The sequence below is a fragment of the Artemia franciscana genome, chromosome 21 (genome assembly GCF_032884065.1).
Source record: "Artemia franciscana chromosome 21, ASM3288406v1, whole genome shotgun sequence".
NCBI classification, from domain to species: domain Eukaryota; kingdom Metazoa; phylum Arthropoda; class Branchiopoda; order Anostraca; family Artemiidae; genus Artemia; species Artemia franciscana.
The window spans coordinates 21,392,065-21,445,446 of record NC_088883.1 but is presented as its reverse complement, the minus strand read 5'-3'; the positions used below and the strand labels follow the sequence as shown (position 1 = coordinate 21,445,446).

General features: G+C 34.6%; 1 protein-coding gene across 1 annotated transcript; it reads right to left on the bottom strand.

The window, feature by feature from the left end:
• Positions 1–306: 306 nt before the first annotated feature.
• Positions 307–46,907, bottom strand: LOC136040706 (acid-sensing ion channel 2-like; the record flags this gene model as incomplete). The annotated part of the gene is given in 8 exon segments (XM_065725008.1): positions 307–525; positions 16,306–16,502; positions 28,967–29,096; positions 30,332–30,534; positions 37,266–37,356; positions 40,872–41,162; positions 44,880–45,182; positions 46,748–46,907. Coding segments are annotated over 8 exon segments (1,594 nt in total), but the record flags the coding sequence as incomplete, so codon positions are not given.
• Between the last annotated feature and the right edge of the window lie 6,475 nt (positions 46,908–53,382).

The following is a 53,382-nucleotide window of genomic DNA, read 5'->3' as shown; positions in this document are numbered from 1 at the left end:
ATATATATATATAATATTGCCCCCTCTATATTCTTATGAATTGAAGAACTGGCGACACAATTATACACTAAAGTATTTTTTTACAGGAAAAGATACCAACCAGAGGTTTTAGCTGTCCAGTGATGATAAGTAGTATTTAAAAAAAAGTTGAGAAATTGTCTAAAAAATATTGGGATTAGTCTAAAGAGGCAGAGGGGGAGAACAATACTGTAATATCCAGCTGTGCGAAAGTGGAACCAGGTTTGTAGCCCCACGGACAGAGCTATTCACATGTTCTAAAGTTCCCTACATAAAAGTCATCTATAATCATAAATAGGAGCTATTTTTATTTCTAGATTTCTTTTGCTTAATTTTGTCAGTCACACTCTTACCACTTACGAAAAATGCAACAGATATAGCTTCAACTATTTCAAAAAAAGTTAAAACGGACGCACCAAGAAGAAGGCCAAGAGAACCGCCAATGTCACAAAGCAAAGGAATTGATGTGTAATAGATTGATTCTTTAATGTCGTCAAAAGTCAAATCCTGAAATGAAAAAAAAAATATGGTACATTAGAAATTTAAGTCTCCATTCAAATGTCGTGACTGCATCAGACAAAGGAAGGATCATTCTATTGTTCAAATATTTTCTGGCAATGAATTACAAATAAGGAGGGATTCAGCCCAATTTTAACCAAAATTCTGGAAAAAAAAGTGTAACAAAAATTAATAGAACAAAATGTTTGGTTTTTGCTGGCTCCAAATATGTAAAATTCATTAAGCTTAGTTTTGCCCATCAAAAGCTATGAAACGGAGAAAATTTAACCGATTTTTGAGTAAGATGTGAAATACCCAACAGAAGCGAGTTATACTAATGAAAATCTCACTACTGAATTGAGCATATAAGTAAACCCTTATGGAGAAGTTTTCAGCTCCTGTATCGGAATAACAGCGGTAGCTTGCAACAGTAAGAGACGATCACATCCCATTGTAAGAAACAAAATAGCCCATAACTCCTAAAACTAGAGTCAGATCAAAAAAAGAAGTACACTATTACAACTTCCTTGTCTAATACCCCTATGTAGGAAACTAACTTTCCCTGGGCTTGAGTAACAAGGAAAATATATTGGTTTGAAAATAAAAAGAAGTAGGTGTAACCACGATATTCTGCATCGACAGCTTCTTTTTTCTTTTTTTTTCTTTTTTTTTCACCTCAGCTAGGTTGGCACTGGAAAATCATAGACAGCTGTTGAATGACTAATTTGAAAGGAAATTGATGAGTTTAAAAACATTTCATAATTAACAAAAATAACTTCAAAAACAATTTATGTTTTTACGAAAAACTTTCTTTTACTATAGCTCTGTAATAGCAAATTTTTTATTAACATCTTGCCTCCTGGAACCAAACTTTTTTTGGCTTGTCTCCTAAAGTGCCTTATCTCCAACGTTTTGCTTTATTTTCGTAGATTTTTTTTAGTTCTCAGTTCATGATCACTAAAGTTATTTTGTAAAGTGCAACATTATTTATGGTGTCTGAGCAATAATTTTCATTTTTTAATAAAAAACTAGAAAAATACCTAAAGATTTAAAAGTTAGTTTCAATTATAAAATACTACTACTACTACTACTACTACTAATAACTCACTGCAGCACCAAGCCGCCTGAGGCCAACACAGCTACGCACGCTCCTCCTCCAACCTAATCTATTTAAAGCCTCCCTCTTTACACCCTCCCAGGAAGTTCCCATTTCCTTTAAATCCTTATTTATGACATCCTCCCAACCCAGACAAGGACGACCTGCTTTCCGTGTAGCCCCAGACGGTTGGCCAAAAAGGACAATCTTCGGTAATCTGTCATCCTTCATCCGTAGAACGTGGCCTAGCCATCTCAACCTTTCTTTCATTATAGCCCCAGAAAGCGGGATTGAACCACACTTTTCGTACAACCTACTGTTTGAAATACGGTCAGTCAGCCAGGTACCCAGAACAATCCGTAGGCAATTTCTCTGGAAAACATCTAGTAAATTTTCATCTGCTTTTCGGAGTGCCCATGCTTCAGAGCCATATTTGACCACTGTCATCACTGTAGCTTCCAATATTCTAATCTTGGTTTGTAGGCTTATCTTTCTATTCTTCCAAACTTTTTTTAACTGTGAAAAAACACCCTGAGCTTTAGCTATTCTACTTTTAACATCTTCACTGCTCCCACCATCTTTACTAATAATACTACCAAGGAAACTGAAGCTCCCAACCTGATCAATCTTTTCGTTACCTAATGTCACCTGTTCATCTTCACTTATTCCTAGCCTTAGTGACTTAGTCTTCTTAACATTAATTTTCAAGCCTATTTTAGCACCCTGAACTCGTAAAACCTCTCAAGATTCATTCATTTTGCTCACACTTTCATCTAATATGCTTAAATCATCAGCATAATCTAAGTCCAGGAGCGTTCTTCCTCCCCATTTGATTCCATGGTCTCCAATTGCCTTTCCTGTGCTCCTTAAGACGAAGTCCATCAAAATGATCCATATAAAGGGGGATAGAACACAACCCTGCTTAACTCCTGATTTAATACAAAACCAGTTGCTAACCTCATTTCCTACCTTAACCGCAGCAGTATTATTCTCGTACATAGCGCAAATCACTTTAATGTATTTTTCTGGTATACCATATAACGATAAGACCTTTGTTAACGCTGTTCTATCAACAGAATCGAAAGCTTGCTCATAATCGATAAAACTAAGGACCAAAGGTGTTTGACAACGAAGGGACTTCTCAATTATTAACCTAAGAGTGAAAACATGGTCGACACATCCTCTACCTTTTCTATAACCGCATTGTTCTTCCCTTAAAACTTTGTCTACAGTATGTCTCAGTCTAAAAAGTATCATATTACTCAGTAATTTGCTACCTACAGAGACCAGACTAATGCATCGATAATTACGACACTCACTCTTGTCACATTTCTTAGACAGTGGTTTAATTAAGGTTTTCCTAAAATCATTGGGTACTTCCTCTTTTTCAAAAATCATGTTCATAACCTTCAGTAGCTTATTCCTAACCTCAGAGCCACCATATTTAAGGAACTCATTAATCATACTATCAGCACCTGGGGCCTTATTATTTTTTAATCCTTCTAGTACTGTCGCTAATTCTTCCTCACTAAACAAATCTTCCTTCACATCCAAGGTATCACAAACATTTTCATTTTCATCTATATCTTTTCCTGCAACTGTATCTCGGTTTAGCACATTCTCAAAATGTTCCACCCATCTTTCTTTAACTTTTTCCTTATCACTAATTGTGGCCCCATTTCTATCTTTAACTGGGACTAGTCCGGATTGGCTACTCCCTTTCAATTTATTAACATACCAGTATAATATTTTACTATTATGCCGTCTAGCCGCATCTTCCAGATCCTCAGCAATTTTATCCATCGCCTCCATTTCACATCTCCTTAGTTCATATTTTAATGCTTTCTCCACTTTCTTTACATTCCTTTTGTTTTCATATGACCTATCACTCAGATAATTCTTATACAAACCCCTTCTACTCTCTATTAAACCTAAAGCTTTTTCACTAATATTCCTAGTTGCTGTCTTAGCACTCTTCCCTAGGACACCATCAGCAACTTCACAAATTGTTTTTCTGAAATTATTCCATCCATCTTCCACATTGTCAAATTTTAAACCCTCAAGTTTAGTGCTCAATTGTTCCTGGAATTTTTGTCTCAAATTTTCATCCTGAAGTCTACCAACATCATAACTTTCCGGGAGGGAGTTACCCTTCCGAAATTTCAGCTTTAAATTAACCTTAGACACTACTAGATGGTGATCTTTACTTTTAACATCAATAACGGCACTCCTATACACCCTAGTATCTTGTATTGATCCTGCTAGTCTTCTGTTTACAATAACATAATCAATAAGGTTTGCTGTCTTACCATCACGTGAATACCATGTCAACTTATGGGCCATTTTGTGACCAAACACCGTATTGGTTATAACTAGGTTGTTATACCTACAAAATTGCAAAAGCCTATAGCCATTACTGTTTTCTTTTCCTACACCAAATTTACCTAGGCTAGGATACCATCTATCCCTATTTCTACCAACCTGGGCATTAAAATCTCCTAGCAAAAACACCATATTTCTACCTGGTACCCTCTCTATTTGCTCCTGTAACTGTAAGTAAAATTCATCTGAGTCACTAGTATCTCCATCAGTTGGTTCAATGGGGCATATACTATTATAACTGATACCCTAAACTTTTTAGTCATAAAATGAGCAATTAGTATTCTATTATTAATACCTTCCCAGCCTAAACAAGACTTAGTAGCTTCCTTATTCATCATGAGCCCTACTCCCTGTCTATGTGCCCCATCCTTCCTGCCTGAGTAAACAAATTCTATGTCATTATAACATAAGACGTAATAATTAAATGCACTATTTATATATTTATATTATTTATATCTTTCGCAAGGCAATTTTATTTTATTTTAGTTCTCAGTTCAGGATCGCTGAAGTTATTATTTAAAAGGCAATAATATTTATGGTGTTCGAACAAAAACTTTAATCAAACAGTTTGTGGTAACGAACTGTAGTAAGGAGCGACCCGGCTCAATAGAAACAAAAACTCAAAAAAATTGAATTTTGATACCAATAGCTACGTCAAAAGAATTGCATTTTAATGCTGATTTTAAATATATAAGTTTCATCACGTTTAGTCTTACCCATCAAAAGTTACGAGCGTGAGAAAATTTGCCTTATTTTAAAAATAGGGAGAAACACCCCCTAAAAGTCATAGAATCTTAATTTTAATAGTATTTTTTGCCAGAAGGCAGATCACGGATGCGCGTTTATTTGTTTTTTTTTTCCAGGGGTGATCGTATCGACCCAGTGGTCCTAGAATGTTGCGAGAGGGCTCATTCTAACGGAAATGAAAAGTTCTAGTTCCCTTTTAAAGTGACCACAAAAATTGAAGGGCACCTGGGCCCCTCCAACGCTAATTATTTTCCCAAAGTCAACGGATCAAAATTCTCAGATAGCCATTTTTTTTCAGCGTAGTCGAAAAACCTTATAACAATGTCTTTGGGGACGACTTATTCCCCCACAGTCCCCGTGGGAGGGGCTACAAGTTACAAACTTTGACCAGTGCATACATATAGTAATGGTATTGGGAAGCGTACAGACGCTTTCAAGGGCATTTTTAGGTGGGGGGGTTGAGAAGAGGGGGATATGTTGGGGGAGCTTTCCATCGAGGAATTTGTCATGGGGGAAGAAAATTTCCATGAAGGGAGTGCGGGATTTTCTAGCATTATTAAAAAAAAACAATGAAAATTTAAATATGAAAAAAAATTTCAACTGGAAGTAAGAAGCTGCATTAAAACTTAAAGCGAACAGAAATTATTATGCTTATGAGGGGCTCACCTCTTTGTTCTTTACGCTAAAGTATTTTTAGGTCAAACCCACTGCGCCACCACAGGACTCTTTTTTTAAGTTATTTTTTAGTTTTTCTGTTTTTAGCTTTTTTCTTTTTTAGTTTTTTGTTTTTTTAGGTTTTTTTTCTTTTTTAGTTTTTCTTTATTTTTTTTAGTTGTTCTTTTTTTAGTTTTTTTATTTCTTTTTTTTTAGTAGCTTGGCAATGGAACATCATAGAGCTTTTTAATGGCTCATTTTAGAGAAAATTAAAATTAGAGAAAATTAAAATTAAATTAGAGAAAATGGGACCGCGAAGAATGTTGTATATCCACAAGTTTTACGCAGTTAAAAATTAGCACCTTGCATACATGTTCCTTTAGAGGGGGGGGGGGTAGGCTTGCGACTCAGAAATAAATTACCAAAAGAAAGATTGTCGATGTATTTACAAGAGCAAGGCGAAACTGGGCTTGCGCCTGAAAGAGACAGTAAAAATTTGCTGGATCTCCCAGGGTTTCCACTACACGTGCTACAACTAAAAAAAAGATGTAACAATAATCATATTGCGAAATATTAAACCACCAAAGCTTTAAAACGGCACACCACTTGCGGTAAAAAAACAAACAATGGAAAACGTAATGGAGGTAACAATCTTAACAGGGCCTTCCGAGGGTGAGGCTGTTCTTATTCCTCGCATTCCCATGATTCTAACAGATCTGCATTTTCAATTCAAAAGATTACAATTCCCAATTTGGTTAGTATTTGCAATCACCATCAACAAAGCTCGAGGGCAAAATCTATTTATCTGCAGAGACAATTATTTATTATCTATACATAAATAATCATGTGTTCTTTGGATGATGACAATCGTAACATAATTTGTAGCTGTAACAACCAAAAACATTAACCCTTTTAAAAAACCACTGCTAGTCATCAACATTATGAGCACCATCTCGATGAAGGTGAAAACAACTAAATTTTGAACTGTGCGTCTTGTTAGTACATAGCTTCTGTAGATAGCCATAATAAGTCCGTAAATACCAATAAGAATAATAAACACTAAGGCTTTTAACAAGCCACTGCTATTCATCAAAACTATGTTTAGCACCAAGGCAGTCAAGAAAACGACAGTACGATTAAATCCATCTATTATCCTATATATGTTTCGTACAGCTTCTTTACATGTATCCATTGTATCCATAATCGATGAATAAAATTGATTGGTTAAAACGGTTTAGAGAAATGCTTAAGAATTAAATAAAATAAAATATGCTTTAACATTTTCGTGTAAATTTGTTGGTTCAGTTCTAAAAGAGGAAGAGTTGCAAAAATGCTATGGATATTTTTCCATTTTATGTAATAGGATTAAAGGTTTTAACTAAGAACCAATAATTTAAAAACGATTTAAAATTTTTTAAGGCAATTCTCCCCGTTTTTATTTATAAGGCACTATGCCGATCCTTGATGATGTAAAAATGAAATCCAGGTTTTATCTTAAATACACAAGATGATGTTAATAAGACTCGTTATTCAACTGTTAAACAAAAATGCAGTTTTTTGTTAAAATTGATTTTATTTTAAAAATAATTTCTGTGTTAATTACAAAAATTTTCTAAACGCATTACATAAAGTATCGATTAATTGTAAACGGGAAATATTATTAGTTTTATTGGTATCTTGAATGCAGAGATAGCTGAAACCTAGTAAAGATCAAAAAATGGCACATATTGGACTTACTTAGCTGCCTCGTTCTTTGGAGTTTGTCTCTTACTACTCCAAATAAGAAAAACCCATAGGCTTTTTCCTGTTTCAAAGCGTTTTATTACGGTTATTTATTGTACAGTTTGTCTAGGCTAAATTGTTTTGTCCTAAATTATATTTTTATGCTTGTTTTTCAAGTGAAGAAATGTATAACTTGACTTGTCCAAGAATAGAATCCTATCCTCTTTTGCCAAATAAAGGGTCTTTGCAGATTTCATCTTCTCCACAGAAAGAAATCACCAGAAATGAAAATAAAAACTATACAAAAAATACTGTAAAATTTATGGTTACATTTTGATTTAGCATTAAAATTCGAATTCCCAAAATTTACCTAGATATTAAGACGCAAATCTTAAAATGAATGCTTTGGTTTTATAATAGATAAAAGACAAGAAAATAGATATATTGTGGAAAAGTTACAGGCAAGTAAAAGATTGTATTTTTTTTTATTTTTGCAGTTGTTATTTATAAAAAATTCTTATGAAAAGACATATTTTCTGAATGTCAACGTTAATCATAATACTAATTTAAATCTTAGTTTAATTTTTTCTAAATATTGTTTTATCTGAAATTAGGATTTTTGTTTTCAGTTGTTTTCTAACTAAAGACTTGTCAAATAGATGACACGTTCAAGAGTAGAGATTTTGACTTCTTTTGCCAAAATACAGTTATATGAATTTTTCGGTTTTCTCCATCCGAAGCACTGTGGGCTCAGTAAAAGCAAAATAAAATACTATACGAAAATGAATGTAAAATTTATCATCAAATTTCATTTTAGCATAAAAAGTTGAATTACTGGAATTCATCTAAGTATTAAGACGCAAGTATTAAAATAAATGTTTTGGTTTTGCAATTAATACAGAAAAATATAGATATATTGTGAAAAACCTACAGGCAAGTAAGATATTATAACTGTATTAATTTTTGCAGTTGCTATTTATAAAAAAAATCCTCTTTTCCTTAAAAAATTTATTCGAATTCCTGAAATGAATATCAATTTAAACCTTAATTTAATTTTTTCTAAATCCTGTTTGATCTAAAATTAGTAGTTTTTTACTACTAGGTTTTTTTTTTACTTGTTTTGTAACTTAAGATTTGTGCAATATTGACACGTTCAAGCTTAAAGATTTTGACCTTTTTAGCCAAAAAACAAAAGTTCTCTGAATTTTTTGGTTTTCTCCATCTGAAGCAGAAAGAGCTGAGTAAAAAAACAGGAAAATAAAATGCTATGCAAAAATTGCTATAAAATCTATAAAATCTATGATCACACTTTGATGTAGCGTCACATATATATACGAAGCTCACAAATACATAAAAAAAACGACAAGTCCAATCTGTTACTTCCATGGTTTTATCCACTGCTATTCATTTTCCAGGTCTTGGATATTGCACAAAAATTGAGTCACAAAACTGTTAAAATGAAAAGAATTACTAAAAACAACCCATGAGCAGTAAATATTCGCAGCAGACTATGTGGCAATGTACCAGTTATTGGAACCTACACACATGGTTTTTAGTTAATGAAAATAGCTTGACTAGAGCTGACTAAAATTCAAGAAAGATACAACATTCTAACGTGCATGCACTCGAGAGAGGGTATCGATTCACGAGAACTTAGAAAGGGGCAATATTTTTTCGTCTGTTTTGTAAGATACAAAAAAAACGTTCTTCAAAATCTTAGAAATTTTATTTGCTTTATTAATCAAACATCTTTGAAAGAAAAACTTGAATAGAACACAAGGGACAATAAGAATCCATATATAGCACCTATAATACTCATATGGTTCAAACACAAAGCCTAAATTTTTTACATAGACGGTGGCAATCGTAAAATAATTTGTAGCTGTAAGAGCCAAAAACGGTAGCGCTTTTAAAAAACTACTGCTAGTCATCAACCATACGTGCACCAACACGATGAAGGTGAAAGTTTTTAACTATGTCATAATAATCGTAGAAAGCCATAATAAGTCCGTAAATAGCAATAAGAATAGTAAACACTAAGGCTTTTAACAAGCCACTGCTAGTCATCAAAACTATGTTTAGCACCAAGGCAGTAAAAAAACGACAATAGGATTATCCTGATTAAAGGACTATCCTGATCCTTGATGAAGTAAAAATGAAATCCAGGTTTCATCTTAAATACGCGAGATGATGTTAATAAGATTTGTTACTCAAGTGTTAAACAAAAATTAAGTTTTTTGTTAAAATTGATTTAATTTAAAAAATGATTTTTGTGTTAATTACAAAAAGCTTCTAAGCGCATTACATAAAGTGTCGGATAATTGTAAACGGGAATTATATAGGTTTTATTGGTAGCTTGAATGCAGAGATAGCCGAAACCTAGTAAAGAACAAAAAATGGCACATATTTGACTTACTTAGCTGCCTTATTCTTTGGGGTTTATCTCTTACTACTCCAAATAAGAAAAACCCATAGGCTTTTTCCTGTTTATAATTTCCGTTGAAAAAATGTTTCTCTTCAAATATTTTATATTATTATATTCAAGAGTGAGCTATAGCCTATAGAAATTATAGTAAAAAATTAACTCCTACCCTTAGGAACCGAAATATTAAAAAAAAAGCAATTTTTAACAAAAACAGAATCATCATGTGTGTGATGATTTATAATAAGAAACGGACTCTTGCCTACACTAACTTGCATAGTCAACTTGAGTATAGTAAATAATTTCCGAGACCACACTGGCTAATCATGACAAAAAACACAAAATCACAAAGAAAAGAAGAACGAGGACAATAAACATCCAGTGAAAAAATTGAAAATTATTCAAATATTTAGGTCAAGAATTTCACTTAACCGTCCTCGGTGCAGAATAAACTGATAAAAATACAATAAGAAACCCTTAAAACAAAATACAAAACTAAAATATGATGACCTTTTCTCGGTAACGGTGAAAGGGTAACTGAATAAAAAAATAAGTCTAAACGACATTTCACAATTTTATCTTGATTACTTACTCTTAAAGGCTAATCTCTTTCTAGGTAGAATATTATCAGATATTTTATTTGATTGTGCAACAAAATTTGTGGATTTATATGAAAACGATCAGAATTAATCATTTTGTCATAAATGGGCCTTAGAGAAATTTCGCCCGTGTCTCTATTGAGAGCTACCTTTTGGTGTATGTGCATTTTTATCTCAACTGCTCCCCAGAAAACTTGCATGAGACCTTTAGGGGGGGCAATAATAGAGGTGCTGTCAAATAAGTTGAAATGGTAGGGATTATCGTACAAATGTTTAGCCAAGGCGGAATAAAAAAATCTCAGGCATTTTGCGTAGGCTCCTGGCCTTGTCTATTGAAGATCTATGTTCAAAAGCTTCTCTCCTAGTTGATTTTTATATAAATTTAGAAGTCTGTAACAACACCCTAAATGTTTTACATAGATGGTGCCAATCGTAAAATAATTTGTAGCTGTAAGAGCCAAAAACACTAGCGCTTTTAAAAAACCACTGCTAGTCATCAACCATACGTGCACCAGCACGATGAAGGTGAAAACAACTAAATTTTGAACTATATCTCTTGTTAGTACATATGTTTCGTAGATAGCCATAAGAAGTCCGTAAATAGCAATAAGAATAATAAACACTAAGGCTTTTAACAAGCCACTGCTAGTCATCAAAACTATGTTTAGCGCCGAGGCAGTAAAAAAAACGACAATAGGATTAAAGCCATCTATTATCATATATATCTTTCGCACAGCTTCTTTACATGTATCCATAATCGATGAATAAGATTTATTTGTTAAAACGGTTTAGCGAAATGCTTAAGATCTAAATAAAATAAAATATGTTTTAACATTTTCGTGTAAATTCGTTGGTTCAGTTCTAAGTGGAAGTGTTGCAAAAATACTATGGATATTTTTGCATTTTATGTAATAGGATTAAAGGTTTTAACTAAGAACCAATAATTTAAAAATCATTTAAATTTTTTTTAGGCAATTCTCCCTGTTTTTTTATTTATGAGGCACTAAGCCGATCCTTGATGAAGTAAAAATGAAATCCAGGTTTTATCTTAAATACGCAAGATGATGTTAATAAGATTCGTTACTCAACTGTTGAACAAAAATGCAGTTTTTTGTTAAAATTTATTTTATTAAAAAAATAATTTCTGTGTTAATTACAAAAATTTTCATAGCGCATTACATAAAGTATCAGTTAATTTTAAACAGGAATTATATAAGTTTTATTGGTATCTTGAATGCAGAGATAGCTGAAACCTAGTAAAGATAAAGAAATGGCATATATTGGACTTACTTAGCTGCCTCATTCTTTGGGGTTTGTCTCTTACTACTCCAAATAAGAAAAGCCCATAGGCTTTTTCCTGTTTATAATTTCCGTTGAAAAAATGTTTCTCTTCAAGTATTTTATATAATTATATTCAAGAGTGAGCTATTATAGTAAAGTAAATTTATCTTGATTTGCATACTTAATATATTAGAATTAATTATAAATATGTGCGTCTGATTGAAAACAATCACTCTGGTGAAAATTTTTCAGATTAATCGCTAGCAATTGGAAACGGAATGTTCCCAGTTGACTCAATTTCAGGACATATACAACTGACTCCTGAATTCTGTAATTTAGTGACGTCAAAAAATGATTTGGTTGAAAAGGTATTTCCGAACATTCTAACCAATTATAAAAATCATAGATGGCTAAGTGAACGAGCGATTCTGGCAGCCAAGAACAAAGGCGTCCACGAAATCAACAATATTATTCTGAACAAGATTCGAGACCAGGCCGTTATTTACAAGTCAGTCGACACAGTTCTGGAATCAAATGAAGCGGTTAACTATCCATCAGAATTTTTAAATTCCCTAGATTTCCCAGAGCTTCCGCCATACGTGCTACAACTAAAAATAGGCGTACCAATAATACTGTTGCAAAATATTAACCCACCAAAGCTTTGCAATGGCACGCGACTTGCCGTAAAAAAAAAAACAATGGAAAACCTAATAGAGGCAACAATCTTGACAGGGCCTTCTGAGGGTGAGGCTGTACTTATTCCTCACATTCCCATGATTCCAGCGGATTTGCCTTTTCAATTTAAAACATACGAATTTTTTCCCCAGGGACAAATTATATGTTGCATTTTCAAGGGTCAGTAAACCGGACAATCTATTTACATACACATAGAATGGGACAGCGAAGAATGTTGTATATCCACAAGTTTTACGGAGTTAAAAATTAGCACCTTGCATACGTGCTGCTTTAAAGGGGGGGGGACTTAGGCTTGTGGCTCAGAGATAAATTGCCAAAAGAAAGCGTGTTGATGTATTACAATAGCAGCGCGAAGCTTGGCTTGCGCCTGAAAGAGAAAGAAAAAAAAAGCGTGTCGAATAATTACCAGTTGTATATCTGCAGGTTTTACGCACTTAAAATTAAGCACCTTGCACAGGTGTTGCTGGAGCACGTTCCGGAGAAAAATACTAAAAAATAAAGTAGAAAAAAAACAATTAAAAAAGGTAAACAACTAAAAAAAACTAAAAAGAAAAAAAGATAAAACTAAAAAAGAAAAAAAAATAATTAAAAAACAAAGGATTACAAGAATTCAAAACATTAAAAAAGAAAACCAAAATTTTGAAGCTTAGTAGATATCATTGTTAGAAGTTTTACTTGCTTTAATAATCAAACATCTTTGAAAAAACTGGAATAGAACACAAGGGACAGTGAGAATCCATATAAAGAAGCCTGCCGCGTGCCGTGCTGGGGCCCGGCGGCGAAGCCGCTGGGTCCCAGCTAGTATTAAAGCAAAATGTAATTTTTAACCAAAAACACAATCATCATATGTATGATGATTTATACCAAAAAACAGACTCTTGCCTATACTAATTTGCGTAGTCAACTTGAGTATAGTAAATAATTTCTGAGACCACACTGGCTAATCATGACAAAACACAAAATCGCAAAGAAAAGAAGACTGAGGACAACAAACAGCCAGCGCAAAAATTATTCAAATATTTAGGTCAAGACCTTCACTTGACCGTCCTCGGCTCAGAATAAACTGAAAAAAAATACAAAAAAACCTTAAAACAGAACACAAAACTAAAATATGATGACCTTTTCTCGGTAACGGTGAAAGGGTAACTGAATAAAAAAAAAAGTCTAAATTACATTTCACAATTTTATCTTACTTACTCTTAAAGGCTAATCTCTTTCTAGGTAGAATATTATCAGATATTTTATTTGATTGTGCAACAAAATTTGTGGATTTATATGAAAACGATCAGAATTAATCATTTTGTCATAAATGGGCCTTAGAGAAATTTCTCCCGTGTCCCTATTGAGAGCTACCTTTTGGTGTATGTGCATTTTTATCTCAACTGCTCCCCAGAAAAATTGCATGAGACCTTTAACGGGGGCAATAATGAAGGAGCTGTCAAATAAGTTGAAATGGTAGGGATTATCGAACAAATGTTTAGCCAAGGCGGAATAAAAAAAAAATCGCAGGTCTTTTTCGTAGGCTCCTGGCCTTGTCTATTGAAGATCTATGTTCTACAATTTTCTCTCCTAGTTGCTGTTGGATTCTTCTAATATAAAAACAGCCACAAGAACAGGGAATTCTATAAACACTACTATTCAGAATGGGGCTAGTTTTATCTTTGCCCTTATTGAAAAAGCTCTGTATTTTATTTGAATGTTTAAAAGTGACATTAAGTTTATGGTCTTTAAGTATTTTTTCTTTAGTTTGTCACTCAGTTTTCGAATGTAGGGTAGAACAGTGAAAAGTTTCCTCTCATCCATCCATGGTATGATATCTATTAGGATGTGTAGAGCTGATGACTTCTTTTCTGCCTTTTTTTTTGTCTTTTCTCTATAATGGTTTCAAGTAATTTTATAGGGTATCCATTGCACAATAAAATATCTTTAATATAGTTCGATTCGAAGACTATTCGAGGCTCTCAGCACATTCTTATAACTCAGTCAACCAAAGACTACTCTTTGTCAACCAAAGTCAACCAAAGTCAAAAATAACTGCTCCTTTTTTATGCAGGGAGAGTGGTTGGAGGAAAAATGTAAATACCTATCGTTATGCGTAGGCTTCCTATAAATAGAAAATTTGAGGATAGGAGACTTATTGAAAATTGATTCATCTAGAAAAGTAAGTCTGTGGTTGTCTTCTAGTTCTAAAGTGAACTGAAGGTTAGAGTCCAGAGCGTTTAGATGAATCAAGAAGGAGTTAAGTAACTCCTATCCATGATCCCACACAGAAATAACATCATCCACAAACCGACTCCAGAACTAGTGTTTCAGAGGAAAATTTTCCAAAGCAGAAGTTCATATAAATTCTATATAAAAAGTAGCCAACACTGGTGAGAGGCTCGTACCCATGGGTAAACCCATTATTTGGTTAAAAAACTGGTTATTATATCGGAAATATGAGAAGGAACCATTGCAAAGACGGACAAGACGCATAACAGTTTCTATATCCAGTGTTTTGTAGTCCATTTGGCCAATATTTTCTGCTAATTTTCTTTGAAGAGCCAGTTCACATTTTTTTTATATCACAAGATGTATGCATAGAGATGGCATAAAAACTGGCCAAAATTGTGTCTGTGGCATAAAATATTTTGATTCCCCTACAATCTAAGGGTTCAAAAATTCTTACTTCGCAAACCGATGTCAAAATAGTGAAATTTTAGCTGAAAACTATCCTAAAAGCAATCAGACAAATAATATGATAAAAAAAACTAGTTTTTTAATGCTTCGCGACTTGGGCAGAGTTCATGACCAATTTCACAAGCAAATATTGAGGCAATCAAAATTTGTTGTGGAACTTTTCAGCCAATCAGAAAATTCTACGGAAAAACTAATTGGTTTAAATGTGGAATAGCTAAATTTCAGCATTAGTAAATTCTCATTGTGAATGGACCCTAGGGAAGAAAACCGAAATATTTGCTAATCTTTTTGTATCTATTAATATTAAGATACAATGAGTGGGGTCGCTCTTAACACAATTGAGAGAGCTATAAAGAGAGCGGGGTATGAAAAACCCAATGAGCGGGGTATGACAAAATCTGATCTACACAATTCGTGGTAAGCTTCCTGTGGTGTAGAATTATTTGACTATTATTAAATAATATGAAGGCGGGGCTTTAATACTGTCAGCAATTTCATAATAGGGGAATTGGTCTGATAAGAAAGTTTAATAAATTGGTTAAAGAAGAGCAATGAAAAAATTCTTCGTCGGGAATCATAAAAAGTTGTCGCCAAGCGAATAAAAGAAAGGATTGATTTTCAAGCTGATTAATCAAACGCATGCTTCACCTTTCACACTAATAATTGATATTAGCCTATGTTCTCATTAATAGCTTAACTTTGTAATTCTGGGCTTGAAAACGAAATGAATTTAGATAAACAAAATCGTAATTTTTGCCAAATTTTCGAACTAATTGATGTGCACATCCTCTGAATATTATCAAACCTGCTTGACATTTCTTATGCATACATTTTACATCACTGGCACTCAGAGAGCATCCACTAGTATTTCACGGGAAATTTTTCGCCTTAACAAATTAAACACCAAAAGACATATTGAGGAAAAAAAATGAGGTTTATAGTTAGGTGTCAGTGGACAATAAGCTAAACAAATTTTGACAAAAGCAAGAAAATTCTATGAAATACCGTTGAAAACATGAAAATGGCAATAGACTAATTTAAATAAAAAAAAAACTGCTTGGAAAAATGGCCAAATGCCAACACGATTCAGAGCATATCCGAAAGGCGGGTCGGATCATCATTGATAAGCGTTAAAACCGAATAAAAGACAATCACACAGCATTTATATAAGAAAATATTTTGGTTACTTAATTATTATTATTATTATTTAAGAATTAATGACGCTTCTTGACTACTAAGGTCCCTGCGTCGGCCCTGCAGTGCATTCCTGCAGCGTGATTCGATCTCTGGGTCCCGTATTACCAAGTTAAGGTCAAATCCACTGCGCCACCACAGGACTGGTTACTTAATCTATAAATACAGTGTCAAGAAAGAATAAAACAAAATAAAGTAAATCAGTGGTTAAACACTATCCAATAGGATTCATCAAAGGGATACTACTAATATTTGTAAATTTCACAGCGATAATATGTTAGAGAATTGAGACCCATATAAATCTTCCTTTAACTCACCTGAAAAAATACTCTCAGCCTTCCAAGCTTATTCTCAATAACGCTTGTCTCCGTATAAGGTAAAAAATAGTCTTGGTTACACTGTCTGGCGCAGGAACAGTTGGAGCTGGACCACTCACCAAAGAAGAGTAGATTGTCAGCGGCTAATGCAGCTTTACTATACGACTCTGGAGATGAGCAATAATCTCCTGGTACTCCTAGAGCGGTAACAATTTTCAAAAAGAGCAGTTGGCTCAGAGAGTCCAGAGGTAATTTCAAAAAGCCAATAGAGAGATTGCAACAATGGTAATATTTATTTAAATAATAATAATAATAATAATTTATTTATCACCCACTTCACAAAACAGAGGTTAAGTGGAGTAAAATACAAAAGAAAAACAGCAAAAGTAATACAAAAGAAACAAATTTAATCACATACAGAAAAAAGACAGATAAGGCGATGAAAACATCCTAGCCTATAAAGCGCTTCAATAGCTAGCTTCACAGATAATTTTTCGAAAGCACCAGTAATATCTTTCGCACAATACTTTTTAACCAGTTTTGTATTCCGGTAAGAACGAGGTAGGTATAAAAGAAATTTGCAGTTCCGGTAATAATTTATGCGAATATGTTTTAGATCACCAGTCAACAGAAGTGGCCTAATACCAGAACAGAAGAGCACAGAATGATCACAAAAATTTGAGTAAAGCCAAGTTAGCGCTTTTCTCCTATAGTGTCCACGATTTGCTACAATCTTAGAGTAACCAAGCCTCAGCTTATCACTAATATCTTTGACAGCGCGAGGCCGGAGAACATTCATAGAATCGCAAACTGTTATACCAAGCCAACAAAATGATTTAACACGGGGAATACTAAAACCATCGCAGTATAGTGACTCTGAACAATTATTACCGTTGAAAACAAGAAACTCGCACTTGTCAATATTTAGGTACAGGCCGATATCACGGAAAGCAGAAGTAACTGACTTCACTGAACGGGCAAGACCAGACTCAGTTTGACTAATTAGACTAATTGTGGTCATCCACATAAGCCAGATATGAGATATCAGATGTTCCTAGAAGGCACGTAGTCGATATTTTTGATAATACATTTTCAATACAAGCATTAAAAATATACGGCGAAAGAACTCCCCCTTGTCTTACACCGCAACGAACAGGGATATGACCAAAATAAGAATTATCTAATGACTTAAGGCGAAGGTAAGAATGCGAGTACCAAAAACGAAGCACGTGAATTACCGACGGATTTACTCCTCTCTTGCATAATGCTGTCCATGCTTGAGAATGACAAATACTTTCAAATACTTTAGACAAGTCTAGGGTTGCAAAATGAAGTATGCGACGAGTGCGATGGGCATCTTTTAATAAAGAAGTCAAAGCACGGTGAGCATGCTGACAGCCTAGCCCAGATTTAAAACCAAATTGATTATCATCATTTAGAGCAAGCTTAGTGATATAAGGTAGTAGGAGGTGTTCAAAAGCTTGCTAAGAGTACAAGCTACCGTTATGGGCCTATAAGAACTACAAGAAACTGGATCTTTTCCTCTTTTTAGAAGTGACGTAACGCTACCACATAAGAACGAGTCGGGCACACACGAACTACTCAAACACATTTGAAAAAACAGTTGGAGATGAGAAACCAGTTCAAAAGAATTCGGAACAAGATTCAAAACACTAATCCCATCAACATCCAAAGATTTTGATTTTAAACCCTTAATACCTTTAACAATAACCCACTTTTCAACTGGAATCACATGTCTCTGACATAAACGTGACGGCAAATTTTTTTCAAGCAAACATGAGAAACGCTTATGCACTGCATAATTAACATTCGAAAATATTTTTGAATAATGTTCAATCCAACCTGGACGAGATATAATATCACTAGAACTTGCATGCGGAAACTTGACAGAATTTATTACTTTTCGCCACTCACTATTACTTTTCGGAAAAGTTTCACCAGAGTAACGAACGGCACAAAGATGGCGTTTAAATTCGAGTTTCGTATTTTGTTTTAGATCAAACACAGAACCCCGCGAAGGTCGACCACAGGCAGAACAGATTCTTAACCAGAATTTGGCCTTGTTCTTGACTTTTTTCAGCCAAGGATCACACTTCCAAATTGGTTTTTGGGTATTCCGCCTGACACGGATCAGCGGGATGGCTTCAGCTTGCTTTATACATAAGATAATGTCACGATAATAGCGATTCAAATCAGTACGAGCATTATCAATAGTGGGATATGCATTTGTGCAAAGAAGATGGAAAGGGACACGTATGGTGGACAGTAGAGCTCCAAGTGTAGTAAGGTAAAGAGGCATGTTCGCACTAGACCAATCACGTTTTTCTAAATACACGTTTTTTTTAAATACAGAGGCAAATGATCATAATCTCTCTCATCTTCATCAACATGTACTGCTGAAGTTTGTAATGAATGATGGCAGATACAGTGGTCCAAATTTGAGACAGAACCACTACAGTGGATATATGTAAAACTGAGGTCTTTTGTTAGGACCTTAAATACTGAGGGTAGACACTGAAAAAGCGCTTAATTTCGTGTCGAGGAAACGGTGATGTCACAGTTTAAGTCCCCTATAAGCACCCACTTGTATCCCAGACGCCCAATACCAGATATGAGAGTCTTTAATTTATTGCAGACATTCGCATAGCTGGAGAACGAAGAAACAAATCTTCTATCATGGGGCAAATAGGCGTTGAATATGATCACGTCTGCAATCCAGATTGCAAGATAGTTTTCAGAAGATTGGTAGCAGCTAGGAAACAAATAGCTAGGCAGAGATCGCTTAATTATACAGGCAAGACCGCCAGAAGGCCTGCCTCGGGTACGTCGGGCATTCGTCATGAAAACAGCATGTTGAGAACTTCGCCTTAGAAAGTTTACACTGCAACTTGGGAGCAGGTGTTCTTGTAAGAGAACAACATCATGATTAGCTAGTTTCTCATCAAGGCTTAACACTTTATCCTTTGTCCCATTGATGTTGAAAGAGCAAACTGAGACTTTAAACTCATTCATGATTGCAAGCGAGAAGGTCGTGGAACTTTGGAATTAGCAAGAGCCTTTAGTTTGGAGCAACGAAAACTGTAAGCAACATGATCTCCACTACAATTTGCACACTTTGGGGTGTTACTGCAAGGTGAGTCACTGGAGTTCATATGGGGACCAGAGCACCGTGAGCATTTGTAGTTTTTATCGGGACATTTTGCAGCAAGGTGGGCAGGTGATTGACATTTCCTGCAGCACCTAGGAACTCACTGATATTCATACACTCGGAATAGTTCATAGCCTATCTTCAGTCCAGATTTAAGGGCCAAGGAAAGAGAAATTTTGTCTTCGAACGTAATTTTCAGACAATTTGAGCTCCCAATTCTCATAGACTCTCGAACACCCCTGCAAGCTTTAAGAGCCGCAAGATCAAGATCTTGTGCAACGCCTTTCATGATACCAAAAAACTTTTTCTCCACCATTTTTGCTTCACAATCACGAAAAACCGAGCGCGCAGATTTGCAAAAGTCAGCAGCGGCCATGCTATCGATCTTCACAATCAATTTATCACCAGAGGCTCGCACAGTATCAATGCACTCGTGACCAGAAATACAGTCAATTCTTTCCTTCCGTTTAGATGCATTATCGATATCACGCGGTACATTCGTGATAATAGCAGTGGCTTTGCTTATGTCACTACCAGTAGCAATGCTCGGAAGGCTGGGGAAATTCAGATCATAAGCTGACATTTTCTCGTTAACTTGCGAAAGAGTATTTTGAATTCCATTAAGCTTAGAAGCTATCCTGGAGTAAGCAACTGCTGGAATTGTTGTTGGAAACAACTTCGGCTGGGGAACGGATAACAAAGACAGGCATGTCCTCAGAAGCACTCTGATTTTGAAGAAGTTCTAACATGTCTTTCAAATGATTCAAAGCTGCGTTTGAACCCGTGCACCTTGGATAGGGCTCGGTCAATTTCGGCAGCGAATCCCACAGGATTTTCTTCGATTTGGAAATATCACTTGACTCGAAGAATTCTACTGCAAATTTTAAGATTACTGTAGCTTCGACACCTTTTTCATTATTAAAATGCAGAAAGTTCAGAACCGGGGCATAAACAAAGCAGTCCGAATCAGAGTCCATTTTCATGAAAATAGTCTATTAATCCGATTCTGAGTCAAAAACATAACCATGGGCAAAACACGTCTTAACCGCACTAAAGCTGAATGGTAGTTGGCTAAATTTCTTAAGCTCAAAATGCCAATAATCGAGGGAAGCGTAGGCTCCTGCTATCTATTCCCCGCAATTTAAGGAAGACACACTCACGGCAGGTACAACGACGCTTGCTACAGAAAACCTTCCCTCTTCTCCTCGCTTATAAGTAAAAATTTCCAAAAATAATTAATCAGTCTATACGATTTGATAATTATGACCATAGGATTATCTCTCGCTTACTTAAATGCAGCGTAATAATATTACTCAAGGTCACGAACTTTAATCCTTTGCCAGGTATTGCAAAATCTAACAAGTTCGCAGGGATTAAAATTCACTGAAAAAGCTTACTGGTTTGAAATTTATGATATCCAATTCTAGACAGATGTTTTCACCTTGAACTAAAAATCAATACTGAAAAATGTGTTGCATAAAAAGAGGCATTTAAAGAAAAGAAAATAGAGATGCTAAGACGAAAAAATGGGCAGGAATAACGTGACATGGTAAGTCAGCTTTAACCCTTTCATGGCCGATGTCTCTTATAAGGCTCACCATGATTTTCGGCCAATGCTTGTTTCTAGTTAACAGGACTGAATTTGATTAAGTGGAGGTTTCTGCCGTATAGTGAGAGAAAAATATTGTGAAGTTCGGTAATATTAAAAGATTAAGTCGGTTTTGTATTTTATCACATTTTTTCACTCTTGTATCTTGACACACGCTTTTTGTCAATTGGTCTGTAAGATTCATCTGCCACAGGAGACGTAAAGTGCGAAAGTAATTTTCTGAAAATGTCCGTATATTATAGATGCGTTTCAGTTAGAGTCTGCTATGTGATTGTATTTGCTTTTATTTTTGTTACTGTAAAACATAAATTTACTCCATATATTGAAGCGTCCTGCTGTATTAACCGAGGAGGCTAAGGACAGGACTGAACAAAGTCTGCGAGAGGCACTGAAAAAAAAGGCGCGAAGGACGACTATGGAGAATAGACCTTAGCGGTGTAGTATTCTATGTCCCGGAGCCAGACGGCGAACTGTCTAACCTTGATTTGGAAGACTCCGAGAACGAAAGAAACCCTCTTCCTCTCAGAGAACCAGATCAATTAGAAAAGGGCAACCGTTGTCAAGAAAGCGAAGACGAATATCATCTACCACTTTGTGGAAGAAGCATAGACGCACATGAATTCCGCAAAAGTACTATAATCTGAAGCTGAGGCTGATGTCACATCAAACTCTTCAGAAGACCAGAGACGAGTATGGAATAAAGCTCTAGTACCAGAGAAGGACGTCAGCTGAATAGGACACATTTCAAGTCTTGACTCTTTGTTGGTGACTCCAATTGCCTACTACTAGAAGTTTTTCGACTCGGTCATCACAAGCATTCTTGTAAAAGATACAAACTGATATACATTACAACAGAAAGCATTGGAGCTGAAATGAACATTTAAAGAAGCGGAACAGTTCCTTAGAATTCTTCTGCTTATTGGCATCGTGAGGCTAAAGCATATGATGATATACTGAGAACCAGCTAAACGTTATAATAATAATAATAATAATAATGTACTGCAACAAAAAGGCTTTGGCCTCTATAAGAATGTACCGTCAAAACTTTTTTTGAAAGAGTTGTTAGAGTCAGCCATAACCACTTCTTGGGGGAGGTTATTCCATTCTTTTACTATTTGGGTTGCTAAGGCCCCTTTTCCAACTTCTGTCTTGAAAGTGTTTTGTGTTAGCTTTTTGTGTTAGGTGTGTCCTTGCAAATTGTTTGTGTTGAAGAAGAGTGTTTCCTCTGTCGAATGTTATTGTAGTACTTATGAGATAGTATGGAAGTACCAATTACTTCACCTTGGAGGATTCTATAGTAGATGGAAGTAAGTATCAGCTTTTCCTATTGTTTATAGTAGGAGAGGACTTTTAGTTTGGTAAAGATTTTGTTAATTTTCGCTAAATCTTCTGAAGGGAACTAATTTCTTTTTTGAAAGTGAGGTCCTATTGTCGTGTGACCAAATTCAATGATAGGCTGAGCAAGAGACTTGAATAGAGTTTAAAAAAAAAGCTGAGAAGCGTTTGAGGGAAAGTTTCTACGAATCTGTCCAACTACTTTCGAAGCTTTGCTCACGATGGATTCGTAGTGGCTGGTGAATATTAGCTCAGTGTCTATTATTACTCCGAGGTCCTACTCAAAAAATGTTTTTAGTATTGGACTGGTGTTAAAACTATAGGTTGACTTGAAATTCTGTAGTCCAAGGCAGAGGTGGGAGCATTTGCTTGTTTTGACCTCCATTTCCAACGTTCTTATCCAATCGGCTATCTTGTTTAGGTCGAACTGCAGCTCTTGAATATCAATTAGGCATATGATAGGTATAAAAAGCTTTGTATCGTCAGCATAAAGTGCGATGTCTGAGTTGATATTGTCAGGCAGGTTGTCTGGAAAAAGATTGAAGAGCATGGGCTCAATGACGCTACCTTGTGGAATACCGCTACATACTTTTGTTACAACTGTGCTATTGTAATCATCTACTTTCACCCTCCGAGTTTTGCCTACTAGAATATTCCTCTAGTCACTGACACCATGACATTTGACCGCTTCAAGGTAATAGGACATTTCTTTCAATTTAATAACGGCTCGAAGCCAATCAGGCAGGACAACGCAGAATACAACTCCTCTTCAAGGTGCAACCATTGCGCAATAGACTACAGGAGAATATGTGAAAAATCCCGAACCAAGAACGTAAATGCATGAGGAGCAAATGCTCCTATTCAAAGACCATCTCTGCTTCAAACAGTATATGGACGACAAGCACTGCAAGTGGGGGATGCACAAAAGCCGGAACTAGCAGTACAGTATATGATTTCGAAGTCTATAGTGGAAAAGGAATGTGGCGTTACGTCTAATTGAAAATCTTCCTAAGAACCAAAACTTTAAGATTTTCTCTTACACCTTTTATAGCAGCTTTCATCTCATAGAAAATCTTCAGGAAATGGGTGTTGAGTTAGTTAGGATAGTGTGAATAGACCGAATGCGGAAAGCGAAACTCCCACATCTAGAAGTAAACCAAAAAATGAGAAACCCGTGAAGAGGATCGCTTGATCGGCGAAGCGTGTAACATTCTATTATTGTCTTGACGAAGTGGTACGACAGTAAACCTGTTCATCTCATTTCTTCAAACACCGGGCCTGACCGCACTGATCAATACGAACGAAGAGACTCAAAGAGAGAGCCCCTCAAATCGACTTGACTAGACCTCATGTCGTCGAAGAATATAAAAAGCTTATGGGTTAGGTTGACTTGAGTGACACTTTGATCCAGCTATACTGCACTGACACGGCGGGGCAGAAATAGTACCCGTATCTTATCTACTAGTTTCAGGAGGTGAGTGTGGCAATTGCTTAGCTACTTTACAGGCCGAATCATCATATTGATGCTGAGAAGCCTCTGCTACTAGTTCGCTTTCGCGTTGACATCGCAGACTGGCTGCTGAGAGGTTGATTGTGCATGCAGTGAGAGATGAAAGACCACTAAGTGAGTTTCCTGCTACTTTCCGATCCCAGAAGAAGATGAAGAGTGACAGTGTTCCTAATTTCAGTGTTCGCTAAGATAGCTTTGTCCACTGGCCCAAGATAGTCGAAGAACAACAGAGATACAAGTCCTGTACAAAACATGCTTAAACTTTTATCGCGTGTCTGAAGTGCAACGTGCATCTTTGCCTTATTAAGAACAAGAACTGTTTCAAAACATAATGCTGAAATTCTTGAGTGGACACTTGTTATTTTTTAGGTGATGAGCGTTAAAAGAGTCATATTCCATGTAAAATAAATATTTGAAATAAATAATTTTTCTTCTTTGTAACCTTGTAACAGACCTTTATTAAGCTAGAAAAATATATATATTTAAAAATATATATATAAAATATATAAAAATATAATATATAATATATAGAAATATAAATATATAACATATATAAAAATATATATATATAAAAAAATATATATAATCTTTTCACTTTTTCATATTCAGCCTTCAAAGGCTTAAAATGAGCAGGATGGACTATGAATTGAGTAAAGAGATCTACTCTCTACTCAATTTCGAATTGAAATCGAAATGAATAAACAAACCAAATTTATAAAAGAAAAGTAATTGCAACAAATACAGTGACTATAAGGTCCTCTATAGGCTAGGGTGCACTTACACTTTTATTTTGGAATTTATTTACCGGCTTTTTTTTCTTTTTTTTTTTATTCGTCCTATCATAAACAAAATTTAAAAAGCTAGTCAGGTTTACAAGAAAAACAAAGGAAAAGAGTATATACATTTGTGACTTTCAAATTATTTTGATTAATTTAACATTTTCTTTTTGTCGCTGTTTTTGTTTTGAATCCATTTTAACCAAAGGTATAGAGCATTGATACCTAAGCAAATCATTTAAAACGTTAATGGGTAAATAATGAGCAACCTATTTAGTTTGTAGGAAACAATATTTTAAACTGGTGAATAAATAAATGATTCGTAGAGGAATATAAGAGATGGTAAAATCTTGTATTTTATCTATAGACGCACTAAAATGGGAAACAACTTAAAACAGTTTAAGTCACCATTATATTCTAAACAGCGATAAGATCAAAAACCCATCTTTTCTTTTAGAAGATGAAAGATACAAAAGCAGTAAATGCTGAATCATTCAGAAAAAACGAGCGTGAGACTCTTCTGGACAGAATAAAATAAACATAGGATACAACAAAAAACAACAGAGTTTTACAAAAACAAAAAACATTAACAAATATTGATCTCCTCAAAAACTACATGGCCTGCAAAGGAGGGGATATATCCACATAACGTACTATTTAAAGATAATATTTAGATAGTAAAAAAACAAAAAAAGAAAAAAATGGGGGAGGGAGTGAGAAAAATTCAGCAGCTTATAAAATTAAGTATGATTAATCGACAGAAAATAGACCAGCAATTGATGGCCAAAAATTCATCAGAAACTAAATTTCTATTACAAGTCCTTTGAAGGTGTCAATCAGATGCCATTCTCGAGCCGAATCAGGAGGGGCACTGTATATAATGTGACTGGCAACAAAAGGGTTAAAATAAAGTTTTACTGCTGAAGTATGCCAAATTTCAATATTCTAAAAGCTACGGAGTTGATAATTTGACCAATCAGATTTAAGGAATGATGTAAGTCAAAGATAACTGAGAAGATGGCAGGGGCTGTAGAAAATTGAAGGATAGATAGGAAAGAATATAAAGCTTTTAAAATTCAGTAACGGGTTGGATGCAGAGCATTTATCACCTATTTTACGTTTTTGACCTTATTGCAAGTGTTAGAGAGCGGTTTAAGAGAAGAATGAGCAGTGGGTCAAAACTGGGCCATAAAAACATACAACTGAATTAAACTGTCAAAAAGGATTCTCAAAATTGGTGAAGAAAAATATACGTTTCAGCTTTCATAGAATATCAAGGCTTCTTTATAACTTCATTTAAATAAAACAAATATGGTGCTCAAAAGATAAATTTTCATAAAGAAGGATGCCCCAGAAATGGACATGGCCCTTCGTATGAACTTCAGTCTCTATTTTCCTAGAAGTAACAAGGCTACCATAATCAGTAAAAGCCAAAAGGTAATTCATAGAAAGGGAGCTACGATTGTGGGAGCAGGATAATGTAGAATGACATAGAAGACAACACAATAAAAATCTATTCATATCTGAATGTGAAAACCAGGTCATTTGCACAAATAATAAGCGATTCTTGAATTAGAACATTACTTGAAAATTATATAATCTTTAAAAACTGGTATTCTGTTAAAATGTATTAATTCACTATTTAATTTCGTAATTAAAATTAAATTATGTAAACTTTATTTAACAAAAGTAAATTTACAATTAAAGATTGCAATTAACAATTATAAATAAAAGAGCGATGTTCTGCAAACATTAGTTTGTAAATTTATCATTTAATTTTACAATTGGCAATTTTACATGCATTTGTCAATTAACTATGTCAATTTTACCGATGTAATTTGTCAATCTACCATGTCAATTTTACCAATGTAATTTGTCAATTAACCACGTCAGTTTCACAAATGTAATTTGTCAATTTACCATTTAGATTTTACCAATATAACTTATTGATTTACCAAAAAAATCTATTTATCATGTCAAATTTACCAGTGTAATTTGTCAATTTACCATGTCAGTTTCACAAATGTAATTTGTCAATTAACCATTTAAATTTTACCAATATAATTCGTCAATTTACCATTTAAATATCACCAATATAGTTCACCAATTTACCATAAAATATCCAGTAGTAAAATAGCCAGCTTCACCGATTATTTGCCTAGGTTTCGTCTCCTTGTTCAGGAATAACACTTGGCTTCAAACTTCGCTTAGTTCAGGCTGATCCCATTTCTTTAAGAACATAAATTACTTGTGTTGTAGTGTGGTGTTGATCACTTGTGTTGAAGCTAAAGTGCTACTGCAGTGGTGCATACATTACACTGTTGAAGTCTTTGTTCGTGTTCAACTGCTGACTAACTGGCAACTTTAGGCAACTGGCAACTCTGGCAACTGGCAACTTTAGGAGTCAAAAATGACTCCTAACATCTTTTGATATTATTATAATAATTTATCTACCCAGGTATGGATCCGGAGGATGATAATAGGGGCACATACCCCCCATAGAATGTCGAAAGCTACATCGATGGTAGGAGCAGAGGTGTGGCCAACTAAAAATAAGGAAGGCCCGGGTTTGTTGGTTACCCCTCCCCAAACATGAACTATGTATCCCCCCTGAATCTATCCATGTAAAAAGAAAGTAAAACACTGTTGCTTTGTCATAAAGAAAAGTCAGGGTGGTCTTTGATTTCCATCGCTTTTCTTACTGCGAATACATTTGTGACACACAGCAAATTATATAATCTGATGAGAATCGATAATGCACTAGAATTTAGGGCTATGGGAGGGGAGATATTTTTTTTCAAAATCTAGGTAGGGCAAATTTGTCATTGTGTTCGATAAAAATACCAAAAATAGCATTTTCAATGAATAATCCCCCCCCCCCAAAAATGTGTTTTCAAAATCGAGGAGGGGGCATATTCGTTATTTCTTCAACATTTTTTATCAATAGAAACGCCCAATAAGGCATTTATGATGAAAATACCAGCCCCTCCCCCTCCCAAAAAACAGAAAAAGAAAACAACAACGACACAGTTTTCAAAACCTAGGGGAGTAGAAAATCTAGAGTGTTGGGACCTCCATTTACCTCACTGAAATCACCATGAATGGCAAGCAAGTTGTACATTAGAAATCAAATATTAGAAGAAAAAATCAAGTCCTGATGGTCAAACAAATTGAAAACAAAACACAGTCCAAGAGGGAGATATATCAACCACATAAGTTTTCACTGCCTCTTAAACTATAAAATATAATTAAAGAAATAAAAGCAAAACACAGTAAAACCAAGTGTTAAAATTTTTCTGGGCTAAAGCACGAATAAGGAAAAAGGAATAAGGAAACATTAAAACCTTCAACCATCAACATCATACTAATAATAATAAAACAACAATTGGCAATAAGCACAAAAATAATAAGGAAAGAATGACAGGTAAACTAATTGAAAAAAGTTTAGTAAGCAACAATTTTCTGGTAAAAGATATAAGAAAACAAAAGACTGTAACAGAACAACAAAACCATGTTATACTATATAATAAAGGGCTATATAATAAGACTAATAATATTAAAAATAAACAAGAGGATGCGATGAATTCTTTAAAAACCTCTAAAACTGTCTGTTTGTTATGAAATTGAATAGAGGAGATACTATTTGGAGAGAGGGATAACCTGTCCTCTTTTGGTTTAAAAATTCATAAACTGGGCCAGAAATGAGGATAATTGTTCGAGAACAACGCGTAATTGGTGTTTTCAAAAACCCCTCCTTAAAACAAGTTTAAAATGCAATTTTTTGGAAAAAAGCAAAGAGAGAATAGAAGCACAAAAAAGATGCAGGAAACGAAGGAAGGAGAGGATATAATAAATGAAAAATAAAATAAAATAGGTGAGAAAACGAGGATTATATATATTTTAAGTATTTGCATTAGGTATGTATAAGGATTATATATGTGAGAAAACTAGAGTATATTCTTTTCGCAGTATCTTTTCTCCTCTTGCACAATTCACTTCGAAAGGTTATATTTTGTTGTTGTTGTTTTTTTAGTTTTTTTTTTCAGCACTGAAGACGACTTGGCGGAGGTCCTTGTCCAAATATTTGCCGGATTTTCGTCTTCATATTTTGCTCCTGGCTGACAATTCCCCTTTTTCCACCGATTTGATTATATTTTCATGTATTATATCCTTTCCTTTCTAGGTTTCAAATGTCTCGTATAGCCAGTGTTGTCTTAGAACGTGTTTACGAAAAAAAAAGATTTAAATTAAAAAGACTTTACCGTCCATGTAAGGAAGTTTGCAAGGTGCTTTTGCTGCTAGAGCCACTACAAAACATTTGGCAACACATTCTGACCAACTATAGTCTTCTTTTAAAATGCATGGTCTTGACTTTGTATTTAATGTTTTGAACTGAAAAATAAAATAATACTCATTACCAATTACTGAAATAAAAACTGAAATGCAATCCTACTAGGAAATCATGTCCAGCAATTAAATCAGCAGCCGGAAAAAATATGTCATAAAATCATGAAAAATAGATCTTATAACTTTCAAAAATAAATTTTACAGCCACAGATTAACCGGCTATTACAAGGTTTTTGGGCAGTTTCACATTTTCGTCAGTGTTGCCATGCCGATCCTTGAAGATAAAAACCGAAACTAATTTGTTCAATTTGGCAACACTTTTCGTCCGTAAAAATTCAAACATCAAGAATCTGTTAGCTCTCCACTACTACTAACACCACTTCCTCCTTACTGTTTTGCCCTACAAATTCAAAAGGAAAACCATGTCTTTTTAAGTTGTTTGGTGCTACATTTTTAGCTTATTTTTTGCTGATTTTTCACCTCTTCATTGAATTTTAAAATATCAATCATTATTATTTATTATATATTCATGCATCTATTATTAATTTTTGCTCGTTGGGAGTCCCCTACATTATGGGACTTGCCTTTTTCTAGATTGTACTCCTTAGTTGTATATTCGGCTGAAAGTCAAAGTTTCGAAAGTTGAACATCGTTTAAATCAGAAACTATTAAGGATGTACAGTATTGGTATTTAATTTTTATTAACTTCATTTTTTATTTAGGTCGTCTTTAATTTTTATTTAAACTTTAACTTTCAGCCGAATACACAACTATGGAGCAGAGTATTGGCATTGACATTTTGTTGAGGGGGTCAAAGGTTGGGGGTTGCGTGGAACGATCTTTCCATGGAGAAGTTTTTCAGGGAAAAGAAGAATTTTTATCTGAAGGGGGTGTCAGATTTCCCCGCATTATTTAAAAAAGTCAGAAATTAGATAAGAAAAACAAGTTTTTTCAAGCCCTTCTATAAAGCACTTGAGGGAGGTAATGTTAATTGTGTCCTTAAATAGAAACGTTATTTTTTAAAGTGTATCTGACTAATTCAGACCCCAACCTTCCCTGGTGGTTCAAGAAACCCTAAGGAAAAGGGGTTTATATTGGGTTTACAAAGGATTTCTAGGTTTAAAACAATTAACTAATTACCAATTAGACTATAGGATGGTCAACAAAGAACCTGAATAAAGGACAAAGTGAGTTCAGCCATTCAAATGACTTGATTTAAAAATTAATTAATACAAATGTTTAAATGATTAGTCAAGATTTAAAATAAACTAACTAATTACCGATCGAACATAAATTCTCATGTCTTTTCCCCAGCCACGGTAAACGGTACTTCCATGGGTTCGGATCCCGATTAAAGCCGAGTCTCTCGAGTCGTGTACCAACAGCTTCCAGCCATCATCAAGATTATAGAGACTCTTTTCCTTCTCTTCGAGCTTTAAGTAGAAATTGTTAAACATGCCAGAAAGTCTAACTGAAGGGTCATCTACAATAAAAATCAAATTGGGAAGTTCATATAGAGGAAAGAGAAAATATAAATGCTTGTACGTAGAAGGGGGGGGGCAGATGTCCCCCTTTAGATTTAAAATTTACACTAGATATGGCTGAAAAACTAGATGGTTGAAAAAGCAGTTGATAAAAGGTAGATGGCTAAAAAAAGCAGCTAATAAAAGGTTGAAGGTTTACAAAAAAGTCATCTATAACAATAATCACATTGTGAAAGTTCAAATTTAACAAAAAGGGATATTATACACGGGCGTATGCGGAGGAGGGGGAGGGACAGATACCCCTCTAGAATCTCAAATTAAGAACAGATATGGCTGAAAAAGTAGATGGCTGAAAAAGCAGCTGAAGAAATGTTAGATGGCTAAAAGTAGTTGAAAAAAGCTATATAGCTAAAAAGCAGTTGATAAAAGGTAGACGGTTGACAAAAGAGTCATCTATGATTAAAATCGAACTGGGAAAGTTCAGATTTCAAAAAAGATAATATACATGGGCGTACGGAGGAGGAGAGGGCGCAGATACCCCCCTAGAATTTCAAATTTATACTAGATATGGCCGAAAAAGCAGATGCTTGAAAAAGTAGATGAAAAAGGGTAGATGTCCAAAACAGCAGTTGATAAAAGGTGGACGGCTGACAAAAGAGTCGTCTATAAACAGTCAAACTAGGAAGTTCAGGTAGGGGGAAAAAACGCATGTTTGCAAGGAGGAGGGGGGCAAATGTCCTCCCTCTAGATTTCAAATTTATACTAGATATTGCCGAAAAAAGTAGTTGGTTGAAAAAGCAATTGATAAAATGCAGACGGTTGACAAAAGAGTGACCTGTAATAAAAGTCAAATTGGGAAAGTTACGATTAAAAAAAAAAAAACACGAAAATATACAGTCATACGGAGGGGGGGGAGGGGTCGGGGCAGATGACCCCCCCTCAGAACTTCAAATTTACACTAGATATGGCTTAAAAAGAAGATGGTTGAAAAAGCAGTTGCAAAAAGTTAGATTGCTATAAAAGCAGTTGATAAAAGTATACGGTTGATAGTAGTTGATAGCTGGAATGAAAGAATAAAAGTCAAACAAGAAGCAATTATCTACAAAGTCTTGGAAAGATTTGGCTCTAATCCAAGAAGCTTATTGAGGACTTCTGATTTTTGGTGATTATTTATTAATAAAGATTTCATAGGTATGATAGAGCTTGCTGGTAATGTAAGGTTTTGTGAACTGCCGATATGACTTCAGCTTGCCCATCCTTAATTACAAAACTGGCTACCCCTCCCCCCCTAGAGAAGAATCTACGTACAGCCATGTACATATATACTTTTCCTTTAAAATCCGTACAATTACAACCTTTCACTTAATTAAATAAAAAAAACTAATTTTTTTAGCTGAAAGTAAGGAGCGACATTAAAACTTAAAACGAACAGAAATTACTCCGTATATGAAATGGGTTTTCCCCTCCGAAATCCCTCGCTCTTTACGCTAAAGCTTTTGATTGTTTTAAAAAGTAGAATTGTGGCAAAGGGTCAAGCTTTAGCGTAAAGAGCGAGGGATTTCGGAGGGGAAAACCCATTTCATATACGGAGTAATTTCTGTTCGTTTTAAGTTTTAATGTCGCTCCTTACTTTCAGCTAAAAAAATTAGTTTTTTTTATTTAATTAAGTGAAAGGTTGTAATTGTACGGATTTTAAAGGAAAAGTATATATGTACATGGCTGTACGTAGATTCTTCTCTAGGGGGGGAGGGGTAGCCAGTTTTGTAATTAAGGATGGGCAAGCTGAAGTCATATCGGCAGTTCACAAAACCTTACATTACCAGCAAGTTCTATCACACCTATGAAATCTTTATTAATAAGTAATCACCAAAAATTCACATGAAAAAACGTTTTCATGTTTATTTTTCATTGTTTTCTTATAGTAATGCTAGAAAATCCTGCGCTCTTTTCATTGAATTTTTCTTCCACCATGACAGATTCCTCCAAGGAAATATCCTCCAACATAGCCCCCTCCCCTCAGCCCCACCCCCAAACAAAATAAAATCCCCCTGAAAACGTCTCTACACTTCCCAATAACCATTACTATATGTTAACACTGGTCAAAGTTTGTAACTTACAGCCCCTCCCCTAGGGATTGTGGGGGAGTAAGTCATCCCCAAAGACATATTTATTATGATTTTTGACTATGCTGAACAAAATGGCTATCTCAAAATATTGATCCGTTGACTTTGGGTAAAAAATGAGCGTGGGAGGGGGCCTAGATGCCCGCCAATTTTTTTGGTCACTTAAAAAGGGCACTAGAACTTTTCATTTCCGTTAGAATGAGCCCTCTTGCGACATTCTAGGACCACTTGGTCGATACGAAGACCCCTGAAAAAAAAAAAAAAAAATAAATAAACACACACCCGTGATTTGTCTTCTGGCAAAAAATACAAAATTCCACATTTTTGTAGACAGGAGCTTGAAACTTCTACAGTAGGGTTCTCTGATACGCTGAATCTTATGGTGTCGTTTTCGTTAAGATTCTACAACTTTTAGGGGGAGTGTCCCCCTATTTTCTTAAATAAGACAAATTTTCTCAGGCTCGTAACTTTTGATGGGTACTAAACTCATCAACTAAACTTGATGAAACTTATATATTTAAAATCAGCATTAAAATGCAATTCTTTTGATGTAGCTATTGATATCAAAATTCAATTTTTTAGAGTTTTGGTTACTATTGAGCCGGGTCGCTCCTTACTAGTTCGTTACCACGAACTGTTTGACTAACGTTTTATACATGTTGTTGTATTTCGTTATCTAAAACTTGGAAGTATATTTTTAGGCTTAAGAAATTAAACTACCCATGAAAGGGCATTCAAATGTACATGAAAGGAGAAACTTAACCCATGAATCCTCTTCGTTTGGAAAAATTAATTTGTACTGATAATTCAATGGGTGCTGAAAAGTAGAATATCTTCCCTTCAGTGACGACTCTAGGCTGGGGCAAGGGGGTAGATGCCCGCCTCCAGTTTTTTTGGCATCTAATATTAAATTTCTTTTATTTTATATTTTTACACTCCTATTAAGGTATCTTGCCCTCCTAGACTATGAAGCCTAGAACCGTTACCGCCTCTCTTACTGTTGAAACGGCATTTTTTAACTGGAAATTTTAATTTTGAAATATCAAATCATAAGAATAAATCGTTGAGCTTAAGCGTAAAGAGTAGGAGTTTGATGGGTGCGAATGCGATAGCTTCCCTTTTAAATTGCAAAATTTTATTTTCTAATGTAAAGCAACAATATCTAAAAGACCCTCATTTATCAAAATACAGAATTAAAACAGCGTAAAGAGAAAGGGGTTGAAAGGGATATAGCCACCTCATATTTATAGTATTGCCTACTATTAACTTTAAATATGATTTTCTGAACAACCCGAGACTAAATATAAGAAATAATTTTTGTCAAATGATAATAGCAAGCAACATTGAGAACTATCAATATTTTATTACAGAGGACAGTGACCTTGCTAAGCAAGTAGAATATTTATATGTGAGTCCCTTTAAAGACTATAATATTTTTGATTCACTTAGCTGATTTAAGCCCATATTCCGTAATTTGATTAGTTGTAAACTTATCCAAAAGCTCAAATAAAAAGGCTCTAAAAATTTTCTGACAAAAAATCTGTTACAAAACAAATTTGTCATTCCAAAATTTCTTTTGAATTGCTAAGAAATATTAGGGTGAATAGGTACACTCCCACAAAAACTAGTAAATATCCTCCCCATGTCAAAATGAATTAAATTAAGCCAATTTAAAGGTCATATCAAATTGGCTTTAAGCCAATTTGAAATGATGTTCTTAACTCTTTTTTCTAGTTAGAAAAACTAAATAAGGAAACAAAAAGATAGCTCTCGGGCCTCACTAATTTATAAAAGAAAGTTGTGCTGAATATCTTACAAGACAAAATTACAACTAAAAAGAGAAAAAAGAACGAGAAAAAAATATTAACGCTAAAACAATCGAAGTAATTTCTTATTATATAAGTTCTGATTATACAGTCAAAAATGCGTTTATTAATAAATAGCAACAACGAAATTCGGTAAATGGCTCTAGGCGTGTATCTTCTCTCCAGCGTTTAGCACCCGTAAAATACCCCCCACTGAAAACAAACCCCGAAACTCCCCCCAGAAAATAACACCCAAAAAATAACCCCAATAGAAAATAGCCTCACAGAAAACACTCCTGGTAAACACCCCTCGTGAGAATACCCCTCCCCCCGTAGAAAATAAGGGTTTTCAAATTTGAAAATTTTATTTGAGCTATTTTTTTTTTCGTTTTGGGAAGGAATGTTATTACAAACCGGTTTCTACAAATGACAGAGTAGATGAAAAATATATAATTTGGGGTATGTATTTGCACTTAAGGACAGAGAGTAATGTATTTGGACAGTTTGAAGTCACAAACAATCCTTAGTTCACAATATGCAGATTAATTGTAGCTAAAACAGTTTGCATGCAGACCCACTATACTTTACCCCCTCCTCCATAATGTGCAAACACATGGCCCAAATTTCTTTCAAAAGTAACGAAGAAACTAACGGAGAAACCAGTTTATTCTCGAGTTTTACACATCAAAAACTTGAGTGAGTGCCGTATAATACAACAAGTACCAGAATTCTTCATTGAGAGAACTGGATTTCCCGGTGTTATTCAAAAACGATCAGAAAATAAATTAAAAGAAAAAACAATTTTCTTTAACTGACAGTATGGATTAACATCAAAACTTAAGACGAACAAAAATTAAAAGAGGCCTCCTCTTCAAGACCTCGCTCTTTACGCTAAAGTTTTTATTGCAGTTTTAAAACAAAGCTTGTTATTGTAATTAACGGCCATTGTGTTCCAGGAATCGTTCTTTAAGAACTAGGACGAAAAGCCAAAACCTTAGCGTAAAGAGTGAGTTCTTATGGAGAGGACAAATATTTTCATATACGTAATAATTTCTGTTCGTATTAAGTTTTGATGTTGTTCCTTACTTTTAGTTGAAAAAAACTTGTTTTTAATTTGATTTCTGATCGTTTTTAAGGCCTAGCAGATATCCAAACATTTTACTCCCTAGTCAATTCTTTTCAGGGGCGGCAACTTGGTCAAAGACAAAGTTATCAGTTTTCTCCGTCGCTTTAACTAGATAAACATGAGAAGGTTGAACTCAAGGGGCTTATCACTCAAAATTACGATTAGGTGCAGGTTATCCTTAGCAGTTCTTTTTGTAATTATTTATACAATATAATTTATATATATATATATATTTATTAACCGGCAGAATGGTGTCTGCATGCTACTTATTCTCCAGACTATGTTTAAACCGGTTACAGCTAAATAATGCTTCACTGAATCCATCAAGAGCATTCCGAGTGGTTAGTCCCTTGGTCTAATTTATGCATTCTCACGCGCTCCTATTACAGCTGCATCTAGTCTTTTGAAGGGAATATTTGACTTGACACAAATTGAATTGACACAAATATGTAAAGTATTCGAAGGGACTGCAGCCAGCAAGTATATATTATAGAAATAAGTTTCAGATTGTTGAATATAATTTTTTTGCTCTATTTTTCGATGTCCAATAACAACAATATCAAGTGTAGCAATTTAGAATACAAAACCAAAATAGGTTTTATAATTACTTTGGAACTATAAAAAAAATAATTGTCGGCCTTAAAATTTGATTAGATGAAAATGTTTACCAGATTTTTTTATATCTGTTAACATGAAAACCGCCGAAATCACTAATTTGGGGACGTCAGGCAAACTCCAAATGTTTAACATGAGAGGTAAAGGAAGATTCCTTGAGAGCCAATCCTGCCTTAAATAATTCCGGGAAATCTGGCTCTCTCTCTCTCTATGAAAAACCCCAGTATGTGTATTATACGACACTCACTCCAGTTTACCATGTTTAAAACTCGGGAACTAACTGGTTTCTTTGTTAGTTTCTTCGTTACTTTAAAAACAAATATGGGCAATATATTTGCAGATTAAGTGGGGGGGGGGTAAAGTATAGCGGGTCTGCATCTAAAATGTTAAAGGTACAACTTTTCTGCATGTTATGAAGTAAGAATTGTTTTCTGACTTCAAACTGTCCAAAAACTTTACTACCCCCGCCCAAATTATATATTTCCCATCTATTCTGTCACTTGTCTTTGTCTTGTCTCACACTAAGCTGAAAGAAACAAACAAAGAAACCAGTTTTATCTTTAGTTTACACAGCATAACGTCGAGGCGTTAATAAAAACTGCCAGAATTTTTTTCCCCTGCAAAAAAAAGCAAAGCTGAAATAAAATTCTCAAAATTGGATACCCTTATTTTCAACGGGGGCTATTTTCCTGGAGGGGGGGGTATTTAACAGTTATTTTCTGAGGAGATATATTTGTAACAGGGGGGCGGGAGGTATTTTCCACTGGGGAGGGGGTATTTTACTGGGGGGTTAAAGCCAGGGGGGTAAACTCAGGCCACCAGTTTGAATATGGAGAATTGAATACACTTTTAAAGATGTAAGTAATTAACACCATATGATATTGTTTATTTATTTGGTTAAGACGAACTTGACTTTCCTCTCCTTGATATGTAAATGCCGAAAATTGCGTCAAGTCGGGAACCACAAGTGGTTTTATAAATATATAAACATCCTATATAGCTTATAAAGCAATTCCTGGTTTATTATTAAATTAATAAGCTCATTTTATGGAGCTACTTACGCAATTTATATGAGTAGCACACCCCTTGATAAGTATAAATCTTTTTCCATTTGCCACGCTCGGAACATGAGATATTTCTACCAAACCAACACTAAAATAGAAAAAAAAAAGTTACTTTTTTAATATTACCAACTTCGATATAAGAAAATCAAATATCAACAATAAAGACCAATCCCAGCCTTTGGGGAGAGGGGCAAGTGATTTAATGACACAAGGCCCACGCCTACCGGGGTCCCACGCTAAAAGGACTAAATGTGTTCCAAATTAATATCACGTGAGCGGACTTCGCGAGGAGCCTCACGGAAAAACCGGTTGAATCCGGTTGAAACCGGTTTGGGTTTGCCATTAAAGCAGTGGTGGCTGCACATGCCCTGGTGCACTAGTAAGACCGCCTCTGATACAGACAAATTGTTTACAAACCAATGAAAACAAATTAAACATAAGACATTTGTCGTAAGAATTTTAATTGCGGAGTAGCGATTTTATATGAAATTCTAAGATAACATGTGTCTTTTCCGCAGAGCAAAGCAGTGCAAAAACACTCAATCACGATAGAGATGGGCTTCATTCCCTCTCTAGAACGCCAAAAATACAAAATACAAAACTTTGGAGAATTTTTAAGTTTATGACGCTTTTTTGGCTATTACCACAGAGGGAGGTGGTCTCAGTCCCGCTCATAGCACCAAAAACACGCCAAATACAAAGCTTTGGGACATTTGAAAAAATACAAGGCTTTTTCGCTTTTGCTTTCAAAACTCTATCGAATGAAAATCTGAACTTTTCACCAATTTAGATTTTCAAACTTAAAAAAAATGATTATGGTTCTGTATTAATTAAAAAAAATCTGATGAAAATACAGAGCAAAGTTGAAACTTAAAACAAAAAAAAATTACTACCTTGGGGTTTTACATTCATAAGCTTACCGGCAGTAAAGGGGGAGATGCGCAAGAGCTACAAGGGACAATATCCTACTTAAGGTTAAGGTGTCGTTAAAGTTAAAATGTCACGGAGTTTGGGTATCATTCGAAGACACGCATTTCCTGGATCTATTCGGAAACTTCTTTTTTCTGTCTTGTCCAGTCATATGTTTCTTATTGCCCCATTGTATGGATGTCTACTTTTCCGTCTACGCTGCGTTCACTTTCTGGCATATATAATAAAGCACGGCGTCTGGTTATGGACACCAACCGTACCTCACCAACAGCGCTCTTAAGTCTACAGTCTATTTACATTATTTCTTGTGCTTCTTTTGTCTTTCATCAGCTTCACGGCAATCTTCCAAAATATCTTCGGAAAACTCCTATGTTTATTTCTGATTTAGCTCCATATAACCTTCATTCTTCAAATGATATCTACATTCCGCCCACCCCTACTATTCGATCAGATTTCAATCCCCTCGTTGCTTGTCAATGCGTCTGGAATTCACTACCTTCTTCAGTACAGAGATGCCACTCGTTTGAAACTTTTAAAAGGTGTCTTAAGGATTTTTCAATAAAGAATAAAATAGAATAACATTTTTTTTCTCCTCTGAGGAGTTGATGTCCCCTGTGTTCTGTTCATGGTGTGTGGTTATCTTCTCTACGCTTGACTCCCAGGCTTCAGGCATGCTCTCTAATTTTTTTTGTAGTTGTTGCTTATACGATATTCCCCTTATATACATTGCTTATATTGTAGTTGTTGCTTGTATTTTTTTATCCCTCTTGTATCCCTGGCCATGGAACCTTTCGAGGGGGAATAAGTGTATTGTGATTCAATTTTGAATTGTATTTTGTATTGTCTTGCATTTAATAACAAACTTCTGTCTCTCTCTCAAAATCACGTTAAAGTTGCACACCAAAATTTACAAGCCTAAGGAAGTTCACATGATTTTCAAAAAAGAAGAATACACCTTCAAGGTGATGATCACCGTCAAAATTACACCATAGAATGTTTTAGATTCTTAACTTTTTCCTAATTTTCCTAAAAGAATACATTTCTTTCTGGACGAATGATCATAGATGCGTGCTTTCTTTTATTCTATTGGTGGTGGTGTTCGAACAAGTTGTCCATTAATAACAAGACAGAACTTGTTTCAATTGAAATTGAAGATTCTAGTACACTTAGTAAATATTGCCACAGCAAGGTAGCGTTTTCTACCATTTTATAGCACAAATCATTAATTGTGACAAAAAAAGCGAAATTCTATCGAGACCGGCCATTATTTCAAATCATCGAAATATTATATAGTGTGTTTCTAAACTTCAGAGGTAATAATACTGCACGGTGGCCACAGAAATAATTCCTAATACCTAAAAATAATACCACAGTAAAGTAGCATTTCTATCATCAACAACAATCGTGTGTTGTTTTGAACAATCATGGTTCAAAACAACAATCGTGGACCAAAGAAAAGCAAACAGCAAGCAAACATTTCGGGACTGGCTATCAATTTAAATTATTGAAAAATTATTGACTGTGCTACCCAATTTTAGAGGTAGCAGTACAGTGTGGTGGCGTAACTGTTCTTAAAGAGCTACATCGTCCATTTAAAATGAATGATTAATATGCTAAAACTTGATTTAACTATGCTGGTTAATTTGAGGCTAGACAAAATTATATCTATTTTGTATATACAATTATGTATGTAATATATTGTATTTAATATATTTGAACCATGATTGTATGATTGTACATCAGCTGCTATTGAGCAGGGTTGATTGACCTTTTTGGGAGTGGGGGGCTTGAAGCCTCATAAGGATTCATTAGCTTATTTCAAGTGTGTTGGATCCATTAGTTTCACAACTTTACAAAGTGAACTCAGTTCCACGCTTGCCCTAGCGAATTCGCTTTTCTTTATTTGCTCGAATTTCGCTTGATCACTTGGTCACTTGTTTCTATAAAAAAAAAAACACCGGTCAGGTATATCGTCTTAATCCTCAGACGAAGTTGAACGCCACCATCAATTCGCAAATAATTGCATATAAAATCTAACAGCAAGCGGGAGAGGGGGTCCTGCGCCCCCATTATATCTTAGAAAGACTCGAGTAGGACTGGAACAGCGATCAGTTTAAAAAAAATAATAAATGTTTTCAAATGAAGGTAAGGAGTGAAATTGGAAGTTGAAACAAAAATAAATTGTTCCATACATGGGAGGGGGTGCTGTTTCCTCAATACCCTGATCTGTAGGCCAACGCTAAAACTTGACTTTTTTCCCAATTAACTGAAAACGGCTGTACAAACATATTGGCCATTAAATTGTAACAAAAAGTATGCTTAAAGCGCCATAAAAGTTTTGGGTAAGCAGCAGAGGAATGAGGCCGGGCCAGCACCGTTCCACAATCCAGGGAGATATTTCAGTTTTTCAATTTGTTTATATGAGGGTCAGTTGCGTAACACTGTAAGCTCAGCCAGAGTCCACTCCGCTCTGAACTAGTACATAGAAAATTAGGGGAAGGTAAACAGGAAGAATGTGTGAAATTACAGGATGGCTAGCCCACACATCCCAATTGAAATTTTTGGCTGAAATGCCACGAAACAGAGAACAACACTTCCGGTAGGGTCTTTGAAGTCCAGTGCCGTGTTTTTTATCTTTTCCCACTTTTTGTGCCATCATATTCTGTATCTTACCTCTAATGCCATAACATTGATGTCATGACTAATTTCATTCCAGAGTTGTTTAGCATTCATTCGCTTAAATCCTACTAATTCTGAAATATTCCAATCAACTCCTGGAATACCAAGGATTGGAGCTTCATTTTTCAAATTGTACATCTCCTTTCGCAAACTCATTACCTTCGACATGTTAAATTCATTTTTATTGCAAATCGTTATTGTAGGAAATCGGAGTGTTGAGTTCCGAGTAACCCGAACACTTACATCAACGGGGAAGGAGAGGTAATAAAAAACTCGATCTTGAACCTGGAAAGAAACAAAATTTTGAGGCACTGGGTATATTCAGCAATCATAGAATACTTTAAAAATCAAATATTGTTATATTAAGTGATCTCTATACCTTTTTTTGCGGGTATAAGAAATTTTATGGGGGGAAAGTCTTCAATCTAATTTTGACTTTCGTACTTGACTGCTTTGTATTTAACTATATTATTAGACTAAAGATACATACTATATGACAAAAACTTTCTGATTAAAATTATAATTTTAGAGAAAATTTAGAAAAATCTAAATCTAAATTTAAATTTAGAAAATTTTCCAATGTTTCTGGAAACTTTTCGAAAAACTTCCAATTAAGTTAAGTTATCATAGAAATCCACTCAACTTGATCAGAATATTTTGATTGAATTTCGCCCACAATTCATCAATTAGTTGGCAAAAATTAGCACGCAGAAATTTGAATCCTACGAAAGTGACAATAGCCTCTAGAATGCAAAACAAAGCTTAACCGTTTTCCCCACGGGAAATCTATGTGATTCTAGGTTTTTCGCTGACATATTGACCTACTATTATTACATGCTTCTCACTACAATCGGGCTTTTGGTAGTCGCAGTGGCATCAATTCATAGAAATTAGAGGGAGGGGCAAAAATATAGTTTTTAAACCTGGGGGGATTTGTTGCTTCTTCAATTTTATTCAATATATAAAAAAATCAATAAAAGTAATAAAAAAAGGTATTTTCCAAAATCTAGAGGGGGGGGGGGGTAAAAAATCCTGAGGGGCAATGTCCCCCATCCTAATTGACCCCACTGGTAGGGTAGCAAACTTTGAGTAGTAGCTGGCTAGTTCTGGCTGAAACACATCCAGAGCTGGGATGAAAGCTTCATAATCCTAAGGCCCTCTTAAAGATTATAAAAAAAAAATATATGACATGATGATGTCTCCTATGTAGGATATAGAGCAGCCATCAATACTTACCAGGAAAAATGTGCGTTTTATTCCTTAGACCTTAAGTTTTTCGTTCTTGTAAGGAGAGGGAGGGTGGAGGTAATAAATGAAAGAAGATTTGCTCCTTGTTTTCTTCCAACTAAAACCAATCCTTTAGTATTAAGGAGAATTGTTGTTCTATTTGCATAACAGAGCTGATATTATTCTTACTCTGCAGCCATTAGATGGAAATAAGGTCATCCCATCTGAGTTACTTTATTCATTTGGTGAGCAACAAAATTAGCAATCAGCCTCCCTTTGTTAAATGTCTTTAAATATGTTGGAGACCAAAATTATCAGAATGCAGGTCCTGCTTTCGATCTAAGGTTCAGATAGTAGATTACTACCTCCAGCACCCCTTGAAAGATTATAATCAAATTAGATAGCATGAACCTCTTTATATATTAGGCCAATCAGTAAATATTTAGTTTTACTACTATAAGTCTATTAATATAAGTCCTGGTCAGTTCATGGTACCCGATAAATCTGATGCTTCTGCACTCTCTTTTCAGTTTATTCAAAAAAGTTTTCATGAATGTCGTCTATTGAACAAGCAAGCTCGTTCAGAACATTTGATCCTAATAAACCTAATAATAAAGTTATCAGTCTTAAGCCTAGGATCATTTAATAAATATTGTTTAACCAAGTTATTTTATCGGTTGAAAAAAATTTGAATTTTGAACCATTCAATAAAACCATCATTACGAGCAGCTTCAGGGTACAAATAAAACCCAACATTTTTTTTTCTAAATTCTGCTATCTGTTATCACATTTTGACATATATCGCGCTATCTGGTTATTACACATTTCATCAGTAGTCCATTCAAATGATATTTTAGTGACATTAAAAAGTTGTATGATATTATCTTTGTTGCCATTTTTTCTCTTCTGATACCTATCAGATACCTATCGAATACCTAAAAATCAAATACCTATTCGAAAAATGTTGACATTTACACTAATGCACAATGCTAGAATCTAATGAAGCTATGGAATCTTTCATCAAAGGCAAATTAACGTTGTTATGTAGTTTATCAAATCCAATTTAAGTAAATCTATATATATAAAAATAAGTCGTCTGTGTGTCTGTCGAGTGATGTCATGTTTGTGTGTCGCCTGACGTCATGTTTGTCGACTGACGAAATTACAGACCGGGACATTGGGACACAGGGAATATAAATGACGACCGGGACACTAAAAGAGAAAGCGACCGGGACACAAGGAATGTTCGATTAGCAATTACCATCAACAAAGCACCGGGACACAAATGACGACCGGGACACAGGGAATATAAATGACGACCAGGACACTCAAAGAGAAATTACAGACCGGGACACCGGAACACAAATGACGACCGCGACAAAAATGACGACCGGGACACAGGGATTATAAATGACGACCGCGACACTCAAAGAGAAATTACAGACTGGGACACCGGGACACAAATGACGACCGGGATACAGGGAAACAACAACAACGGGGACGCCGGGGGGCACAGGGGGTTATATAAATGACGACGGGGACACAGGGAATGTTCGATTAGCAATCACCATCAACAAAGCTCAATGGCAATCATTAGAATAATGAGGTATAGATCTGAATACAGATTGTTTTTCCCATGGACAATTATATGTTGCATGTTCAAGAGTCGGTAAACCTGACAATCTATTTATATGCACAGACAATGGGACAGCCAAGAATGTTGTATATTCTTAAGTTTTACGTAGTTAAAAATATATATATATCTATCTATATTCACAGGTGGGACACAGGGACACAACTACAATGGCGCGTAACGACTTACGTGCATGGGGGGGCTTGGGGGGGGGGGCGAAGCGCCTCCACCAACTAGGTGTTGGGGTGGCGCGAAGCGCCACCCTAACAGCTAGTAAAGACTAAAAATAGCTTAAAGAACACTTTAACATTAGTTTCTATTAAAATCACGCTTTAGAAACGTAGCCCTGTAACAGCAGGAAAACAAGGTTTCCATGCATATTAGAATCTAATAAATTTTTTACGTTGGCCAGTAAATATTCATTACAAAAAAGGGAAAAACAAGGTCATACATTTGCATCAAATTCCGTTTTCTGTTAATTTTTAATTTTCAACATTGTGACCAGCTTCAAAGAAATAGACTATGTGCAAAAATTAAGCAAAGACAGTAGTTGCAAAGCTGTCGCCAGTTTCAAGGTTGTCAAAAATTAATAGAAAAGTATTAATTATTTCAAAAATGGCAATATATTTACCTAGACGTTATTTCCTTCAAACAATTAGGAAACTAGAGCAAAAATCTTAATCATTAAATTTTAATGGCTTATTTTTTTTTCTTTTTTGCTTTCTCCTTTTTTACACTTAAGTGATAAGTAGATATTTGTTGAGGAGAAAAGAAGAAGTATCTGAAAAATGGCAAGTAAAAAAGAACATTAAATTTGATAATATCTGACAGAGCAAAGACACCCTCCCAAAATCCCAGTGTACTTCAATCCAATTGTACTCCATCAATCAATTTGGGCTATAAAAATAGTTTAAAGCCCAAACTAAAACAAAGGTAGTCTAACATAGTTTTTTTCTTGGAATGAATTGTTTTTCTAGAATTACCTTAACTATGTGAATTGTTCGGATTGAATGACCTAGATTGCATTTTTTGATAAAAAGAATTATAATTTCAACAGTTTATTAAATTTAATAATATCTTGGACTGTGAAGCTACCTTTCCCTCTACTTGAATCCAAACCAAGAAAAATTTAATAGCCATACCTGAAACCCGGATGTCAATGCACATATTAATAAAACAGCTATCCACATAATTCTTCTTGGTAGTTTTGCTCGATCACCGAAAATCGTTTTAAATCCCGGAATAGAAATTTCTTCTAATGTTTCCATAATAGTCTGAACGGTTGATTTATTAATGTTTTCTTCTGCTATTCTTATTCCATTAGTGCTGTTTGATTGGTCAGGATGATTCCTTTTAAGTGCAGGGTAATTTTTTTGGAAATCAGGGTTTATCTTTGATATTTGGTATGAAGTTCGCCAATAATGAATAGCAGGGTCTGGTGGGTCCTAAGAAAAGATAGAAATTTTACCTTCACATCACAGGGGAAGAAGGAAAAATGATTGAAACTTCAATTTTGGAACACAAGTATTATTCCCAAGAAATTAGGTTTCAAAAACAGTTTCATTTAAGGGGACTTCATTTTTCCGAGAAGGGAAAACAATATCCTCATTGAAAAAAATAATAAAATCAAGTTTGATTTGATCGGAATTTTTTTCTGTTACGACTATAAAAAATTTACAAACATATCTTAATAAAATTGACCAGGATGTTTTTTATTATTAAGACTATATGAAGTTTTCAGACATATCTGAATAAACTTAATCAGGATAGGTTTTTTTCTCTAACGCCTAAAAGAAATTTACAAACATATCTCAATAAACTTGATCAGGATGTTTTTTTTCTGTCACGACTATATTTCATATTGCTACTACCGCTATAAACGCCTTATATAACCTTTTACTAATTGTCGAAAAGGCATGTTCTTTCTTTTCCTTAAAGAGGTTTCCTGATCCTTCGCTAAATGGTCGTCAAAACACCCGTGTTTGGGTGTTTTGATTTTTGAATTGAAAGGGAATAGTTGTGGGAAAAGTCAATCAGACTTAAACCTACCAGGCCTAGTGTTCAAACTAAAGCTTCCATATTAGTTTTAATTATTCTTGAGAAGTGAAAAGAAAAATGAAGTACTGAAGAAAAGGAATATACTTGATGATACTAGTATTACAGAGGGTGTGTGCCAAAATTATGTGCTCACATATCCAATCTGGTCAAGTTCAGGCTCTACAATAATAATAATAAAAAAATTGCTAAACTATAAAATCAATGACCCACAGTGAGAATAACTTGTGTGTGGATTATACACTTAACAATAAATAATTAACACTTTTTCTAAATACTGGAATCAACCCATCAACTCTCCGCATGGTAACAAAAAAAAAACAACCAATGACTTCAAAATAACCAAATATTAAAAACTAACAAAATAAAATTAAATTAAGAACCTCCAAAACATAATTAAAAGTAAATAAATATTGATATAGTGTAATCATACAGCTATACTATTGGTCCATTAGCCACTAGTAATAAGCTGAACAGCTTTTTGTGTTTGTGTTGTTTTTTTTTTGCATCAAAAAATATCGAGAATAACCATTTATTTTTATTTACTTCAATCAATATTTGTCTTAGTTCATATAGGCAACATACATTCAAATTCACAAAAGTTAGTTGCTCAAATTCACAAAAATGTAGCAGGGGGGAGGGAGGATTTATTTTCTTTTGTTGGTGAAAAAGAAATTTTGAAAATTTAGGGAAGTGGGGAGTATTTTTGCTTTTTCGATTGTTTTTTAAATGAAAATAACTAGAAAAGGTAATAGAATAAATTTCAAATTGATTGCTGATCTACAAAATTTCATAAGCAGTAATTTCCTTCTAAAAATAAGGAATCAGATGCAGCAATTGCTGAAGTCTTGAAAAAAAAAATCGATTTTAGAAAAAAAACGAGTCTTGAAAAAAAAATAATCGATAAAGTAATCGATTTTAAGCTGGCTGAAAATTTAAACAAAGAGAAATCTACCTTTGATAACTGGATTTTCCCAAGATAATCCTCATCTGTGTCTTTGTATAATCCAGCAATTTTAAGAAACAATTCGGTTTTCCCTTCTCTTCTCCTAATTGACTGGTTTGGATGATCCTGTTCTAAGCCACATGTTGTTCCTGACAAGCCAGAAAACATCCTAAAATTGTTAGCATTATATATATATATATATATATATATATATATATATATATACATATATATATATATATATATATATATATATATATATATATATATATATATATATATATATATATATATATATATATATATATATATATATATATATATATATATATATATATATATATACATACATATATATTATTATATATCATCACCAAAAGCAAAGTTATCCAAATTTTGATCGGAAGAATTGGAGGGAGTGGTCTCAGGGTAGAGGGGATAGCTGTCCTCTAGTCATTTTGGTCAATCAAAAAGAGCAGTAAAACTTTGATTTCCGTTCGAATGAGCTTTCTGCCGATCTACTAGGACCGATGCAAACACCTCAGGAAAAAAGCAAAAAAAAAAAATATATAACAAGAGCTAAGAGCTCATATGGCACTTGTGACGAGACCAGAAGAGCCAAGAGCTCATATGGTATGACCTCTAGCAAAATTCTAAGAATCAATAGATTGATTTAAAAGGAAAATCAGAGGCGTAATGCCGGTTGGGATTTAAAATAAGAGCTCTGAGTCACGAGGTCATTCTAAATATCAAAATTCATTGAGATCCGATCACCCACTCGTACGTTAAAAATACTTCATTTTTTCTAATTTTTCCTCTCCCTTCAGACCCCCAGATGGTCGAATCGGGGAAAAACGACTTTATTAAGTCAATTTGTGCAGCTCCCTGACCACCCTCGAACCCCCTATGTCTCCAGATCCAATTCAAATTGAAAATGGAGCATCTGAGACATAAGGTCCTTCTATATATCAAGTTTCGTTAAGATCCGATCACCCAGTCGTAAGATAAAGATACCTCAGTTTTCACGTTTTCCAAGAATTCCGGTTTCCCCTCCAACTCACCCCAATGTCACCGGATCTGGTCGGAGAGCTCTAAAGTACAAGATCCTTCTAAATATCAAATGTCATTAAGATCTGATCACTCATCCGTAAATTACAAATACCTCATTTTTTCTAATTTGTCCAAATCGCTCCCCCCCCCTGCCCCAACTCCACCAAAGAGAGCAGATCCGGTCCGGTTATGTCAGTCACGTATTTTGGACTTGTGCTTCTCCTTCCAACCAAGTTTCATCCTGATTTCTCTGCTTTAAGCGCTTTCCCAGATTTCCTGTCCCCCAAACTCCCCCCAAATGACACTGTATCGGGTAAGCATTTAAAATATAATGTCTGAGTTACGAGGTCCTTCTAAATATGAAATTTCATTAAGATCTCATCATTCCTTCGTAAGTTAAAAATAACTCATTTTTTCTAATTTTTCATAATTAACCCTCCCCCCAAATCCCCGAAATAGAGCGAAACCGTTAAAATTATGTCAATCACGTATCTAAGACTTGTGCTTATTTTTCCAACAAAGTTTCATCCTGATCCCTCCACTCTAACCGTTTTCTGAGATTGTTCGTCCCCCCCAACTCCACCAAATGTCACCAGATCTGGTCGGTATCTAAAATAAAAGCTCTGAGGCACGATATCCTTCCAAACATCAAATTTCATTAAGATCCCATCACCGATTCGTAAGTTAAAAATACTTTATTTTTTCTATTTTTTTCGAATTAACCGGCCCCCCACTCCCTCCCCCCCAGATGGTCGAATACGCGAAACGACAATTTCTAATTTAATCTGACCTGGTTCCTGATACGCTTGCCAAGTTTCATCGTCCTAACTTACCTGGAAGTGCCTAAACTAGCGGACCGACCGACAGAATTTGCGATCGCTATATGTCACTTCGTAGATACAAAGTGCCATAAAAATAAACACACATCAATCATCTTTCTCCTGGCAAAAAATACATAGTTCCAAAATAATAATGTAATTCCAAACGCATATTATAGATAGGAGCTTGAAGCCTCTACAGCGGGGTCTCTGATACGGTGAATCCGATGGAACGATTTTCATATTTGGATTCAGCATTCTTTAGATGTATTAAATTAAAAAAAAAAAAAAATCAAATCTACTTTTAAAAAAAGTAAAACCTTAGCGTAAAGAGCGGGGCGTTGAGGAGGAAACAGCTCCTTTCATATACGGAGTAATTTCTGTTCACTTTAAGTTTTAATGTCACTCCTTACTTTCAGTTAAATAAACTTGTTTTTTTTTAAATTAATTTCTGAACGCTTTTGAATTAATGCATGTTTTAATTTTGGCTCTCCGCACATCAATAATTAAAACGAAATTTACATATTAATTTATTTATTTTTGGCTAAATAGCTTTCTCATACTTTTTATCGGTCGATTTTGAGAAAAAAGGAGCGGGGAGTAGGCCTAGTTACCCTCCGATTTTTTGGTTACTCGAAAAGGCAAATAGAGCTTTTCATTTTACAAACGTTTTTATTAGTAAAAATATACATAGATTACGAATTAACTTACGTAATGAACTTCTAAATTCGTATGTTTTCATTACGTATATGAGGGGATTTTCCCCCTAGTTAATACCTCGCTCTTTACACTAAAGCTTAAATTTTGCCCCAACTCCTTAAGAATGACCTCTGAATCAAAAAGGCCGTCGAATGAACAGTTTTATTCTTAGTAAAATTACTAAATAATAATTACTTTAGCGTAAAGAGCAAGGTATTAGGAGGAGATGAGCCCTCATAGGCGTAATAATTTCTGTTCGCTCAAAGTTTTAATGCTGCTCCTTACTTTCAGTTGAAGAAATTTTTTCATGTTTATTTTTTCATTGCTCTTTAAAAAAATGCTAAAAAATCCTGCCTCCCTTAATGGAAATTTTCTTCCCCCATGACAAATTCCTCCACGGAAAGTTGCCCCTGCTTAACCCCCTCCCCTAAAAGCTCCCACCCCCCAACCAAAAAAAGACCCTGAAAGTGTCTGTACACTTCCCAATAACCATTGCTATGTGTAAACACTGGTCAAAGTTTGTAACTTACAGCCCTCCCACGGGAACTGTTGGGGAGTAAGTCGTCCCCAAAGACACAGTTACTAGGTTTTTTGACTATGCTGAATAAAATGGCTATCTCAGAATTTTGATTCGTTGACTTTGGGGAAAAATGAGTGTGGAAGGGGGCATAGATGTCCTCCAATTTTTCGGTCATTTATAAAGAGCACTAGAACTTTTAATTTCTGTTAGAATGAGCACTCTCACAACATTCTAGGACGACTGAGTCTATATGATCACCTCTGGGGAAAAAACAGCAAAAAACAAACAAATAAACACGCATCTATCTTGTGGCAAAAAAAGACAAAATTCTACATTTTTGTAGATAGGAGCTTGAAACTTCTACTGCAGGGTTCACTGATACGCTGAATCTGATGGTGTGATTTTCGTTAGGATTCTATGATTTTAAGGAGTGTTTACCCCTATTTTCTAAAATGAGCCAAATTTTATCAGGCTCGTAACTTTTGATAGGTAAGACTAAACTTGATGAAACTTATATATTTAAAATCAGCATTAAAATGTGATTCTTTTTTTATGTAACCGTTGGTATCATCATTCCGTCTTTTAGAGTTTCAATTACTATTGAGCCGGGTCGCTCCTTACTACAGTTCATTACCACGAACTGTTTGATTTATTGATTTTGATGTATCTGTGTATGTGTTGCATATCTGGTTACTATTGAGCAGCGTCGTTCCTAACGAACTGTTTGATTTGTAAAATCATCTAAATTTAAACTTGCGAGTAAAGCATTGAGTTAGTACTCCCATAGTCTCTATCTAAAGAACCTAATTTTAAAATCTTTTTTTTTAAAATAAGTTTTCAAAGAAACATAAAGAAATCCATTAAACCAAAAACGAGTAGAAATAAAGTGAAATAATCTTCCAAGCGTAAAACCAATACAAATCACCACTAATACATTAATGAAACACAGAACGAACAGAACTTACAATAAACATTCGAGTCAAACCTAAAACGAGCAGACTTTTAACATGAGTAGGGCTGACACCCCTTAGCCGTTCCGAAAACTACAACATAGTTTAAACTTTAGCAAAAAAAAATTAAATTTTAAATGTTTACTCTTTCAACTTTTTTAAATAAACAATTATTAAGACTTTATGTTTAGGAATTAATATCAGTGTATGTATATTGATCTGTCTATCCACATTCATTTATTTTCAGTAGATTGCATATTATGTTCTGATCTTCAGAAGGCATAGGGGTGTCAGCCTTACTGCTAAGTAGCGTGTCGACACTTTGGAACTTTGGGTGTCTTAATTTACCTTATGTTTAATTTAGCGCATTTGCCGGCGAATTTGTCAGAATATTCTTTATACCCTCCCCCTCAACTCAAAACGGATCTAGACGTTTACCCCCCCCCCTAAAATACTCCCCCGGCGTTTACCACCCCCTCCCCTAAAAAAAACTCGCAGCGGAAAAGACCCCCCTCTCTGAAGAAAATACCCCACAGAAAATAACCCCCGGAAATGGAAAATATCCACCATCCCAGTAAATACTCCCCTTCCCCCAAAAGTACCCTCCCGTGGAAAATAAGGCTTTCCAAAATTGAGAATTTCATTTGAGTTTTATTTTTTTTATCTTCCGTAGGGGGAAGGAATTTTGGTACTTGTGTATTATACCCCACTCACTCAAGTTTACAGTGAGTAAAACTCGAGAAAAAACAGGTTTCTTCGTTCCTTTCTTTCAGCTTAGCGTAAGACAAGTGACAGAATAGGTTAGAAAAATATTATTTGGGCTATATATTTGCACATAAGGGGGGGGGTATAGTATTTGGGTAGTTTAAAGTCAGAAAACAATCCTTACTTCATAATATGCACAAAAATCGTAACTAACACATTTTGCATGCAGGCCCGCAAAATCTTACTCCCCCCCCCATCCCCCTAATGTGCAAATATATAGCCCAAATTTCTAAGTAACGATAGTACAGTAACGATAGTTTCTATAGTAACGAAGAAATTAACGAAAAAACTGGTTTGTTCTCAAGTTTTACATATCGAAAACTTGAGTGAGTGGCGTATAACACTCAAATACGGGAATTCTTCATGGAGAGAGCCGGATTTCCTGGTATTATTTTAAAGCGATTAAAAATTAAATTAAAAAAAGTTTTTTCAACCGAAAGTAAGAAGAAACATAAAACCTGAAAGCAAACAGAAATTATTACGTATATGAAAGAGGTTACCTCCTCCTTAGGACCTCGCTCTTTACGCTAAAGATTTTTTAGTAGAATTTTAAAACCAAGCTTACTATTATAATTAAACGGCCATTGTGTTTCAGGAAGCGTTTCTAAAGAATTAGGACAAAAAGTCAAATCTTTAGCATAAAGAGCAAGGTCTTGTGAAAGAGCTCACTCCTTTCATAATACGTAATCATTTCTATTCGTTTTAGGTTTTGATGTTGCTCCTTACTTTCAGTTGAAAAATGGATTATTTTGAACAAAATGGCTATTTCAAAACTTCAGTTGCATTTGTAGAAAAGAGGGTGCAAGGGAGGAGTTGGTAAGTTGCCTTCGTATTACTTTTGAGCTTCATGAAGGACACTAGAACTACCAATTTCTAATCAAATGAACTTAAACCGATCCAAAAAAGAACTGATTTTTTGTTGAATTTGCGATTCGTGTTTGAAGTTCAACAAATTATTGAAATTACGAAGATTTACTTACTGTTAAGAAGAAAAAAATGTAATTCTAAATTTAAATAGCTTTTTTAATCAATATGGTTTGAATTTCAACAACAAATTGAAATTTCTTGAATATTATATTAAATTTAACTTTGGTGCTATTGAAAGCAACATGTCCAATCGAAAAAAAATAAAATATTGAAATTACCATACAAAGAAGTAAAAACTATTTGTCTTTTTAAATGTAAAAAATAATACAAATCAAATTGAAAATATTTTACTTCGAAGCGATTTGAATTTCAGCGCCTACGAAGTTTACAAAACTAAAATTTCTGCACAAGCATTAAATTTTCATAAAACTTGTCTTAATTTTTTTAAATATTTTTTTTTGTTCTAAGTTTCTGTAGCCAGAAAATTTGTGAAGATGTCACCCTAATCCTAACAATACTAATGCTTAAAATATGTTACCTTCTGAATTTAAATTTTTTTTTTTGTACCGAAAATTGTTACGTTAGAGCAGCTCTCTTTTTTACCATAAACATCACCTTATAATAAGAACCACAGAGCGTTTCATAAAAATTTTTGACTTTATCTGCCACAAACTTGCTGCTAACTTTAAATAGAAAATCAAGCAAATTCATCGTAAAGAAGAAGATGCAAATAAATGTGTTTAACCCTTTACGTGGGCAAAAAGGAGCAAGAACATCCCAAAACTAGACAATTTTCCAAAATACTGCACGTTTCAGCTAGACTTTAAAATGCTACGTTTTAATAGCATGAATAATGTTTCCAAACTTACTAGAATGGAACTCCAATTTGCCATATAATTATTTTAAATTAAAGGTCGTTAAAGAGATTAAGAATTTTTAAGGATTAATTAAGGATTTGGATTTTAAGAATTTTTT